This window comes from Castor canadensis, chromosome 13, assembly GCF_047511655.1.
Source record: "Castor canadensis chromosome 13, mCasCan1.hap1v2, whole genome shotgun sequence".
Lineage (NCBI taxonomy): Eukaryota > Metazoa > Chordata > Mammalia > Rodentia > Castoridae > Castor > Castor canadensis.
This window is the reverse complement of record NC_133398.1, coordinates 115019236-115091324: the sequence shown is the minus strand read 5'-3', so window position 1 is coordinate 115091324 and position 72089 is coordinate 115019236.

Here is a 72089-nt window from a genome sequence, read left to right as displayed (position 1 = left end):
TATTAGAGATTTGACCTAGGAGATATTTATATAGAAATAGGTATGTAGATATATACAATAATTGAATATATGTGCATATAGATATACAAAATATAATGAAATACATAGAGAGAAATATTTTTTATAATGAAAAGGATATTGTGAACGCAGAAGTAAACAATGACTAATTTGGAAAGAATAATATAATGTCTTGTATACATGAATAACTTCTAAAAATAGAATTACCATGGAAATGAAAAATTAAGGAAATAATTCAGAAACATGTAAATGGAATAGCTACCTAACTACATCAGAGAAAATGTGACATACAAGGAAGACGTGATATCAAACTTAATCAGCAAAAAGTGGCTGGGAGGATGAGTCAAGGGCACCTACATAGGAAGTATAAGGTCCTGAGTTTAACTGCAAGTATGATGAAAATAGTTCTCTTCTTCTTTTAATATTAACATCATTCGTGTTGTGAAATGTTTTTTGACATGGGGTTTCCTTGTAGTTTCATAATTACCTTTGTATAAACTTTAGAAGTACTGGCCATATTGGCATAGAAAACTGTGGCCACTTGATTGTCTCTGCCTTTGTTATGACTGAAGTGTCCTCGAAATTGTGTTTTCCAAGTGATGTGTATAACCACTGCATTCAACAGCCACTTGAAAATACTCCTGTAATTTTGCGTATCCACATTTAGTACAGTTAACATATAGTAGTAACCCGATGTTTGATATGTGCACTAGGTATTTTTTCATTTATAAGGTTCCCACAGCATTTTTAATTGATGCCGGACTCCAGAAAATAGAAACTGCCAGTTTCTTACCTTTACATATAATCTAGTGGTTCACTTCCAAAAGCACAACTTATGTGACAACTCTGCAAAATGAGTTAAGTTGCCAGTTTCATAAAAGTCCTCATTTGCCTTGCTAAGAATTGACAAGCTAAAAACAAGCTGTTACCCATCATTTTTAGAAACGGACAAATCTGAATATAGTAGTCTGTTCAAATGAACGGAAATGAACAGATATCGGTTTGTAGTGTATTTACGTGGGTATTTTCGATTTCAAAAATCCTCTCTTCCAAATAGAGTTACTAATAAATAACCATTAGATAATAAGACATCTCCATATCTTACTACTACCAGAAAAATGTAAAAGATTGCCTTTAATCTGCCAGGAATAAACAGGTCAATTGTTGGTAACAAGACTCATAGATACTCTCATAATATCAAATGTTCGAGTATTATATAAACTTCCAAGCAGAAGTAAAACGAAGGATTTAGTTCAATTTGTAGGCAAAAAGAAATTTTTATTAAATAGTTTTCCTTTCTTACTGATTACCACTTCAAAGGATATTTTACTCTTAGAACAACACCTTAAGAAATAAAACTGCATTTTGCTTTCAAATATGGACTTTCACACTATTAATAAAGAACATGTGGATATGAAATAAATTAGTAAAATAGAAATTAATAGAAAAATACAGGTAACGAGGACTCAAGACATATCCAGAGAATGCGATATGACGTGACTTTAGTAAGAAGGACGCACTTCAAAGAAGACATACCAGTAAGAAAGTAATTCTCAGGAACTGGGTAAATTTGACGATATTGACTAGATTTTAGAAAGGAAGTGACACACGTTAGAATGCATAAAGAAAAACCTCAGTGTCACATGTCTGAATGATTATTAACAAATACGCCATAATTAGGTGTCATATACCCATTTATCTGCAAGAAAATGAGGTAATTAAAATTCCATCAACATTTTACAGCAAAGCATAAGTAGAGACATTAACATTTCAGCCGTCATATCCATGCTTGCTTATATGAAAAGAACCAAGAAATAGTAATATTTCAGCAAATTGTGGAACGCAGAAGGAAGTCCCTAAAATTGAGGACATTTTGCAGGCTTCGATATAATCTCAATGTTCACCTAAACGGGGATAGAAAAGTACAGGCAAAAAGAAGAAAATGCCTTCCGATATTAAGTTACACAATTTGTAAAATATGTAGTAATGAGCATGGAGAACTGTGCATGAGAGTGGTGAGGTAATAACCATTAAAGGTAGATTGCCAATACAGATCATCTTTAAGAAGCTGCATATTGAAATCACCATCCAGAAATGAGCATAAACATGACTGCAAAGTATGTCAAAATTTGTGTGTGCCCCGTATATTTTAATTGTTCCGAATTAACTCTGACCGCCATACAAGTATAAAGTGAGTGATGAATAATGGATTGCATTGGAAAGGAAGACTGTTGGAGTGCTTTTTCTTCGGTGTTAACGAATCTGTATATGACAATTCCTAACAGAACATTGAAGCATGAAAAATTTTATGATGTCACAATGGGAAAGAATTTTAAAGTGCTCACAGATTGCCTGCAACAGAAGTGAGAAATTTAACTAAGTAAGGATTTTCAAGAAAGGACATAGAAATTTGAAACTTATCACGCTACACTCCAATATTTAGGAAAAATATATAGATAACAAAAATGAAATTAAAAAATAAATACATAGTATAAAATAAATGTTCACGTATGTGACCCATAAATACGCATCAATGTATACATTAGATAAAAGGGAAAACTTCATCATTTTTTTAAGAAGCAAGAAAATAAACTAATCACACATGTTTATAAATACTACAACAAAATCACAAAAATTTGGAAAAACTATGAGACAATACAAATTTAGAACTCACGCTCCACATCTATGTCAATACAGATACATGCTCCAAATTATTTCCAAATCCAGGATAATCACAAAATTACCCCGGAATTTTGAAAAGGAAATAAGGAATAATTTGGGGAAAAACTGTTGAAGTTGTTTGGGCTGGCTCTTCTGAACTGTGTACCTGGTAGGTAAACAGGACAAAAGAGAACTCAAATATTTTCTGGTATCACAATGACAACTTTTTAAATTTGAGAGCAAGGAGGGTAAATTGCCAAAGAGAAATATTGAATCGAACCTAAATGACAAAAATAATCCTGCAGATAGCAATCATACTAGTTGGAAATATTGTATTTTAATTTCCAAGTTGTAAATAAGGAAAAATCTAAAAAAACCATGAAACATGGAAAAAAGTAAGGTAAAGGTGAAAATACGTCAAATATATCAGTGAAACTTAGCCAAATGAAACTGAGTAAAATCTAAAAACTTTAAGGGGTATTCTTACATCACAAGGAGAAAGACACCCAAGGGAGCCAATTACCACAATGAGCCCAGACTAGGATATTAATCATTAATACAAATCATTAAGGTATGCATACTCATATCTGGATGTAAAATATACTGTGATAGAAAAGACTAAAACTCATTTGGAAGGATCATGTTTAGGGTGACACATAGTTACGACAAACTGCTGTTCAAGAAATAACGTTTGATTTAACAAAACAAGGAAGAACACCAGAAGACACTATACAGATATGCCGGCAAATACCAGAATGATTATAAATGAAAGATGCCAATCCCTCTGTAATCTATTGACCTATATCTACTAAATGAACATACATTCCATAACTACCAAGAAAATGGAAACAATCTTACCTAGAATTTAAAGAATTACAAACCCTTCCTATTCAACATTGTCCTTACGATGATGAACAGGAAAATGCAGAATTTTCTTGAAGTTGCCCACCACAATGAAAGCTGCATGGATGGACACATATTTCCCTGACCAGATTAGCCTAGAAAAGATAAGAAAATCTTCCACATATTAGAGATTTGACCTAGGAGATATTTATATAGAAATAGGTATGTAGATATATACAATAATTGAATATATGTGCATATAGATATACAAAATATAATGAAATACATAGAGAGAAATATTTTTTATAATGAAAAGGATATTGTGAACGCAGAAGTAAACAATGACTAATTTGGAAAGAATAATATAATGTCTTGTATACATGAATAACTTCTAAAAATAGAATTACCATGGAAATGAAAAATTAAGGAAATAATTCAGAAACATGTAAATGGAATAGCTACCTCACTACATCAGAGAAAATGTGACATACAAGGAAGACGTGATATCAAACTTAATCAGCAAAAAGTGGCTGGGAGGGTGAGTCAAGGGCACCTACATAGGAAGTATAAGGTCCTGAGTTTAACTGCAAGTATGATGAAAATAGTTCTCTTCTTCTTTTAATATTAACATCATTCGTGTTGTGAAATGTTTTTTGACATGGGGTTTCCTTGTAGTTTCATAATTACCTTTGTATAAACTTTAGAAGTACTGGCCATATTGGCATAGAAAACTGTGGCCACTTGATTGTCTCTGCCTTTGTTATGACTGAAGTGTCCTCGAAATTGTGTTTTCCAAGTGATGTGTATAACCACTGCATTCAACAGCCACTTGAAAATACTCCTGTAATTTTGCGTATCCACATTTAGTACAGTTAACATATAGTAGTAACCCGATGTTTGATATGTGCACTAGGTATTTTTTCATTTATAAGTTTCCCACAGCATTTTTAATTGATGCTGGACTCCAGAAAATAGAAACTGCCAGTTTCTTACCTTTACATATAATCTAGTGGTTCACTTCCAAAAGCACAACTTATGTGACAACTCTGCAAAATGAGTTAAGTTGCCAGTTTCATAAAAGTCCTCATTTGCCTTGCTAAGAATTGACAAGCTAAAAACAAGCTGTTACCCATCATTTTTAGAAACGGACAAATCTGAATATAGTAGTCTGTTCAAATGAACGGAAATGAACAGATATCGGTTTGTAGTGTATTTACGTGGGTATTTTCGATTTCAAAAATCCTCTCTTCCAAATAGAGTTACTAATAAATAACCATTAGATAATAAGACATCTCCATATCTTACTACTACCAGAAAAATGTAAAAGATTGCCTTTAATCTGCCAGGAATAAACAGGTCAATTGTTGGTAACAAGACTCATAGATACTCTCATAATATCAAATGTTCGAGTATTATATAAACTTCCAAGCAGAAGTAAAACGAAGGATTTAGTTCAATTTGTAGGCAAAAAGAAATTTTTATTAAATAGTTTTCCTTTCTTACTGATTACCACTTCAAAGGATATTTTACTCTTAGAACAACACCTTAAGAAATAAAACTGCATTTTGCTTTCAAATATGGACTTTCACACTATTAATAAAGAACATGTGGATATGAAATAAATTAGTAAAATAGAAATTAATAGAAAAATACAGGTAACGAGGACTCAAGACATATCCAGAGAATGCGATATGACGTGACTTTAGTAAGAAGGACGCACTTCAAAGAAGACATACCAGTAAGAAAGTAATTCTCAGGAACTGGGTAAATTTGACGATATTGACTAGATTTTAGAAAGGAAGTGACACACGTTAGAATGCATAAAGAAAAACCTCAGTGTCACATGTCTGAATGATTATTAACAAATACGCCATAATTAGGTGTCATATACCCATTTATCTGCAAGAAAATGAGGTAATTAAAATTCAATCAACATTTTATAGCAAAGCATAAGTAGAGACATTAACATTTCAGCCGTCATATCCATGCTTGCTTATATGAAAATAACCAAGAAATAGTAATATTTCAGCAAATTGTGGAACGCAGAAGGAAGTCCCTAAAATTGAGGACATTTTGCAGGCTTCGATATAATCTCAATGTTCACCTAAACGGGGATAGAAAAGTACAGGCAAAAAGAAGAAAATGCCTTCCGATATTAAGTTACACAATTTGTAAAATATTTAGTAATGAGCATGGAGAACTGTGCATGAGAGTGGTGAGGTAATAACCATTAAAGGTAGATTGCCAATACAGATCATCTTTAAGAAGCTGCATATTGAAATCACCATTTAGAAATGAGCATAAACATGACTGCAAAGTATGTTAAAATTTATGTGTGCCCCGTATATTTTAGTTGTTCCGAATTAACTCTGACCGCCATACAAGTATAAAGTGAGTGATGAATAATGGATTACATTGGAAAGGAAGAGTGTTGGAGTGCTTTTTCTTCGGTGTTAACGAATCTGTATATGAGAATTCCTAACAGAACATTGAAGCATGAAAAATTTTATGATGTCACAATGGGAAAGAATTTTAAAGTGCTCACAGATTGCCTGCAACAGAAGTGAGAAATTTAACTAAGTAAGGATTTTCAAGAAAGGACATAGAAATTTGAAACATATCACGCTACACTCCAATATTTAGGAAAAATATATAGATAACAAAAATGAAATTAAAAAATAAATACATAGTATAAAATAAATGTTCACGTATGTGACCCATAAATACGCATCAATGTATACATTAGATAAAAGGGAAAACTTCATCGTTTTTTTTTACGAAGCAAGAAAATAAACTAATCACACATGTTTATAAATACTACAACAAAATCACAAAAATTTGGAAAAACTATGAGACAATACAAATTTAGGACTCACGCTCCACATCTATGTCAATACAGATACATGCTCCAAATTATTTCCAAATCCAGGATAATCACAAAATTACAACGGAATTTTGAAAAGGAAATAAGGAATAATTTGGGGAAAAACTGTTGAAGTTGTTTGGGCTGGCTCTTCTGAACTGTGTACCTGGTAGGTAAACAAGACAAAAGAGAACTCAAATATTTTCTGGTATCACAATGACAACTTGTTAAATTTGAGAGCAAGGAGGGTAAATTGCCAAAGAGAAATATTGAATCGAACCTAAATGACAAAAATAATCCTGCAGATAGCAATCATACTAGTTGGAAATATTGTATTGGAATTTCCAAGTTGTAAATAAGGAAAACTCTAAAAAAACCATGAAACATGGAAAAAAGTAAGGTAAAGGTGAAAATACGTCAAATATATCAGTGAAACTTAGCCAAATGAAACTGAGTAAAATGTAAAAACTTTAAGGGGTATTCTTACATCACAAGGAGAAAGACACCCAAGGGAGCCAATTACCACAATGAGCCCAGACTAGGATATTAATCATTAATACAAATCATTAAGATATGCATACTCATATCTGGATGTAAAATATACTGTGATAGAAAAGACTAAAACTCATTTGGAAGGATCATGTTTAGGGTGACACATAGTTAAGACAAACTGCTGTTCAAGAAATAACGTTTGATTGAACAAAACAAGGAAGAACACCAGAAGACACTATACAGATATGCCGGCAAATACCAGAATGATTATAAATGAAAGATGCCAATCCCTCTGTAATCTATTGACCTTTATCTACTAAATGAACATACATTCCATAACTACCAAGAAAATGGAAACAATCTTACCTAGAATTTAAAGAATTACAAACCCTTCCTATTCAACACTGTCCTTAGGATGATGAACAGGAAAATGCAGAATTTTGTTGAAGTTGCCCACCACAATGAAAGCTGCATGGATGGACACATATTTCCCTGACCAGATTAGCCTAGAAAAGATAAGAAAATCTTCCACATATTAGAGATTTGACCTAGGAGATATTTATATAGAAATAGGTATGTAGATATATACAATAATTGAATATATGGGCATATAGATATACAAAATATAATTAAATATATAGAGAGAAATATTTTTTATAATGAAAAGGATATTGTGAACGCAGAAGTAAACAATGACTAATTTGGAAAGAATAATATAATGTCTTGTATACATGAATAACTTCTAAAAATAGAATTACCATGGAAATGAAAAATTAAGGAAATAATTCAGAAACATGTAAATGGAATAGCTACCTCACTACATCACAGAAAATGTGACATACAAGGAAGACGTGATATCAACCTTAATCAGCAAAAAGTGGCTGGGAGGGTGAGTCAAGGGCACCTACATAGGAAGTATAAGGTCCTGAGTTTAACTGCAAGTATGATGAAAATAGTTCTCTTCTTCTTTTAATATTAACATCATTCGTGTTGTGAAATGTTTTTTGACATGGGGTTTCCTTGTAGTTTCATAATTACCTTTGTATAAACTTTAGAAGTACTGGCCATATTGGCATAGAAAACTGTGGCCACTTGATTGTCTCTGCCTTTGTTATGACTGAAGTGTCCTCGAAATTCTGTTTTCCAAGTGATGTGTTTAACCACTGCATTCAACAGCCACTTGAAAATACTCCTGTAATTTTGCGTATCCACATTTAGTACAGTTAACATATGGTAGTAACCCGATGTTTCATATGTGCACTAGGTATTTTTTCATTTTTAAGGTTCCCACAGCATTTTTAATTGATGCTGGACTCCAGAAAATAGAAACTGCCAGTTTCTTACCTTTACATATAATCTAGTGGTTCACTTCCAAAAGCACAACTTATGTGACAACTCTGCAAAATGAGTTAAGTTGCCAGTTTCATAAAAGTCCTCATTTGCCTTCCTAAGAATTGACAAGCTAAAAACAAGCTGTTACCCATCATTTTTACAAACGGACATATCTGAATATAGTAGTCTGTTCAAATGAACGGAAATGAACAGATATCGGTTTGTAGTGTATTTACGTGGGTTTTTTCGATTTCAAAAAAGCCTCTCTTCCAAATAGTTACTAATAAATAACCATTAGATAATAAGACATCTCCATATCTTACTACTACCAGAAAAATGTAAAAGATTGCCTTTAATCTGCCAGGAATAAACAGGTCAATTGTTGGTAACAAGACTCATAGATACTCTCATAATATCAAATGTTCGAGTATTATCTAAACTTCCAAGCAGAAGTAAAATGAAGGATTTAGTTCAATTTGTAGGCAAAAAGAAATTTTTATTAAACAGTTTTTGTTTCTTACTGATTACCACTTCAAAGGATATTTTACTCTTAGAACAACACCTTAAGAAATAAAACTGCATTTTGCTTTCAAATATGGACTTTCACACTATTAATAAAGAACATGTGGATATGAAATAAATTAGTAAAATAGAAATTAATAGAAAAATACAGGTAACGAGGACTCAAGACATATCCAGAGAATGTGATATGACGTGACTTTAGTAAGAAGGACGCACTTCAAAGAAGACATACCAGTAAGAAAGTAATTCTCAGGAACTGGGAAAATTTGACGATATTGACTAGATTTTAGAAAGGAAGTGACACACGTTAGAATGCATAAAAAAAACCCTCAGTGTCACATGTCTGAATGATTATTAACAAATACGCCATAATTAGGTGTCATATACCCATTTATCTGCAAGAAAATGAGGTAATTAAAATTCAATCAACATTTTATAGCAAAGCATAAGTAGAGACATTAACATTTCAGCCGTCATATCCATGCTTGCTTATATGAAAAGAACCAAGAAATAGTAATATTTCAGCAAATTGTGGAACGCAGAAGGAAGTCCCTAAAATTGAGGACATTTTGCAGGCTTCGATATAATCTCAATGTTCACCTAAACGGGGATAGAAAAGTACAGGCAAAAAGAAGAAAATGCCTTCCGATATTAATTTACACAATTTGTAAATTATGTAGTAATGAGCATGGAGAACTGTGCATGAGAGTGGTGAGGTAATAACCATTAAAGGTAGATTGCCAATACAGATCATCTTTAAGAAGCTGCATATTGAAATCACCATCCAGAAATGACCATAAACATGACTGCAATGTATGTCAAAATTTATGTGTGCCCCGTATATTTTAATTGTTCCGAATTAACTCTGACCGCCATACAAGTATAAAGTGAGTGATGAATAATGGATTGCATTGGAAAGGAAGACTGTTGGAGTGCTTTTTCTTCGGTGTTAACGAATCTGTATATGAGAATTCCTAACAGAACATTGAAGCATGAAAAATTTTATGATGTCACAATGGGAAAGAATTTTAAAGTGCTCACAGATTGCCTGCAACAGAAGTGAGAAATTTAACTAAGTAAGGATTTTCAAGAAAGGACATAGAAATTTGAAACTTATCACGCTACACTCCAATATTTAGGAAAAATATATAGATAACAAAAATGAAATTAAAAATAAATACATAGTATAAAATAAATGTTCACGTATGTGACCCATAAATACGCATCAATGTATACATTAGATAAAAGGGAAAACTTCATCGTTTTTTTTTACGAAGCAAGAAAATAAACTAATCACACATGTTTATAAATACTACAACAAAATCACAAAAATTTGGAAAAACTATGAGACAATACAAATTTAGAACTCACGCTCCACATCTATGTCAATACAGATACATGCTCCAAATTATTTCCAAATCCAGGATAATCACAAAATTACCCCGGAATTTTGAAAAGGAAATAAGGAATAATTTGGGGAAAAACTGTTGAAGTTGTTTGGGCTGGCTCTTCTGAACTGTGTACCTGGTAGGTAAACAGGACAAAAGAGAACTCAAATATTTTCTGGTATCACAATGACAACTTTTTAAATTTGAGAGCAAGGAGGGTAAATTGCCAAAGAGAAATATTGAATCGAACCTAAATGACAAAAATAATCCTGCAGATAGCAATCATACTAGTTGGAAATATTGTATTTTAATTTCCAAGTTGTAAATAAGGAAAAATCTAAAAAAACCATGAAACATGGAAAAAAGTAAGGTAAAGGTGAAAATACGTCAAATATATCAGTGAAACTTAGCCAAATGAAACTGAGTAAAATCTAAAAACTTTAAGGGGTATTCTTACATCACAAGGAGAAAGACACCCAAGGGAGCCAATTACCACAATGAGCCCAGACTAGGATATTAATCATTAATACAAATCATTAAGGTATGCATACTCATATCTGGATGTAAAATATACTGTGATAGAAAAGACTAAAACTCATTTGGAAGGATCATGTTTAGGGTGACACATAGTTACGACAAACTGCTGTTCAAGAAATAACGTTTGATTTAACAAAACAAGGAAGAACACCAGAAGACACTATACAGATATGCCGGCAAATACCAGAATGATTATAAATGAAAGATGCCAATCCCTCTGTAATCTATTGACCTATATCTACTAAATGAACATACATTCCATAACTACCAAGAAAATGGAAACAATCTTACCTAGAATTTAAAGAATTACAAACCCTTCCTATTCAACATTGTCCTTACGATGATGAACAGGAAAATGCAGAATTTTGTTGAAGTTGCCCACCACAATGAAAGCTGCATGGATGGACACATATTTCCCTGACCAGATTAGCCTAGAAAAGATAAGAAAATCTTCCACATATTAGAGATTTGACCTAGGAGATATTTATATAGAAATAGGTATGTAGATATATACAATAATTGAATATATGTGCATATAGATATACAAAATATAATGAAATACATAGAGAGAAATATTTTTTATAATGAAAAGGATATTGTGAACGCAGAAGTAAACAATGACTAATTTGGAAAGAATAATATAATGTCTTGTATACATGAATAACTTCTAAAAATAGAATTACCATGGAAATGAAAAATTAAGGAAATAATTCAGAAACATGTAAATGGAATAGCTACCTCACTACATCACAGAAAATGTGACAAACAAGGAAGACGTGATATCAACCTTAATCAGCAAAAAGTGGCTGGGAGGGTGAGTCAAGGGCACCTACATAGGAAGTATAAGGTCCTGAGTTTAACTGCAAGTATGATGAAAATAGTTCTCTTCTTCTTTTAATATTAACATCATTCGTGTTGTGAAATGTTTTTTGACATGGGGTTTCCTTGTAGTTTCATAATTACCTTTGTATAAACTTTAGAAGTACTGGCCATATTGGCATAGAAAACTGTGGCCACTTGATTGTCTCTGCCTTTGTTATGACTGAAGTGTCCTCGAAATTCTGTTTTCCAAGTGATGTGTTTAACCACTGCATTCAACAGCCACTTGAAAATACTCCTGTAATTTTGCGTATCCACATTTAGTACAGTTAACATATAGTAGTAACCCGATGTTTCATATGTGCACTAGGTATTTTTTCATTTTTAAGGTTCCCACAGCATTTTTAATTGATGCTGGACTCCAGAAAATAGAAACTGCCAGTTTCTTACCTTTACATATAATCTAGTGGTTCACTTCCAAAAGCACAACTTATGTGACAACTCTGCAAAATGAGTTAAGTTGCCAGTTTCATAAAAGTCCTCATTTGCCTTCCTAAGAATTGACAAGCTAAAAACAAGCTGTTACCCATCATTTTTAGAAACGGACATATCTGAATATAGTAGTCTGTTCAAATGAACGGAAATGAACAGATATCGGTTTGTAGTGTATTTACGTGGGTTTTTTCGATTTCAAAAAAGCCTCTCTTCCAAATAGTTACTAATAAATAACCATTAGATAATAAGACATCTCCATATCTTACTACTACCAGAAAAATGTAAAAGATTGCCTTTAATCTGCCAGGAATAAACAGGTCAATTGTTGGTAACAAGACTCATAGATACTCTCATAATATCAAATGTTCGAGTATTATCTAAACTTCCAAGCAGAAGTAAAATGAAGGATTTAGTTCAATTTGTAGGCAAAAAGAAATTTTTATTAAACAGTTTTTGTTTCTTACTGATTACCACTTCAAAGGATATTTTACTCTTAGAACAACACCTTAAGAAATAAAACTGCATTTTGCTTTCAAATATGGACTTTCACACTATTAATAAAGAACATGTGGATATGAAATAAATTAGTAAAATAGAAATTAATAGAAAAATACAGGTAACGAGGACTCAAGACATATCCAGAGAATGTGATATGACGTGACTTTAGTAAGAAGGACGCACTTCAAAGAAGACATACCAGTAAGAAAGTAATTCTCAGGAACTGGGAAAATTTGACGATATTGACTAGATTTTAGAAAGGAAGTGACACACGTTAGAATGCATAAAAAAAACCCTCAGTGTCACATGTCTGAATGATTATTAACAAATACGCCATAATTAGGTGTCATATACCCATTTATCTGCAAGAAAATGAGGTAATTAAAATTCAATCAACATTTTATAGCAAAGCATAAGTAGAGACATTAACATTTCAGCCGTCATATCCATGCTTGCTTATATGAAAAGAACCAAGAAATAGTAATATTTCAGCAAATTGTGGAACGCAGAAGGAAGTCCCTAAAATTGAGGACATTTTGCAGGCTTCGATATAATCTCAATGTTCACCTAAACGGGGATAGAAAAGTACAGGCAAAAAGAAGAAAATGCCTTCCGATATTAATTTACACAATTTGTAAATTATGTAGTAATGAGCATGGAGAACTGTGCATGAGAGTGGTGAGGTAATAACCATTAAAGGTAGATTGCCAATACAGATCATCTTTAAGAAGCTGCATATTGAAATCACCATCCAGAAATGACCATAAACATGACTGCAATGTATGTCAAAATTTATGTGTGCCCCGTATATTTTAATTGTTCCGAATTAACTCTGACCGCCATACAAGTATAAAGTGAGTGATGAATAATGGATTGCATTGGAAAGGAAGACTGTTGGAGTGCTTTTTCTTCGGTGTTAACGAATCTGTATATGAGAATTCCTAACAGAACATTGAAGCATGAAAAATTTTATGATGTCACAATGGGAAAGAATTTTAAAGTGCTCACAGATTGCCTGCAACAGAAGTGAGAAATTTAACTAAGTAAGGATTTTCAAGAAAGGACATAGAAATTTGAAACTTATCACGCTACACTCCAATATTTAGGAAAAATATATAGATAACAAAAATGAAATTAAAAATAAATACATAGTATAAAATAAATGTTCACGTATGTGACCCATAAATACGCATCAATGTATACATTAGATAAAAGGGAAAACTTCATCGTTTTTTTTAAGAAGCAAGAAAATAAACTAATCACACATGTTTATAAATACTACAACAAAATCACAAAAATTTGGAAAAACTATGAGACAATACAAATTTAGAACTCACGCTCCACATCTATGTCAATACAGATACATGCTCCAAATTATTTCCAAATCCAGGATAATCACAAAATTACCCCGGAATTTTGAAAAGGAAATAAGGAATAATTTGGGGAAAAACTGTTGAAGTTGTTTGGGCTGGCTCTTCTGAACTGTGTACCTGGTAGGTAAACAGGACAAAAGAGAACTCAAATATTTTCTGGTATCACAATGACAACTTTTTAAATTTGAGAGCAAGGAGGGTAAATTGCCAAAGAGAAATATTGAATCGAACCTAAATGACAAAAATAATCCTGCAGATAGCAATCATACTAGTTGGAAATATTGTATTTTAATTTCCAAGTTGTAAATAAGGAAAAATCTAAAAAAACCATGAAACATGGAAAAAAGTAAGGTAAAGGTGAAAATACGTCAAATATATCAGTGAAACTTAGCCAAATGAAACTGAGTAAAATCTAAAAACTTTAAGGGGTATTCTTACATCACAAGGAGAAAGACACCCAAGGGAGCCAATTACCACAATGAGCCCAGACTAGGATATTAATCATTAATACAAATCATTAAGGTATGCATACTCATATCTGGATGTAAAATATACTGTGATAGAAAAGACTAAAACCCATTTGGAAGGATCATGTTTAGGGTGACACATAGTTACGACAAACTGCTGTTCAAGAAATAACGTTTGATTTAACAAAACAAGGAAGAACACCAGAAGACACTATACAGATATGCCGGCAAATACCAGAATGATTATAAATGAAAGATGCCAATCCCTCTGTAATCTATTGACCTATATCTACTAAATGAACATACATTCCATAACTACCAAGAAAATGGAAACAATCTTACCTAGAATTTAAAGAATTACAAACCCTTCCTATTCAACATTGTCCTTACGATGATGAACAGGAAAATGCAGAATTTTCTTGAAGTTGCCCACCACAATGAAAGCTGCATGGATGGACACATATTTCCCTGACCAGATTAGCCTAGAAAAGATAAGAAAATCTTCCACATATTAGAGATTTGACCTAGGAGATATTTATATAGAAATAGGTATGTAGATATATACAATAATTGAATATATGTGCATATAGATATACAAAATATAATGAAATACATAGAGAGAAATATTTTTTATAATGAAAAGGATATTGTGAACGCAGAAGTAAACAATGACTAATTTGGAAAGAATAATATAATGTCTTGTATACATGAATAACTTCTAAAAATAGAATTACCATGGAAATGAAAAATTAAGGAAATAATTCAGAAACATGTAAATGGAATAGCTACCTCACTACATCACAGAAAATGTGACAAACAAGGAAGACGTGATATCAAACTTAATCAGCAAAAAGTGGCTGGGAGGGTGAGTCAAGGGCACCTACATAGGAAGTATAAGGTCCTGAGTTTAACTGCAAGTATGATGAAAATAGTTCTCTTCTTCTTTTAATATTAACATCATTCGTGTTGTGAAATGTTTTTTGACATGGGGTTTCCTTGTAGTTTCATAATTACCTTTGTATAAACTTTAGAAGTACTGGCCATATTGGCATAGAAAACTGTGGCCACTTGATTGTCTCTGCCTTTGTTATGACTGAAGTGTCCTCGAAATTGTGTTTTCCAAGTGATGTGTATAACCACTGCATTCAACAGCCACTTGAAAATACTCCTGTAATTTTGCGTATCCACATTTAGTACAGTTAACATATAGTAGTAACCCGATGTTTGATATGTGCACTAGGTATTTTTTCATTTATAAGGTTCCCACAGCATTTTTAATTGATGCCGGACTCCAGAAAATAGAAACTGCCAGTTTCTTACCTTTACATATAATCTAGTGGTTCACTTCCAAAAGCACAACTTATGTGACAACTCTGCAAAATGAGTTAAGTTGCCAGTTTCATAAAAGTCCTCATTTGCCTTCCTAAGAATTGACAAGCTAAAAACAAGCTGTTACCCATCATTTTTAGAAACGGACAAATCTGAATATAGTAGTCTGTTCAAATGAACGGAAATGAACAGATATCGGTTTGTAGTGTATTTACGTGGGTATTTTCGATTTCAAAAAAGCCTCTCTTCCAAATAGAGTTACTAATAAATAACCATTAGATAATAAGACATCTCCATATCTTACTACTACCAGAAAAATGTAAAAGATTGCCTTTAATCTGCCAGGAATAAACAGGTCAATTGTTGGTAACAAGACTCATAGATACTCTCATAATATCAAATGTTCGAGTATAATATAAACTTCCAAGCAGAAGTAAAACGAAGGATTTAGTTCAATTTGTAGGCAAAAAGAAATTTTTATTAAATAGTTTTCCTTTCTTACTGATTACCATTTCAAAGGATATTTTACTCTTAGAACAACACCTTAAGAAATAAAAGTGCATTTTGCTTTCAAATATGGACTTTCACACTATTAATAAAGAACATGTGGATATGAAATAAATTAGTAAAATAGAAATTAATAGAAAAATACAGGTAACGAGGACTCAAGACATATCCAGAGAATGTGATATGACGTGACTTTAGTAAGAAGGACGCACTTCAAAGAAGACATAACAGTAAGAAAGTAATTCTCAGGAACTGGGTAAATTTGACGATATTGACTAGATTTTAGAAAGGAAGTGACACACGTTAGAATGCATAAAGAAAAACCTCAGTGTCACATGTCTGAATGATTATTAACAAATACGCCATAATTAGGTGTCATATACCCATTTATCTGCAAGAAAATGAGGTAATTAAAATTCAATCAACATTTTATAGCAAAGCATAAGTAGAGACATTAACATTTCAGCCGTCATATCCATGCTTGCTTATATGAAAAGAACCAAGAAATAGTAATATTTCAGCAAATTGTGGAACGCAGAAGGAAGTCCCTAAAATTGAGGACATTTTGCAGGCTTCGATATAATCTCAATGTTCAGCTAAACGGGGATAGAAAAGTACAGGCAAAAAGAAGAAAATGCCTTCCGATATTAAGTTACACAATTTGTAAAATATTTAGTAATGAACATGGAGAACTGTGCATGAGAGTGGTGAGGTAATAACCATTAAAGGTAGATTGCCAATACAGATCATCTTTAAGAAGCTGCATATTGAAATCACCATTTAGAAATGAGCATAAACATGACTGCAAAGTATGTCAAAATTTATGTGTGCCCCGTATATTTTAATTGTTCCGAATTAACTCTGACCGCCATACAAGTATAAAGTGAGTGATGAATAATGGATTACATTGGAAAGGAACACTGTTGGAGTGTTTTTTCTTCGGTGTTAACGAATCTGTATATGAGAATTCCTAACAGAACATTGAAGCATGAAAAATTTTATGATGTCACAATGGGAAAGAATTTTAAAGTGCTCACAGATTGCCTGCAACAGAAGTGAGAAATTTAACTAAGTAAGGATTTTCAAGAAAGGACATAGAAATTTGAAACATATCACGCTACACTCCAATATTTAGGAAAAATATATAGATAACAAAAATGAAATTAAAAAATAAATACATAGTATAAAATAAATGTTCACGTATGTGACCCATAAATACGCATCAATGTATATATTAGATAAAAGGGAAAACTTCATCGTTTTTTTTTACGAAGCAAGAAAATAAACTAATCACACATTTTTATAAATACTACAACAAAATCACAAAAATTTGGAAAAACTATGAGACAATACAAATTTAGAACTCACGCTCCACACCTATGTCAATACAGATACATGCTCCAAATTATTTCCAAATCCAGGATAATCACAAAATTACAACGGAATTTTGAAAAGGAAATAAGGAATAATTTGGGGAAAAACTGTTGAAGTTGTTTGGGCTGGCTCTTCTGAACTGTGTACCTGGTAGGTAAACAAGACAAAAGAGAACTCAAATATTTTCTGGTATCACAATGACAACTTTTTAAATTTGAGAGCAAGGAGGGTAAATTGCCAAAGAGAAATATTGAATCGAACCTAAATGACAAAAATAATCCTGCAGATAGCAATCATACTAGTTGGAAATATTGTATTGGAATTTCCAAGTTGTAAATAAGGAAAACTCTAAAAAAACCATGAAACATGGAAAAAAGTAAGGTAAAGGTGAAAATACGTCAAATATATCAGTGAAACTTAGCCAAATGAAACTGAGTAAAATGTAAAAACTTTAAGGGGTATTCTTACATCACAAGGAGAAAGACACCCAAGGGAGCCAATTACCACAATGAGCCCAGACTAGGATATTAATCATTAATACAAATCATTAAGGTATGCATACTCATATCTGGATGTAAAATATACTGTGATAGAAAAGACTAAAACTCATTTGGAAGGATCATGTTTAGGGTGACACATAGTTAAGACAAACTGCTGTTCAAGAAATAACGTTTGATTGAACAAAACAAGGAAGAACACCAGAAGACACTATACAGATATGCCGGCAAATACCAGAATGATTATAAATGAAAGATGCCAATCCCTCTGTAATCTATTGACCTATATCTACTAAATGAACATACATTCCATAACTACCAAGAAAATGGAAACAATCTTACCTAGAATTTAAAGAATTACAAACCCTTCCTATTCAACATTGTCCTTACGATGATGAACAGGAAAATGCAGAATTTTGTTGAAGTTGCCCACCACAATGAAAGCTGCATGGATGGACACATATTTCCCTGACCAGATTAGCCTAGAAAAGATAAGAAAATCTTCCACATATTAGAGATTTGACCTAGGAGATATTTATATAGAAATAGGTATGTAGATATATACAATAATTGAATATATGTGCATATAGATATACAAAATATAATGAAATACATAGAGAGAAATATTTTTTATAATGAAAAGGATATTGTGAACGCAGAAGTAAACAATGACTAATTTGGAAAGAATAATATAATGTCTTGTATACATGAATAACTTCTAAAAATAGAATTACCATGGAAATGAAAAATTAAGGAAATAATTCAGAAACATGTAAATGGAATAGCTACCTCACTACATCACAGAAAATGTGACATACAAGGAAGACGTGATATCAACCTTAATCAGCAAAAAGTGGCTGGGAGGGTGAGTCAAGGGCACCTACATAGGAAGTATAAGGTCCTGAGTTTAACTGCAAGTATGATGAAAATAGTTCTCTTCTTCTTTTAATATTAACATCATTCGTGTTGTGAAATGTTTTTTGACATGGGGTTTCCTTGTAGTTTCATAATTACCTTTGTATAAACTTTAGAAGTACTGGCCATATTGGCATAGAAAACTGTGGCCACTTGATTGTCTCTGCCTTTGTTATGACTGAAGTGTCCTCGAAATTGTGTTTTCCAAGTGATGTGTATAACCACTGCATTCAACAGCCACTTGAAAATACTCCTGTAATTTTGCGTATCCACATTTAGTACAGTTAACATATAGTAGTAACCCGATGTTTCATATGTGCACTAGGTATTTTTTCATTTTTAAGGTTCCCACAGCATTTTTAATTGATGCTGGACTCCAGAAAATAGAAACTGCCAGTTTCTTACCTTTACATATAATCTAGTGGTTCACTTCCAAAAGCACAACTTATGTGACAACTCTGCAAAATGAGTTAAGTTGCCAGTTTCATAAAAGTCCTCATTTGCCTTCCTAAGAATTGACAAGCTAAAAACAAGCTGTTACCCATCATTTTTAGAAACGGACAAATCTGAATATAGTAGTCTGTTCAAATGAACTGAAATGAACAGATATCGGTTTGTAGTGTATTTACGTGGGTTTTTTTCGATTTCAAAAAAGCCTCTCTTCCAAATAGAGTTACTAATAAATAACCATTAGATAATAAGACATCTCCATATCTTACTACTACCAGAAAAATGTAAAAGATTGCCTTTAATCTGCCAGGAATAAACAGGTCAATTGTTGGTAACAAGACTCATAAATACTCTCATAATATCAAATGTTCGAGTATAATATAAACTTCCAAGCAGAAGTAAAATGAAGGATTTAGTTCAATTTGTAGGCAAAAAGAAATTTTTATTAAACAGTTTTTGTTTCTTACTGATTACCACTTCAAAGGATATTTTACTCTTAGAACAACACCTTAAGAAATAAAACTGCATTTTGCTTTCAAATATGGACTTTCACACTATTAATAAAGAACATGTGGATATGAAATAAATTAGTAAAATAGAAATTAATAGAAAAATACAGGTAACGAGGACTCAAGACATATCCAGAGAATGTGATATGACGTGACTTTAGTAAGAAGGACGCACTTCAAAGAAGACATACCAGTAAGAAAGTAACTCTCAGGAACTGGGTAAATTTGACGATATTGACTAGATTTTAGAAAGGAAGTGACACACGTTAGAATGCATAAAGAAAAACCTCAGTGTCACATGTCTGAATGATTATTAACAAATACGCCATAATTAGGTGTCATATACCCATTTATCTGCAAGAAAATGAGGTAATTAAAATTCAATCAACATTTTATAGCAAAGCATAAGTAGAGACATTAACATTTCAGCCGTCATATCCATGCTTGCTTATATGAAAAGAACCAAGAAATAGTAATATTTCAGCAAATTGTGGAACGCAGAAGGAAGTCCCTAAAATTGAGGACATTTTGCAGGCTTCGATATAATCTCAATGTTCACCTAAACGGGGATAGAAAAGTACAGGCAAAAAGAAGAAAATGCCTTCCGATATTAAGTTACACAATTTGTAAAATATTTAGTAATGAGCATGGAGAACTGTGCATGAGAGTGGTGAGGTAATAACCATTAAAGGTAGATTGCCAATACAGATCATCTTTAAGAAGCTGCATATTGAAATCACCATTTAGAAATGAGCATAAACATGACTGCAAAGTATGTCAAAATTTATGTGTGCCCCGTATATTTTAATTGTTCCGAATTAACTCTGACCGCCATACAAGTATAAAGTGAGTGATGAATAATGGATTACATTGGAAAGGAAGACTGTTGGAGTGCTTTTTCTTCGGTGTTAACGAATCTGTATATGAGAATTCCTAACAGAACATTGAGGCATGAAAAATTTTATGATGTCACAATGGGAAAGAATTTTAAAGTGCTCACAGATTGCCTGCAACAGAAGTGAGAAATTTAACTAAGTAAGGATTTTCAAGAAAGGACATAGAAATTTGAAACATATCACGCTACACTCCAATATTTAGGAAAAATATATAGATAACAAAAATGAAATTAAAAAATAAATACATAGTATAAAATAAATGTTCACGTATGTGACCCATAAATACGCATCAATGTATACATTAGATAAAAGGGAAAACTTCATCGTTTTTCTTTACGAAGCAAGAAAATAAACTAATCACACATTTTTATAAATACTACAACAAAATCACAAAAATTTGGAAAAACTATGAGACAATACAAATTTAGAACTCACGCTCCACATCTATGTCAATACAGATACATGCTCCAAATTATTTCCAAATCCAGGATAATCACAAAATTACAACGGAATTTTGAAAAGGAAATAAGGAATAATTTGGGGAAAAACTGTTGAAGTTGTTTGGGCTGGCTCTTCTGAACTGTGTACCTGGTAGGTAAACAAGACAAAAGAGAACTCAAATATTTTCTGGTATCACAATGACAACTTTTTAAATTTGAGAGCAAGGAGGGTAAATTGCCAAAGAGAAATATTGAATCGAACCTAAATGACAAAAATAATCCTGCAGATAGCAATCATACTAGTTGGAAATATTGTATTGGAATTTCCAAGTTGTAAATAAGGAAAACTCTAAAAAAACCATGAAACATGGAAAAAAGTAAGGTAAAGGTGAAAATACGTCAAATATATCAGTGAAACTTAGCCAAATGAAACTGAGTAAAATGTAAAAACTTTAAGGGGTATTCTTACATCACAAGGAGAAAGACACCCAAGGGAGCCAATTACCACAATGAGCCCAGACTAGGATATTAATCATTAATACAAATCATTAAGGTATGCATACTCATATCTGGATGTAAAATATACTGTGATAGAAAAGACTAAAACTCATTTGGAAGGATCATATTTAGGGTGACACATAGTTAAGACAAACTGCTGTTCAAGAAATAACGTTTGATTGAACAAAACAAGGAAGAACACCAGAAGACACTATACAGATATGCCGGCAAATACCAGAATGATTATAAATGAAAGATGCCAATCCCTCTGTAATCTATTGACCTATATCTACTAAATGAACATACATTCCATAACTACCAAGAAAATGGAAACAATCTTACCTAGAATTTAAAGAATTACAAACCCTTCCTATTCAACATTGTCCTTAGGATGATGAACAGGAAAATGCAGAATTTTGTTGAAGTTGCCCACCACAATGAAAGCTGCATGGATGGACACATATTTCCCTGACCAGATTAGCCTAGAAAAGATAAGAAAATCTTCCACATATTAGAGATTTGACCTAGGAGATATTTATATAGAAATAGGTATGTAGATATATACAATAATTGAATATATGTGCATATAGATATACAAAATATAATGAAATACATAGAGAGAAATATTTTTTATAATGAAAAGGATATTGTGAACGCAGAAGTAAACAATGACTAATTTGGAAAGAATAATATAATGTCTTGTATACATGAATAACTTCTAAAAATAGAATTACCATGGAAATGAAAAATTAAGGAAATAATTCAGAAACATGTAAATGGAATAGCTACCTCACTACATCACAGAAAATGTGACATACAAGGAAGACGTGATATCAAACTTAATCAGCAAAAAGTGGCTGGGAGGGTGAGTCAAGGGCACCTACATAGGAAGTATAAGGTCCTGAGTTTAACTGCAAGTATGATGAAAATAGTTCTCTTCTTCTTTTAATATTAACATCATTCGTGTTGTGAAATGTTTTTTGACATGGGGTTTCCTTGTAGTTTCATAATTACCTTTGTATAAACTTTAGAAGTACTGGCCATATTGGCATAGAAAACTGTGGCCACTTGATTGTCTCTGCCTTTGTTATGACTGAAGTGTCCTCGAAATTCTGTTTTCCAAGTGATGTGTATAACCACTGCATTCAACAGCCACTTGAAAATACTCCTGTAATTTTGCGTATCCACATTTAGTACAGTTAACATATAGTAGTAACCCGATGTTTCATATGTGCACTAGGTATTTTTTCATTTTTAAGGTTCCCACAGCATTTTTAATTGATGCTGGACTCCAGAAAATAGAAACTGCCAGTTTCTTACCTTTACATATAATCTAGTGGTTCACTTCCAAAAGCACAACTTATGTGACTACTCTGCAAAATGAGTTAAGTTGCCAGTTTCATAAAAGTCCTCATTTGCCTTCCTAAGAATTGACAAGCTAAAAACAAGCTGTTACCCATCATTTTTAGAAACGGACAAATCTGAATATAGTAGTCTGTTCAAATGAACGGAAATGAACAGATATCGGTTTGTAGTGTATTTACCTGGGTTTTTACGATTTCAAAAAAGCCTCTCTTCCAAATAGAGTTACTAATAAATAACCATTAGATAATAAGACATCTCCATATCTTACTACTACCAGAAAAATGTAAAAGATTGCCTTTAATCTGCCAGGAATAAACAGGTCAATTGTTGGTAATAAGACTCATAGATACTCTCATAATATCAAATGTTCGAGTATAATATAAACTTCCAAGCAGAAGTAAAATGAAGGATTTAGTTCAATTTGTAGGCAAAAAGAAATTTTTATTAAACAGTTTTTGTTTCTTACTGATTACCACTTCAAAGGATATTTTACTCTTAGAACAACACCTTAAGAAATAAAACTGCATTTTGCTTTCAAATATGGACTTTCACACTATTAATAAAGAACATGTGGATATGAAATAAATTAGTAAAATAGAAATTAATAGAAAAATAAAGCTAACGAGGACTCAAGACATATCCAGAGAATGTGATATGACGTGACTTTAGTAACAAGGACGCACTTCAAAGAAGACATACCAGTAAGAAAGTAACTCTCAGGAACTGGGTAAATTTGACGATATTGACTAGATTTTAGAAAGGAAGTGACACACGTTAGAATGCATAAAGAAAAACCTCAGTGTCACATGTCTGAATGATTATTAACAAATACGCCATAATTAGGTGTCATATACCCATTTATCTGCAAGAAAATGAGGTAATTAAAATTCAATCAACATTTTATAGCAAAGCATAAGTAGAGACATTAACATTTCAGCCGTCATATCCATGCTTGCTTATATGAAAAGAACCAAGAAATAGTAATATTTCAGCAAATTGTGGAACGCAGAAGGAAGTCCCTAAAATTGAGGACATTTTGCAGGCTTCGATATAATCTCAATGTTCACCTAAACGGGGATAGAAAAGTACAGGCAAAAAGAAGAAAATGCCTTCCGATATTAAGTTACACAATTTGTAAAATATTTAGTAATGAGCATGGAGAACTGTGCATGAGAGTGGTGAGGTAATAACCATTAAAGGTAGATTGCCAATACAGATCATCTTTAAGAAGCTGCATATTGAAATCACCATTTAGAAATGAGCATAAACATGACTGCAAAGTATGTCAAAATTTATGTGTGCCCCGTATATTTTAATTGTTCCGAATTAACTCTGACCGCCATACAAGTATAAAGTGAGTGATGAATAATGGATTACATTGGAAAGGAAGACTGTTGGAGTGCTTTTTCTTCGGTGTTAACGAATCTGTATATGAGAATTCCTAACAGAACATTGAAGCATGAAAAATTTTATGATGTCACAATGGGAAAGAATTTTAAAGTGCTCACAGATTGCCTGCAACAGAAGTGAGAAATTTAACTAAGTAAGGATTTTCAAGAAAGGACATAGAAATTTGAAACATATCACGCTACACTCCAATATTTAGGAAAAATATATAGATAACAAAAATGAAATTAAAAAATAAATACATAGTATAAAATAAATGTTCACGTATGTGACCCATAAATACGCATCAATGTATACATTAGATAAAAGGGAAAACTTCATCGTTTTTTTTTACGAAGCAAGAAAATAAACTAATCACACATTTTTATAAATACTACAACAAAATCACAAAAATTTGGAAAAACTATGAGACAATACAAATTTAGAACTCACGCTCCACATCTATGTCAATACAGATACATGCTCCAAATTATTTCCAAATCCAGGATAATCACAAAATTACAACGGAATTTTGAAAAGGAAATAAGGAATAATTTGGGGAAAAACTGTTGAAGTTGTTTGGGCTGGCTCTTCTGAACTGTGTACCTGGTAGGTAAACAAGACAAAAGAGAACTCAAATATTTTCTGGTATCACAATGACAACTTTTTAAATTTGAGAGCAAGGAGGGTAAATTGCCAAAGAGAAATATTGAATCGAACCTAAATGACAAAAATAATCCTGCAGATAGCAATCATACTAGTTGGAAATATTGTATTGGAATTTCCAAGTTGTAAATAAGGAAAACTCTAAAAAAACCATGAAACATGGAAAAAAGTAAGGTAAAGGTGAAAATACGTCAAATATATCAGTGAAACTTAGCCAAATGAAACTGAGTAAAATGTAAAAACTTTAAGGGGTATTCTTACATCACAAGGAGAAAGACACCCAAGGGAGCCAATTACCACAATGAGCCCAGACTAGGATATTAATCATTAATACAAATCATTAAGGTATGCATACTCATATCTGGATGTAAAATATACTGTGATAGAAAAGACTAAAACTCATTTGGAAGGATCATGTTTAGGGTGACACATAGTTAAGACAAACTGCTGTTCAAGAAATAACGTTTGATTGAACAAAACAAGGAAGAACACCAGAAGACACTATACAGATATGCCGGCAAATACCAGAATGATTATAAATGAAAGATGCCAATCCCTCTGTAATCTATTGACCTATATCTACTAAATGAACATACATTCCATAACTACCAAGAAAATGGAAACAATCTTACCTAGAATTTAAAGAATTACAAACCCTTCCTATTCAACATTGTCCTTAGGATGATGAACAGGAAAATGCAGAATTTTGTTGAAGTTGCCCACCACAATGAAAGCTGCATGGATGGACACATATTTCCCTGACCAGATTAGCCTAGAAAAGATAAGAAAATCTTCCACATATTAGAGATTTGACCTAGGAGATATTTATATAGAAATAGGTATGTAGATATATACAATAATTGAATATATGTGCATATAGATATACAAAATATAATGAAATACATAGAGAGAAATATTTTTTATAATGAAAACGATATTGTGAACGCAGAAGTAAACAATGACTAATTTGGAAAGAATAATATAATGTCTTGTATACATGAATAACTTCTAAAAATAGAATTACCATGGAAATGAAAAATTAAGGAAATAATTCAGAAACATGTAAATGGAATAGCTACCTCACTACATCACAGAAAATGTGACATACAAGGAAGACGTGATATCAACCTTAATCAGCAAAAAGTGGCTGGGAGGGTGAGTCAAGGGCACCTACATAGGAAGTATAAGGTCCTGAGTTTAACTGCAAGTATGATGAAAATAGTTCTCTTCTTCTTTTAATATTAACATCATTCGTGTTGTGAAATGTTTTTTGACATGGGGTTTCCTTGTAGTTTCATAATTACCTTTGTATAAACTTTAGAAGTACTGGCCATATTGGCATAGAAAACTGTGGCCACTTGATTGTCTCTGCCTTTGTTATGACTGAAGTGTCCTCGAAATTCTGTTTTCCAAGTGATGTGTTTAACCACTGCATTCAACAGCCACGTGAAAATATTCCTGTAATTTTGCGTATCCACATTTAGTACAGTTAACATATAGTAGCAACCCGATGTTTCATATGTGCACTAGGTATTTTTTCATTTTTAAGGTTCCCACAGCATTTTTAATTGATGCTGGACTCCAGAAAATAGAAACTGCCAGTTTCTTACCTTTACATATAATCTAGTGGTTCACTTCCAAAAGCACAACTTATGTGACTACTCTGCAAAATGAGTTAAGTTGCCAGTTTCATAAAAGTCCTCATTTGCCTTCCTAAGAATTGACAAGCTAAAAACAAGCTGTTACCCATCATTTTTAGAAACGGACAAATCTGAATATAGTAGTCTGTTCAAATGAACGGAAATGAACAGATATCGGTTTGTAGTGTATTTACGTGGGTTTTTACGATTTCAAAAAAGCCTCTCTTCCAAATAGAGTTACTAATAAATAACCATTAGATAATAAGACATCTCCATATCTTACTACTACCAGAAAAATGTAAAAGATTGCCTTTAATCTGCCAGGAATAAACAGGTCAATTGTTGGTAATAAGACTCATAGATACTCTCATAATATCAAATGTTCGAGTATTATATAAACTTCCAAGCAGAAGTAAAATGAAGGATTTAGTTCAATTTGTAGGCAAAAAGAAATTTTTATTAAACAGTTTTTGTTTCTTACTGATTACCACTTCAAAGGATATTTTACTCTTAGAACAACACCTTAAGAAATAAAACTGCATTTTGCTTTCAAATATGGACTTTCACACTATTAATAAAGAACATGTGGATATGAAATAAATTAGTAAAATAGAAATTAATAGAAAAATACAGCTAACGAGGACTCAAGACATATCCAGAGAATGTGATATGACGTGACTTTAGTAAGAAGGACGCACTTCAAAGAAGACATACCAGTAAGAATGTAACTCTCAGGAACTGGGTAAATTTGACGATATTGACTAGATTTTAGAAAGGAAGTGACACACGTTAGAATGCATAAAGAAAAACCTCAGTGTCACATGTCTGAATGATTATTAACAAATACGCCATAATTAGGTGTCATATACCCATTTATCTGCAAGAAAATGAGGTAATTAAAATTCAATCAACATTTTATAGCAAAGCATAAGTAGAGACATTAACATTTCAGCCGTCATATCCATGCTTGCTTATATGAAAAGAACCAAGAAATAGTAATATTTCAGCAAATTGTGGAACGCAGAAGGAAGTCCCTAAAATTGAGGACATTTTGCAGGCTTCGATATAATCTCAATGTTCACCTAAACGGGGATAGAAAAGTACAGGCAAAAAGAAGAAAATGCCTTCCGATATTAAGTTACACAATTTGTAAAATATTTAGTAATGAGCATGGAGAACTGTGCATGAGAGTGGTGAGGTAATAACCATTAAAGGTAGATTGCCAATACAGATCATCTTTAAGAAGCTGCATATTGAAATCACCATTTAGAAATGAGCATAAACATGACTGCAAAGTATGTCAAAATTTATGTGTGCCCCGTATATTTTAATTGTTCCGAATTAACTCTGACCGCCATACAAGTATAAAGTGAGTGATGAATAATGGATTACATTGGAAAGGAAGACTGTTGGAGTGCTTTTTCTTCGGTGTTAACGAATCTGTATATGAGAATTCCTAACAGAACATTGAAGCATGAAAAATTTTATGATGTCACAATGGGAAAGAATTTTAAAGTGCTCACAGATTGCCTGCAACAGAAGTGAGAAATTTAACTAAGTAAGGATTTTCAAGAAAGGACATAGAAATTTGAAACATATCACGCTACACTCCAATATTTAGGAAAAATATATAGATAACAAAAATGAAATTAAAAAATAAATACATAGTATAAAATAAATGTTCACGTATGTGACCCATAAATACGCATCAATGTATACATTAGATAAAAGGGAAAACTTCATCGTTTTTTTTTACGAAGCAAGAAAATAAACTAATCACACATTTTTATAAATACTACAACAAAATCACAAAAATTTGGAAAAACTATGAGACAATACAAATTTAGAACTCACGCTCCACATCTATGTCAATACAGATACATGCTCCAAATTATTTCCAAATCCAGGATAATCACAAAATTACAACGGAATTTTGAAAAGGAAATAAGGAATAATTTGGGGAAAAACTGTTGAAGTTGTTTGGGCTGGCTCTTCTGAACTGTGTACCTGGTAGGTAAACAAGACAAAAGAGAACTCAAATATTTTCTGGTATCACAATGACAACTTTTTAAATTTGAGAGCAAGGAGGGTAAATTGCCAAAGAGAAATATTGAATCGAACCTAAATGACAAAAATAATCCTGCAGATAGCAATCATACTAGTTGGAAATATTGTATTGGAATTTCCAAGTTGTAAATAAGGAAAACTCTAAAAAAACCATGAAACATGGAAAAAAGTAAGGTAAAGGTGAAAATACGTCAAATATATCAGTGAAACTTAGCCAAATGAAACTGAGTAAAATGTAAAAACTTTAAGGGGTATTCTTACATCACAAGGAGAAAGACACCCAAGGGAGCCAATTACCACAATGAGCCCAGACTAGGATATTAATCATTAATACAAATCATTAAGGTATGCATACTCATATCTGGATGTAAAATATACTGTGATAGAAAAGACTAAAACTCATTTGGAAGGATCATGTTTAGGGTGACACATAGTTAAGACAAACTGCTGTTCAAGAAATAACGTTTGATTGAACAAAACAAGGAAGAACACCAGAAGACACTATACAGATATGCCGGCAAATACCAGAATGATTATAAATGAAAGATGCCAATCCCTCTGTAATCTATTGACCTATATCTACTAAATGAACATACATTCCATAACTACCAAGAAAATGGAAACAATCTTACCTAGAATTTAAAGAATTACAAACCCTTCCTATTCAACATTGTCCTTAGGATGATGAACAGGAAAATGCAGAATTTTGTTGAAGTTGCCCACCACAATGAAAGCTGCATGGATGGACACATATTTCCCTGACCAGATTAGCCTAGAAAAGATAAGAAAATCTTCCACATATTAGAGATTTGACCTAGGAGATATTTATATAGAAATAGGTATGTAGATATATACAATAATTGAATATATGTGCATATAGATATACAAAATATAATGAAATACATAGAGAGAAATATTTTTTATAATGAAAAGGATATTGTGAACGCAGAAGTAAACAATGACTAATTTGGAAAGAATAATATAATGTCTTGTATACATGAATAACTTCTAAAAATAGAATTACCATGGAAATGAAAAATTAAGGAAATAATTCAGAAACATGTAAATGGAATAGCTACCTCACTACATCACAGAAAATGTGACATACAAGGAAGACGTGATATCAACCTTAATCAGCAAAAAGTGGCTGGGAGGGTGAGTCAAGGGCACCTACATAGGAAGTATAAGGTCCTGAGTTTAACTGCAAGTATGATGAAAATAGTTCTCTTCTTCTTTTAATATTAACATCATTCGTGTTGTGAAATGTTTTTTGACATGGGGTTTCCTTGTAGTTTCATAATTACCTTTGTATAAACTTTAGAAGTACTGGCCATATTGGCATAGAAAACTGTGGCCACTTGATTGTCTCTGCCTTTGTTATGACTGAAGTGTCCTCGAAATTGTGTTTTCCAAGTGATGTGTATAACCACTGCATTCAACAGCCACTTGAAAATACTCCTGTAATTTTGCGTATCCACATTTAGTACAGTTAACATATAGTAGTAACCCGATGTTTCATATGTGCACTAGGTATTTTTTCATTTTTAAGGTTCCCACAGCATTTTTAATTGATGCCGGACTCCAGAAAATAGAAACTGCCAGTTTCTTACCTTTACATATAATCTAGTGGTTCACTTCCAAAAGCACAACTTATGTGACAACTCTGCAAAATGAGTTAAGTTGCCAGTTTCATAAAAGTCCTCATTTGCCTTGCTAAGAATTGACAAGCTAAAAACAAGCTGTTACCCATCATTTTTAGAAACGGACAAATCTGAATATAGTAGTCTGTTCAAATGAACGGAAATGAACAGATATCGGTTTGTAGTGTATTTACGTGGGTATTTTCGATTTCAAAAAAGCCTCTCTTCCAAATAGAGTTACTAATAAATAACCATTAGATAATAAGACATCTCCATATCTTACTACTACCAGAAAAATGTAAAAGATTGCCTTTAATCTGCCAGGAATAAACAGGTCAATTGTTGGTAACAAGACTCATAGATACTCTCATAATATCAAATGTTCGAGTATTATATAAACTTCCAAGCAGAAGTAAAACGAAGGATTTAGTTCAATTTGTAGGCAAAAAGAAATTTTTATTAAATAGTTTTCCTTTCTTACTGATTACCATTTCAAAGGATATTTTACTCTTAGAACAACACCTTAAGAAATAAAAGTGCATTTTGCTTTCAAATATGGACTTTCACACTATTAATAAAGAACATGTGGATATGAAATAAATTAGTAAAATAGAAATTAATAGAAAAATACAGGTACCGAGGACTCAAGACATATCCAGAGAATGTGATATGACGTGACTTTAGTAAGAAGGACGCACTTCAAAGAAGACATACCAGTAAGAAAGTAACTCTCAGGAACTGGGTAAATTTGACGATATTGACTAGATTTTAGAAAGGAAGTGACACACGTTAGAATGCATAAAGAAAAACCTCAGTGTCATATGTCTGAATGATTATTAACAAATACGCCATAATTAGGTGTCATATACCCATTTATCTGCAAGAAAATGAGGTAATTAAAATTCAATCAACATTTTATAGCAAAGCATAAGTAGAGACATTAACATTTCAGCCGTCATATCCATGCTTGCTTATATGAAAAGAACCAAGAAATAGTAATATTTCAGCAAATTGTGGAACGCAGAAGGAAGTCCCTAAAATTGAGGACATTTTGCAGGCTTCGATATAATCTCAATGTTCACCTAAACGGGGATAGAAAAGTACAGGCAAAAAGAAGAAAATGCCTTCCGATATTAAGTTACACAATTTGTAAAATATTTAGTAATGAGCATGGAGAACTGTGCATGAGAGTGGTGAGGTAATAACCATTAAAGGTAGATTGCCAATACAGATCATCTTTAAGAAGCTGCATATTGAAATCACCATTTAGAAATGAGCATAAACATGACTGCAAAGTATGTCAAAATTTATGTGTGCCCCGTATATTTTAATTGTTCCGAATTAACTCTGACCGCCATACAAGTATAAAGTGAGTGATGAATAATGGATTACATTGGAAAGGAAGACTGTTGGAGTGCTTTTTCTTCGGTGTTAACGAATCTGTATATGAGAATTCCTAACAGAACATTGAAGCATGAAAAATTTTATGATGTCACAATGGGAAAGAATTTTAAAGTGCTCACAGATTGCCTGCAACAGAAGTGAGAAATTTAACTAAGTAAGGATTTTCAAGAAAGGACATAGAAATTTGAAACATATCACGCTACACTCCAATATTTAGGAAAAATATATAGATAACAAAAATGAAATTAAAAAATAAATACATAGTATAAAATAAATGTTCACGTATGTGACCCATAAATACGCATCAATGTATACATTAGATAAAAGGGAAAACTTCATCGTTTTTTTTTACGAAGCAAGAAAATAAACTAATCACACATTTTTATAAATACTACAACAAAATCACAAAAATTTGGAAAAACTATGAGACAATACAAATTTAGAACTCACGCTCCACATCTATGTCAATACAGATACATGCTCCAAATTATTTCCAAATCCAGGATAATCACAAAATTACAACGGAATTTTGAAAAGGAAATAAGGAATAATTTGGGGAAAAACTGTTGAAGTTGTTTGGGCTGGCTCTTCTGAACTGTGTACCTGGTAGGTAAACAAGACAAAAGAGAACTCAAATATTTTCTGGTATCACAATGACAACTTGTTAAATTTGAGAGCAAGGAGGGTAAATTGCCAAAGAGAAATATTGAATCGAACCTAAATGACAAAAATAATCCTGCAGATAGCAATCATACTAGTTGGAAATATTGTATTGGAATTTCCAAGTTGTAAATAAGGAAAACTCTAAAAAAACCATGAAACATGGAAAAAAGTAAGGTAAAGGTGAAAATACGTCAAATATATCAGTGAAACTTAGCCAAATGAAACTGAGTAAAATGTAAAAACTTTAAGGGGTATTCTTACATCACAAGGAGAAAGACACCCAAGGGAGCCAATTACCACAATGAGCCCAGACTAGGATATTAATCATTAATACAAATCATTAAGGTATGCATACTCATATCTGGATGTAAAATATACTGTGATAGAAAAGACTAAAACTCATTTGGAAGGATCATGTTTAGGGTGACACATAGTTAAGACAAACTGCTGTTCAAGAAATAACGTTTGATTGAACAAAACAAGGAAGAACACCAGAAGACACTATACAGATATGCCGGCAAATACCAGAATGATTATAAATGAAAGATGCCAATCCCTCTGTAATCTATTGACCTATATCTACTAAATGAACATACATTCCATAACTACCAAGAAAATGGAAACAATCTTACCTAGAATTTAAAGAATTACAAACCCTTCCTATTCAACATTGTCCTTAGGATGATGAACAGGAAAATGCAGAATTTTGTTGAAGTTGCCCACCACAATGAAAGCTGCATGGATGGACACATATTTCCCTGACCAGATTAGCCTAGAAAAGATAAGAAAATCTTCCACATATTAGAGATTTGACCTAGGAGATATTTATATAGAAATAGGTATGTAGATATATACAATAATTGAATATATGTGCATATAGATATACAAAATATAATGAAATACATAGAGAGAAATATTTTTTATAATGAAAAGGATATTGTGAACGCAGAAGTAAACAATGACTAATTTGGAAAGAATAATATAATGTCTTGTATACATGAATAACTTCTAAAAATAGAATTACCATGGAAATGAAAAATTAAGGAAATAATTCAGAAACATGTAAATGGAATAGCTACCTCACTACATCACAGAAAATGTGACATACAAGGAAGACGTGATATCAACCTTAATCAGCAAAAAGTGGCTGGGAGGGTGAGTCAAGGGCACCTACATAGGAAGTATAAGGTCCTGAGTTTAACTGCAAGTATGATGAAAATAGTTCTCTTCTTCTTTTAATATTAACATCATTCGTGTTGTGAAATGTTTTTTGACATGGGGTTTCCTTGTAGTTTCATAATTACCTTTGTATAAACTTTAGAAGTACTGGCCATATTGGCATAGAAAACTGTGGCCACTTGATTGTCTCTCCCTTTGTTATGACTGAAGTGTCCTCGAAATTCTGTTTTCCAAGTGATGTGTATAACCACTGCATTCAACAGCCACTTGAAAATACTCCTGTAATTTTGCGTATCCACATTTAGTACAGTTAACATATAGTAGTAACCCGATGTTTCATATGTGCACTAGGTATTTTTTCATTTTTAAGGTTCCCACAGCATTTTTAATTGATGCTGGACTCCAGAAAATAGAAACTGCCAGTTTCTTACCTTTACATATAATCTAGTGGTTCACTTCCAAAAGCACAACTTATGTGACTACTCTGCAAAATGAGTTAAGTTGCCAGTTTCATAAAAGTCCTCATTTGCCTTCCTAAGAATTGACAAGCTAAAAACAAGCTGTTACCCATCATTTTTAGAAACGGACAAATCTGAATATAGTAGTCTGTTCAAATGAACGGAAATGAACAGATATCGGTTTGTAGTGTATTTACCTGGGTTTTTACGATTTCAAAAAAGCCTCTCTTCCAAATAGAGTTACTAATAAATAACCATTAGATAATAAGACATCTCCATATCTTACTACTACCAGAAAAATGTAAAAGATTGCCTTTAATCTGCCAGGAATAAACAGGTCAATTGTTGGTAATAAGACTCATAGATACTCTCATAATATCAAATGTTCGAGTATAATATAAACTTCCAAGCAGAAGTAAAATGAAGGATTTAGTTCAATTTGTAGGCAAAAAGAAATTTTTATTAAACAGTTTTTGTTTCTTACTGATTACCACTTCAAAGGATATTTTACTCTTAGAACAACACCTTAAGAAATAAAACTGCATTTTGCTTTCAAATATGGACTTTCACACTATTAATAAAGAACATGTGGATATGAAATAAATTAGTAAAATAGAAATTAATAGAAAAATACAGCTAACGAGGACTCAAGACATATCCAGAGAATGTGATATGACGTGACTTTAGTAAGAAGGACGCACTTCAAAGAAGACATACCAGTAAGAAAGTAACTCTCAGGAACTGGGTAAATTTGACGATATTGACTAGATTTTAGAAAGGAAGTGACACACGTTAGAATGCATAAAGAAAAACCTCAGTGTCACATGTCTGAATGATTATTAACAAATACGCCATAATTAGGTGTCATATACCCATTTATCTGCAAGAAAATGAGGTAATTAAAATTCAATCAACATTTTATAGCAAAGCATAAGTAGAGACATTAACATTTCAGCCGTCATATCCATGCTTGCTTATATGAAAAGAACCAAGAAATAGTAATATTTCAGCAAATTGTGGAACGCAGAAGGAAGTCCCTAAAATTGAGGACATTTTGCAGGCTTCGATATAATCTCAATGTTCACCTAAACGGGGATAGAAAAGTACAGGCAAAAAGAAGAAAATGCCTTCCGATATTAAGTTACACAATTTGTAAAATATTTAGTAATGAGCATGGAGAACTGTGCATGAGAGTGGTGAGGTAATAACCATTAAAGGTAGATTGCCAATACAGATCATCTTTAAGAAGCTGCATATTGAAATCACCATTTAGAAATGAGCATAAACATGACTGCAAAGTATGTCAAAATTTATGTGTGCCCCGTATATTTTAATTGTTCCGAATTAACTCTGACCGCCATACAAGTATAAAGTGAGTGATGAATAATGGATTACATTGGAAAGGAAGACTGTTGGAGTGCTTTTTCTTCGGTGTTAACGAATCTGTATATGAGAATTCCTAACAGAACATTGAAGCATGAAAAATTTTATGATGTCACAATGGGAAAGAATTTTAAAGTGCTCACAGATTGCCTGCAACAGAAGTGAGAAATTTAACTAAGGATTTTCAAGAAAGGACATAGAAATTTGAAACATATCACGCTACACTCCAATATTTAGGAAAAATATATAGATAACAAAAATGAAATTAAAAAATAAATACATAGTATAAAATAAATGTTCACGTATGTGACCCATAAATACGCATCAATGTATACATTAGATAAAAGGGAAAACTTCATCGTTTTTTTTTACGAAGCAAGAAAATAAACTAATCACACATTTTTATAAATACTACAACAAAATCACAAAAATTTGGAAAAACTATGAGACAATACAAATTTAGAACTCACGCTCCACATCTATGTCAATACAGATACATGCTCCAAATTATTTCCAAATCCAGGATAATCACAAAATTACAACGGAATTTTGAAAAGGAAATAAGGAATAATTTGGGGAAAAACTGTTGAAGTTGTTTGGGCTGGCTCTTCTGAACTGTGTACCTGGTAGGTAAACAAGACAAAAGAGAACTCAAATATTTTCTGGTATCACAATGACAACTTTTTAAATTTGAGAGCAAGGAGGGTAAATTGCCAAAGAGAAATATTGAATCGAACCTAAATGACAAAAATAATCCTGCAGATAGCAATCATACTAGTTGGAAATATTGTATTGGAATTTCCAAGTTGTAAATAAGGAAAACTCTAAAAAAACCATGAAACATGGAAAAAAGTAAGGTAAAGGTGAAAATACGTCAAATATATCAGTGAAACTTAGCCAAATGAAACTGAGTAAAATGTAAAAACTTAAGGGGTATTCTTACATCACAAGGAGAAAGACACCCAAGGGAGCCAATTACCACAATGAGCCCAGACTAGGATATTAATCATTAATACAAATCATTAAGGTATGCATACTCATATCTGGATGTAAAATATACTGTGATAGAAAAGACTAAAACTCATTTGGAAGGATCATGTTTAGGGTGACACATAGTTAAGACAAACTGCTGTTCAAGAAATAACGTTTGATTGAACAAAACAAGGAAGAACACCAGAAGACACTATACAGATATGCCGGCAAATACCAGAATGATTATAAATGAAAGATGCCAATCCCTCTGTAATCTATTGACCTATATCTACTAAATGAACATACATTCCATAACTACCAAGAAAATGGAAACAATCTTACCTAGAATTTAAAGAATTACAAACCCTTCCTATTCAACATTGTCCTTAGGATGATGAACAGGAAAATGCAGAATTTTGTTGAAGTTGCCCACCACAATGAAAGCTGCATGGATGGACACATATTTCCCTGACCAGATTAGCCTAGAAAAGATAAGAAAATCTTCCACATATTAGAGATTTGACCTAGGAGATATTTATATAGAAATAGGTATGTAGATATATACAATAATTGAATATATGTGCATATAGATATACAAAATATAATGAAATACATAGAGAGAAATATTTTTTATAATGAAAAGGATATTGTGAACGCAGAAGTAAACAATGACTAATTTGGAAAGAATAATATAATGTCTTGTATACATGAATAACTTCTAAAAATAGAATTACCATGGAAATGAAAAATTAAGGAAATAATTCAGAAACATGTAAATGGAATAGCTACCTCACTACATCACAGAAAATGTGACATACAAGGAAGACGTGATATCAACCTTAATCAGCAAAAAGTGGCTGGGAGGGTGAGTCAAGGGCACCTACATAGGAAGTATAAGGTCCTGAGTTTAACTGCAAGTATGATGAAAATAGTTCTCTTCTTCTTTTAATATTAACATCATTCGTGTTGTGAAATGTTTTTTGACATGGGGTTTCCTTGTAGTTTCATAATTACCTTTGTATAAACTTTAGAAGTACTGGCCATATTGGCATAGAAAACTGTGGCCACTTGATTGTCTCTCCCTTTGTTATGACTGAAGTGTCCTCGAAATTCTGTTTTCCAAGTGATGTGTATAACCACTGCATTCAACAGCCACTTGAAAATACTCCTGTAATTTTGCGTATCCACATTTAGTACAGTTAACATATAGTAGTAACCCGATGTTTCATATGTGCACTAGGTATTTTTTCATTTTTAAGGTTCCCACAGCATTTTTAATTGATGCTGGACTCCAGAAAATAGAAACTGCCAGTTTCTTACCTTTACATATAATCTAGTGGTTCACTTCCAAAAGCACAACTTATGTGACTACTCTGCAAAATGAGTTAAGTTGCCAGTTTCATAAAAGTCCTCATTTGCCTTCCTAAGAATTGACAAGCTAAAAACAAGCTGTTACCCATCATTTTTAGAAACGGACAAATCTGAATATAGTAGTCTGTTCAAATGAACGGAAATGAACAGATATCGGTTTGTAGTGTATTTACCTGGGTTTTTACGATTTCAAAAAAGCCTCTCTTCCAAATAGAGTTACTAATAAATAACCATTAGATAATAAGACATCTCCATATCTTACTACTACCAGAAAAATGTAAAAGATTGCCTTTAATCTGCCAGGAATAAACAGGTCAATTGTTGGTAATAAGACTCATAGATACTCTCATAATATCAAATGTTCGAGTATAATATAAACTTCCAAGCAGAAGTAAAATGAAGGATTTAGTTCAATTTGTAGGCAAAAAGAAATTTTTATTAAACAGTTTTTGTTTCTTACTGATTACCACTTCAAAGGATATTTTACTCTTAGAACAACACCTTAAGAAATAAAACTGCATTTTGCTTTCAAATATGGACTTTCACACTATTAATAAAGAACATGTGGATATGAAATAAATTAGTAAAATAGAAATTAATAGAAAAATACAGCTAACGAGGACTCAAGACATATCCAGAGAATGTGATATGACGTGACTTTAGTAAGAAGGACGCACTTCAAAGAAGACATACCAGTAAGAAAGTAACTCTCAGGAACTGGGTAAATTTGACGATATTGACTAGATTTTAGAAAGGAAGTGACACACGTTAGAATGCATAAAGAAAAACCTCAGTGTCACATGTCTGAATGATTATTAACAAATACGCCATAATTAGGTGTCATATACCCATTTATCTGCAAGAAAATGAGGTAATTAAAATTCAATCAACATTTTATAGCAAAGCATAAGTAGAGACATTAACATTTCAGCCGTCATATCCATGCTTGCTTATATGAAAAGAACCAAGAAATAGTAATATTTCAGCAAATTGTGGAACGCAGAAGGAAGTCCCTAAAATTGAGGACATTTTGCAGGCTTCGATATAATCTCAATGTTCACCTAAACGGGGATAGAAAAGTACAGGCAAAAAGAAGAAAATGCCTTCCGATATTAAGTTACACAATTTGTAAAATATTTAGTAATGAGCATGGAGAACTGTGCATGAGAGTGGTGAGGTAATAACCATTAAAGGTAGATTGCCAATACAGATCATCTTTAAGAAGCTGCATATTGAAATCACCATTTAGAAATGAGCATAAACATGACTGCAAAGTATGTCAAAATTTATGTGTGCCCCGTATATTTTAATTGTTCCGAATTAACTCTGACCGCCATACAAGTATAAAGTGAGTGATGAATAATGGATTACATTGGAAAGGAAGACTGTTGGAGTGCTTTTTCTTCGGTGTTAACGAATCTGTATATGAGAATTCCTAACAGAACATTGAAGCATGAAAAATTTTATGATGTCACAATGGGAAAGAATTTTAAAGTGCTCACAGATTGCCTGCAACAGAAGTGAGAAATTTAACTAAGGATTTTCAAGAAAGGACATAGAAATTTGAAACATATCACGCTACACTCCAATATTTAGGAAAAATATATAGATAACAAAAATGAAATTAAAAAATAAATACATAGTATAAAATAAATGTTCACGTATGTGACCCATAAATACGCATCAATGTATACATTAGATAAAAGGGAAAACTTCATCGTTTTTTTTTACGAAGCAAGAAAATAAACTAATCACACATTTTTATAAATACTACAACAAAATCACAAAAATTTGGAAAAACTATGAGACAATACAAATTTAGAACTCACGCTCCACATCTATGTCAATACAGATACATGCTCCAAATTATTTCCAAATCCAGGATAATCACAAAATTACAACGGAATTTTGAAAAGGAAATAAGGAATAATTTGGGGAAAAACTGTTGAAGTTGTTTGGGCTGGCTCTTCTGAACTGTGTACCTGGTAGGTAAACAAGACAAAAGAGAACTCAAATATTTTCTGGTATCACAATGACAACTTTTTAAATTTGAGAGCAAGGAGGGTAAATTGCCAAAGAGAAATATTGAATCGAACCTAAATGACAAAAATAATCCTGCAGATAGCAATCATACTAGTTGGAAATATTGTATTGGAATTTCCAAGTTGTAAATAAGGAAAACTCTAAAAAAACCATGAAACATGGAAAAAAGTAAGGTAAAGGTGAAAATACGTCAAATATATCAGTGAAACTTAGCCAAATGAAACTGAGTAAAATGTAAAAACTTAAGGGGTATTCTTACATCACAAGGAGAAAGACACCCAAGGGAGCCAATTACCACAATGAGCCCAGACTAGGATATTAATCATTAATACAAATCATTAAGGTATGCATACTCATATCTGGATGTAAAATATACTGTGATAGAAAAGACTAAAACTCATTTGGAAGGATCATGTTTAGGGTGACACATAGTTAAGACAAACTGCTGTTCAAGAAATAACGTTTGATTGAACAAAACAAGGAAGAACACCAGAAGACACTATACAGATATGCCGGCAAATACCAGAATGATTATAAATGAAAGATGCCAATCCCTCTGTAATCTATTGACCTATATCTACTAAATGAACATACATTCCATAACTACCAAGAAAATGGAAACAATCTTACCTAGAATTTAAAGAATTACAAACCCTTCCTATTCAACATTGTCCTTAGGATGATGAACAGGAAAATGCAGAATTTTGTTGAAGTTGCCCACCACAATGAAAGCTGCATGGATGGACACATATTTCCCTGACCAGATTAGCCTAGAAAAGATAAGAAAATCTTCCACATATTAGAGATTTGACCTAGGAGATATTTATATAGAAATAGGTATGTAGATATATACAATAATTGAATATATGTGCATATAGATATACAAAATATAATGAAATACATAGAGAGAAATATTTTTTATAATGAAAACGATATTGTGAACGCAGAAGTAAACAATGACTAATTTGGAAAGAATAATATAATGTCTTGTATACATGAATAACTTCTAAAAATAGAATTACCATGGAAATGAAAAATTAAGGAAATAATTCAGAAACATGTAAATGGAATAGCTACCTCACTACATCACAGAAAATGTGACATACAAGGAAGACGTGATATCAACCTTAATCAGCAAAAAGTGGCTGGGAGGGTGAGTCAAGGGCACCTACATAGGAAGTATAAGGTCCTGAGTTTAACTGCAAGGATGATGAAAATAGTTCTCTTCTTCTTTTAATATTAACATCATTCGTGTTGTGAAATGTTTTTTGACATGGGGTTTCCTTGTAGTTTCATAATTACCTTTGTATAAACTTTAGAAGTACTGGCCATATTGGCATAGAAAACTGTGGCCACTTGATTGTCTCTGCCTTTGTTATGACTGAAGTGTCCTCGAAATTCTGTTTTCCAAGTGATGTGTTTAACCACTGCATTCAACAGCCACTTGAAAATACTCCTGTAATTTTGCGTATCCACATTTAGTACAGTTAACATATAGTAGTAACCCGATGTTTCATATGTGCACTAGGTATTTTTTCATTTTTAAGGTTCCCACAGCATTTTTAATTGATGCTGGACTCCAGAAAATAGAAACTGCCAGTTTCTTACCTTTACATATAATCTAGTGGTTCACTTCCAAAAGCACAACTTATGTGACAACTCTGCAAAATGAGTTAAGTTGCCAGTTTCATAAAAGTCCTCATTTGCCTTCCTAAGAATTGACAAGCTAAAAACAAGCTGTTACCCATCATTTTTAGAAACGGACAAATCTGAATATAGTAGTCTGTTCAAATGAACGGAAATGAACAGATATCGGTTTGTAGTGTATTTACGTGGTTTTTACGATTTCAAAAAAGCCTCTCTTCCAAATAGAGTTACTAATAAATAACCATTAGATAATAAGACATCTCCATATCTTACTACTACCAGAAAAATGTAAAAGATTGCCTTTAATCTGCCAGGAATAAACAGGTCAATTGTTGGTAATAAGACTCATAGATACTCTCATAATATCAAATGTTCGAGTATTATATAAACTTCCAAGCAGAAGTAAAATGAAGGATTTAGTTCAATTTGTAGGCAAAAAGAAATTTTTATTAAACAGTTTTTGTTTCTTACTGATTACCACTTCAAAGGATATTTTACTCTTAGAACAACACCTTAAAAAATAAAACTGCATTTTGCTTTCAAATATGGACTTTCACACTATTAATAAAGAACATGTGGATATGAAATAAATTAGTAAAATAGAAATTAATAGAAAAATACAGCTAACGAGGACTCAAGACTTTTCCAGAGAATGTGATATGACGTGACTTTAGTAAGAAGGACGCACTTCAAAGAAGACATACCAGTAAGAAATTAATTCTCAGGAACTGGGTAAATTTGACGATATTGACTAGATTTTAGAAAGGAAGTGACACACGTTAGAATGCATAAAAAAAACCCTCAGTGTCACATGTCTGAATGATTATTAACAAATACGCCATAATTAATTGTCATATACCCATTTATCTGCAAGAAAATGAGGTAATTAAAATTCAATCAACATTTTATAGCAAAGCATAAGTAGAGACATTAACATTTCAGCCGTCATATCCATGCTTGCTTATATGAAAAGAACCAAGAAATAGTAATATTTCAGCAAATTGTGGAACGCAGAAGGAAGTCCCTAAAATTGAGGACATTTTGCAGGCTTCGATATAATCTCAATGTTCACCTAAACGGGGATAGAAAAGTACAGGCAAAAAGAAGAAAATGCCTTCCGATATTAAGTTACACAATTTGTAAAATATTTAGTAATGAGCATGGAGAACTGTGCATGAGAGTGGTGAGGTAATAACCATTAAAGGTAGATTGCCAATACAGATCATCTTTAAGAAGCTGCATATTGAAATCACCATCTAGAAATGAGCATAAACATGACTGCAAAGTATGTCAAAATTTATGTGTGCCCCGTATATTTTAATTGTTCCGAATTAACTCTGACCGCCATACAAGTATAAAGTGAGTGATGAATAATGGATTGCATTGGAAAGGAAGACTGTTGGAGTGCTTTTTCTTCGGTGTTAACGAATCTGTATATGAGAATTCCTAAAAGAACATTGAAGCATGAAAAATTTTATGATGTCACAATGGGAAAGAATTTTAAAGTGCTCACAGATTGCCTGCAACAGAAGTGAGAAATTTAACTAAGTAAGGATTTTCAAGAAAGGACATAGAAATTGAAACTTATCACGCTACACTCCAATATTTAGGAAAAATATATAGATAACAAAAATGAAATTAAAAAATAAATACATAGTATAAAATAAATGTTCACGTATGTGACCCATAAATACGCATCAATGTATACATTAGATAAAAGGGAAAACTTCATCGTTTTTTTTTACGAAGCAAGAAAATAAACTAATCACACATGTTTATAAATACTACAACAAAATCACAAAAATTTGGAAAAGCTATGAGACAATACAAATTTAGAACTCACGCTCCATATCTATGTCAATACAGATACATGCTCCAAATTATTTCCAAATCCAGGATAATCACAAAATTACCCCGGAATTTTGAAAAGGAAATAAGGAATAATTTGGGGAAAAACTGTTGAAGTTGTTTGGGCTGGCTCTTCTGAACTGTGTACCTGGTAGGTAAACAAGACAAAAGAGAACTCAAATATTTTCTGGTATCACAATGACAACTTTTTAAATTTGAGAGCAAGGAGGGTAAATTGCCAAAGAGAAATATTGAATCGAACCTAAATGACAAAAATAATCCTGCAGATAGCAATCATACTAGTTGGAAATATTGTATTGGAATTTCCAAATTGTAAATAAGGAAAACTCTAAAAAAACCATGAAACATGGAAAAAAGTAAGGTAAAGGTGAAAATACGTCAAATATATCAGTGAAACTTAGCCAAATGAAACTGAGTAAAATGTAAAAACTTTAAGGGGTATTCTTACATCACAAGGAGAAAGACACCCAAGGGAGCCAATTACCACAATGAGCCCAGACTAGGATATTAATCATTAATACAAATCATTAAGGTATGCATACTCATATCTGGATGTAAAATATACTGTGATAGAAAAGACTAAAACTCATTTGGAAGGATCATGTTTAGGGTGACACATAGTTAAGACAAACTGCTGTTCAAGAAATAACGTTTGATTGAACAAAACAAGGAAGAACACCAGAAGACACTATACAGATATGCCGGCAAATACCAGAATGATTATAAATGAAAGATGCCAATCCCTCTGTAATCTATTGACCTATATCTACTAAATGAACATACATTCCATAACTACCAAGAAAATGGAAACAATCTTACCTAGAATTTAAAGAATTACAAACCCTTCCTATTCAACATTGTCCTTAGAATGATGAACAGGAAAATGCAGAATTTTGTTGAAGTTGCCCACCACAATGAAGGCTGTATGGATGGACACATATTTCCCTGACCAGATTAGCCTAGAAAAGATAAGAAAATCTTCCACATATTAGAGATTTGACCTAGGAGATATTTATATAGAAATAGGTATGTAGATATATACAATAATTGAATATATGTGCATATAGATATACAAAATATAATGAAATACATAGAGAGAAATATTTTTTATAATGAAAAGGATATTGTGAACGCAGAAGTAAACAATGACTAATTTGGAAAGAATAATATAATGTCTTGTATACATGAATAACTTCTAAAAATAGAATTACCATCGAAATGAAAAATTAAGGAAATAATTCAGAAACATGTAAATGGAATAGCTACCTCACTACATCACAGAAAATGTGACATACAAGGAAGACGTGATATCAAACTTAATCAGCAAAAAGTGGCTGGGAGGGTGAGTCAAGGGCACCTACATAGGAAGTATAAGGTCCTGAGTTTAACTGCAAGTATGATGAAAATAGTTCTCTTCTTCTTTTAATATTAACATCATTCGTGTTGTGAAATGTTTTTTGACATGGGGTTTCCTTGTAGTTTCATAATTACCTTTGTATAAACTTTAGAAGTACTGGCCATATTGGCATAGAAAACTGTGGCCACTTGATTGTCTCTGCCTTTGTTATGACTAAAGTGTCCTCGAAATTGTGTTTTCCAAGTGATGTGTATAACCACTGCATTCAACAGCCACTTGTAAATACTCCTGTAATTTTGCGTATCCACATTTAGTACAGTTAACATATAGTAGTAACCCGATGTTTGATATGTGCACTAGGTATTTTTTCATTTATAAGGTTCCCACAGCATTTTTAATTGATGCCGGACTCCAGAAAATAGAAACTGCCAGTTTCTTACCTTTACATATAATCTAGTGGTTCACTTCCAAAAGCACAACTTATGTGACAACTCTGCAAAATGAGTTAAGTTGCCAGTTTCATAAAAGTCCTCATTTGCCTTGCTAAGAATTGACAAGCTAAAAACAAGCTGTTACCCATCATTTTTAGAAACGGACAAATCTGAATATAGTAGTCTGTTCAAATGAACGGAAATGAACAGATATCGGTTTGTAGTGTATTTACGTGGGTATTTTCGATTTCAAAAAAGCCTCTCTTCCAAATAGAGTTACTAATAAATAACCATTAGATAATAAGACATCTCCATATCTTACTACTACCAGAAAAATGTAAAAGATTGCCTTTAATCTGCCAGGAATAAACAGGTCAATTGTTGGTAACAAGACTCATAGATACTCTCATAATATCAAATGTTCGAGTATTATATAAACTTCCAAGCAGAAGTAAAACGAAGGATTTAGTTCAATTTGTAGGCAAAAAGAAATTTTTATTAAATAGTTTTCCTTTCTTACTGATTACCATTTCAAAGGATATTTTACTCTTAGAACAACACCTTAAGAAATAAAAGTGCATTTTGCTTTCAAATATGGACTTTCACACTATTAATAAAGAACATGTGGATATGAAATAAATTAGTAAAATAGAAATTAATAGAAAAATACAGGTAACGAGGACTCAAGACATATCCAGAGAATGTGATATGACGTGACTTTAGTAAGAAGGACGCACTTCAAAGAAGACATACCAGTAAGAAAGTAACTCTCAGGAACTGGGTAAATTTGACGATATTGACTAGATTTTAGAAAGGAAGTGACACACGTTAGAATGCATAAAAAAAACCCTCAGTGTCACATGTCTGAATGATTATTAACAAATACGCCATAATTAGGTGTCATATACCCATTTATCTGCAAGAAAATGAGGTAATTAAAATTCAATCAACATTTTATAGCAAAGCATAAGTAGAGACATTAACATTTCAGCCGTCATATCCATGCTTGCTTATATGAAAAGAACCAAGAAATAGTAATATTTCAGCAAATTGTGGAACGCAGAAGGAAGTCCCTAAAATTGAGGACATTTTGCAGGCTTCGATATAATCTCAATGTTCACCTAAACGGGGATAGAAAAGTACAGGCAAAAAGAAGAAAATGCCTTCCGATATTAAGTTACACAATTTGTAAAATATTTAGTAATGAGCATGGAGAACTGTGCATGAGAGTGGTGAGGTAATAACCATTAAAGGTAGATTGCCAATACAGATCATCTTTAAGAAGCTGCATATTGAAATCACCATTTAGAAATGAGCATAAACATGACTGCAAAGTATGTCAAAATTTATGTGTGCCCCGTATATTTTAATTGTTCCGAATTAACTCTGACCGCCATACAAGTATAAAGTGAGTGATGAATAATGGATTACATTGGAAAGGAAGACTGTTGGAGTGCTTTTTCTTCGGTGTTAACGAATCTGTATATGAGAATTCCTAACAGAACATTGAAGCATGAAAAATTTTATGATGTCACAATGGGAAAGAATTTTAAAGTGCTCACAGATTGCCTGCAACAGAAGTGAGAAATTTAACTAAGTAAGGATTTTCAAGAAAGGACATAGAAATTTGAAACATATCACGCTACACTCCAATATTTAGGAAAAATATATAGATAACAAAAATGAAATTAAAAAATAAATACATAGTATAAAATAAATGTTCACGTATGTGAACCATAAATACGCATCAATGTATACATTAGATAAAAGGGAAAACTTCATCGTTTTTTTTTACGAAGCAAGAAAATAAACTAATCACACATTTTTATAAATACTACAACAAAATCACAAAAATTTGGAAAAACTATGAGACAATACAAATTTAGAACTCACGCTCCACATCTATGTCAATACAGATACATGCTCCAAATTATTTCCAAATCCAGGATAATCACAAAATTACAACGGAATTTTGAAAAGGAAATAAGGAATAATTTGGGGAAAAACTGTTGAAATTGTTTGGGCTGGCTCTTCTGAACTGTGTACCTGGTAGGTAAACAAGACAAAAGAGAACTCAAATATTTTCTGGTATCACAATGACAACTTGTTAAATTTGAGAGCAAGGAGGGTAAATTGCCAAAGAGAAATATTGAATCGAACCTAAATGACAAAAATAATCCTGCAGATAGCAATCATACTAGTTGGAAATATTGTATTGGAATTTCCAAGTTGTAAATAAGGAAAACTCTAAAAAAACCATGAAACATGGAAAAAAGTAAGGTAAAGGTGAAAATACGTCAAATATATCAGTGAAACTTAGCCAAATGAAACTGAGTAAAATGTAAAAACTTTAAGGGGTATTCTTACATCACAAGGAGAAAGACACCCAAGGGAGCCAATTACCACAATGAGCCCAGACTAGGATATTAATCATTAATACAAATCATTAAGGTATGCATACTCATATCTGGATGTAAAATATACTGTGATAGAAAAGACTAAAACTCATTTGGAAGGATCATGTTTAGGGTGACACATAGTTAAGACAAACTGCTGTTCAAGAAATAACGTTTGATTGAACAAAACAAGGAAGAACACCAGAAGACACTATACAGATATGCCGGCAAATACCAGAATGATTATAAATGAAAGATGCCAATCCCTCTGTAATCTATTGACCTATATCTACTAAATGAACATACATTCCATAACTACCAAGAAAATGGAAACAATCTTACCTAGAATTTAAAGAATTACAAACCCTTCCTATTCAACATTGTCCTTAGGATGATGAACAGGAAAATGCAGAATTTTGTTGAAGTTGCCCACCACAATGAAAGCTGCATGGATGGACACATATTTCCCTGACCAGATTAGCCTAGAAAAGATAAGAAAATCTTCCACATATTAGAGATTTGACCTAGGAGATATTTATATAGAAATAGGTATGTAGATATATACAATAATTGAATATATGTGCATATAGATATACAAAATATAATGAAATACATAGAGAGAAATATTTTTTATAATGAAAAGGATATTGTGAACGCAGAAGTAAACAATGACTAATTTGGAAAGAATAATATAATGTCTTGTATACATGAATAACTTCTAAAAATAGAATTACCATGGAAATGAAAAATTAAGGAAATAATTCAGAAACATGTAAATGGAATAGCTACCTCACTACATCACAGAAAATGTGACATACAAGGAAGACGTGATATCAACCTTAATCAGCAAAAAGTGGCTGGGAGGGTGAGTCAAGGGCACCTACATAGGAAGTATAAGGTCCTGAGTTTAACTGCAAGTATGATGAAAATAGTTCTCTTCTTCTTTTAATATTAACATCATTCGTGTTGTGAAATGTTTTTTGACATGGGGTTTCCTTGTAGTTTCATAATTACCTTTGTATAAACTTTAGAAGTACTGGCCATATTGGCATAGAAAACTGTGGCCACTTGATTGTCTCTCCCTTTGTTATGACTGAAGTGTCCTCGAAATTCTGTTTTCCAAGTGATGTGTATAACCACTGCATTCAACAGCCACTTGAAAATACTCCTGTAATTTTGCGTATCCACATTTAGTACAGTTAACATATAGTAGTAACCCGATGTTTCATATGTGCACTAGGTATTTTTTCATTTTTAAGGTTCCCACAGCATTTTTAATTGATGCTGGACTCCAGAAAATAGAAACTGCCAGTTTCTTACCTTTACATATAATCTAGTGGTTCACTTCCAAAAGCACAACTTATGTGACAACTCTGCAAAATGAGTTAAGTTGCCAGTTTCATAAAAGTCCTCATTTGCCTTCCTAAGAATTGACAAGCTAAAAACAAGCTGTTACCCATCATTTTTAGAAACGGACAAATCTGAATATAGTAGTCTGTTCAAATGAACGGAAATGAACAGATATCGGTTTGTAGTGTATTTACCTGGGTTTTTACGATTTCAAAAAAGCCTCTCTTCCAAATAGAGTTACTAATAAATAACCATTAGATAATAAGACATCTCCATATCTTACTACTACCAGAAAAATGTAAAAGATTGCCTTTAATCTGCCAGGAATAAACAGGTCAATTGTTGGTAATAAGACTCATAGATACTCTCATAATATCAAATGTTCGAGTATAATATAAACTTCCAAGCAGAAGTAAAATGAAGGATTTAGTTCAATTTGTAGGCAAAAAGAAATTTTTATTAAACAGTTTTTGTTTCTTACTGATTACCACTTCAAAGGATATTTTACTCTTAGAACAACACCTTAAGAAATAAAACTGCATTTTGCTTTCAAATATGGACTTTCACACTATTAATAAAGAACATGTGGATATGAAATAAATTAGTAAAATAGAAATTAATAGAAAAATACAGCTAACGAGGACTCAAGACATATCCAGAGAATGTGATATGACGTGACTTTAGTAAGAAGGACGCACTTCAAAGAAGACATACCAGTAAGAAAGTAACTCTCAGGAACTGGGTAAATTTGACGATATTGACTAGATTTTAGAAAGGAAGTGACACACGTTAGAATGCATAAAAAAAACCCTCAGTGTCACATGTCTGAATGATTATTAACAAATACGCCATAATTAATTGTCATATACCCATTTATCTGCAAGAAAATGAGGTAATTAAAATTCAATCAACATTTTATAGCAAAGCATAAGTAGAGACATTAACATTTCAGCCGTCATATCCATGCTTGCTTATATGAAAAGAACCAAGAAATAGTAATATTTCAGCAAATTGTGGAACGCAGAAGGAAGTCCCTAAAATTGAGGACATTTTGCAGGCTTCGATATAATCTCAATGTTCACCTAAACGGGGATAGAAAAGTACAGGCAAAAAGAAGAAAATGCCTTCCGATATTAAGTTACACAATTTGTAAAATATTTAGTAATGAGCATGGAGAACTGTGCATGAGAGTGGTGAGGTAATAACCATTAAAGGTAGATTGCCAATACAGATCATCTTTAAGAAGCTGCATATTGAAATCACCATCTAGAAATGAGCATAAACATGACTGCAAAGTATGTCAAAATTTATGTGTGCCCCGTATATTTTAATTGTTCCGAATTAACTCTGACCGCCATACAAGTATAAAGTGAGTGATGAATAATGGATTGCATTGGAAAGGAAGACTGTTGGAGTGCTTTTTCTTCGGTGTTAACGAATCTGTATATGAGAATTCCTAACAGAACATTGAAGCATGAAAAATTTTATGATGTCACAATGGGAAAGAATTTTAAAGTGCTCACAGATTGCCTGCAACAGAAGTGAGAAATTTAACTAAGTAAGGATTTTCAAGAAAGGACATAGAAATTTGAAACATATCACGCTACACTCCAATATTTAGGAAAAATATATAGATAACAAAAATGAAATTAAAAAATAAATACATAGTATAAAATAAATGTTCACGTATGTGACCCATAAATACGCATCAATGTATACATTAGATAAAAGGGAAAACTTCATCGTTTTTTTTTACGAAGCAAGAAAATAAACTAATCACACATTTTTATAAATACTACAACAAAATCACAAAAATTTGGAAAAACTATGAGACAATACAAATTTAGAACTCACGCTCCACATCTATGTCAATACAGATACATGCTCCAAATTATTTCCAAATCCAGGATAATCACAAAATTACCCCGGAATTTTGAAAAGGAAATAAGGAATAATTTGGGGAAAAACTGTTGAAGTTGTTTGGGCTGGCTCTTCTGAACTGTGTACCTGGTAGGTAAACAAGACAAAAGAGAACTCAAATATTTTCTGGTATCACAATGACAACTTTTTAAATTTGAGAGCAAGGAGGGTAAATTGCCAAAGAGAAATATTGAATCGAACCTAAATGACAAAAATAATCCTGCAGATAGCAATCATACTAGTTGGAAATATTGTATTGGAATTTCCAAGTTGTAAATAAGGAAAACTCTAAAAAAACCATGAAATATGGAAAAAAGTAAGGTAAAGGTGAAAATACGTCAAATATATCAGTGAAACTTAGCCAAATGAAACTGAGTAAAATGTAAAAACTTTAAGGGGTATTCTTACATCACAAGGAGAAAGACACCCAAGGGAGCCAATTACCACAATGAGCCCAGACTAGGATATTAATCATTAATACAAATCATTAAGGTATGCATACTCATATCTGGATGTAAAATATACTGTGATAGAAAAGACTAAAACTCATTTGGAAGGATCATGTTTAGGGTGACACATAGTTAAGACAAACTGCTGTTCAAGAAATAACGTTTGATTGAACAAAACAAGGAAGAACACCAGAAGACACTATACAGATATGCCGGCAAATACCAGAATGATTATAAATGAAAGATGCCAATCCCTCTGTAATCTATTGACCTATATCTACTAAATGAACATACATTCCATAACTACCAAGAAAATGGAAACAATCTTACCTAGAATTTAAAGAATTACAAACCCTTCCTATTCAACATTGTCCTTAGGATGATGAACAGGAAAATGCAGAATTTTGTTGAAGTTGCCCACCACAATGAAAGCTGCATGGATGGACACATATTTCCCTGACCAGATTAGCCTAGAAAAGATAAGAAAATCTTCCACATATTAGAGATTTGACCTAGGAGATATTTATATAGAAATAGGTATGTAGATATATACAATAATTGAATATATGTGCATATAGATATACAAAATATAATGAAATACATAGAGAGAAATATTTTTTATAATGAAAAGGATATTGTGAACGCAGAAGTAAACAATGACTAATTTGGAAAGAATAATATAATGTCTTGTATACATGAATAACTTCTAAAAATAGAATTACCATGGAAATGAAAAATTAAGGAAATAATTCAGAAACATGTAAATGGAATAGCTACCTCACTACATCACAGAAAATGTGACATACAAGGAAGACGTGATATCAAACTTAATCAGCAAAAAGTGGCTGGGAGGGTGAGTCAAGGGCACCTACATAGGAAGTATAAGGTCCTGAGTTTAACTGCAAGTATGATGAAAATAGTTCTCTTCTTCTTTTAATATTAACATCATTCGTGTTGTGAAATGTTTTTTGACATGGGGTTTCCTTGTAGTTTCATAATTACCTTTGTATAAACTTTAGAAGTACTGGCCATATTGGCATAGAAAACTGTGGCCACTTGATTGTCTCTGCCTTTGTTATGACTAAAGTGTCCTCGAAATTGTGTTTTCCAAGTGATGTGTATAACCACTGCATTCAACAGCCACTTGAAAATACTCCTGTAATTTTGCGTATCCACATTTAGTACAGTTAACATATAGTAGTAACCCGATGTTTGATATGTGCACTAGGTATTTTTTCATTTATAAGGTTCCCACAGCATTTTTAATTGATGCCGGACTCCAGAAAATAGAAACTGCCAGTTTCTTACCTTTACATATAATCTAGTGGTTCACTTCCAAAAGCACAACTTATGTGACAACTCTGCAAAATGAGTTAAGTTGCCAGTTTCATAAAAGTCCTCATTTGCTTGCTAAGAATTGACAAGCTAAAAACAAGCTGTTACCCATCATTTTTAGAAACGGACAAATCTGAATATAGTAGTCTGTTCAAATGAACGGAAATGAACAGATATCGGTTTGTAGTGTATTTACGTGGGTATTTTCGATTTCAAAAAAGCCTCTCTTCCAAATAGAGTTACTAATAAATAACCATTAGATAATAAGACATCTCCATATCTTACTACTACCAGAAAAATGTAAAAGATTGCCTTTAATCTGCCAGGAATAAACAGGTCAATTGTTGGTAACAAGACTCATAGATACTCTCATAATATCAAATGTTCGAGTATTATATAAACTTCCAAGCAGAAGTAAAACGAAGGATTTAGTTCAATTTGTAGGCAAAAAGAAATTTTTATTAAATAGTTTTCCTTTCTTACTGATTACCATTTCAAAGGATATTTTACTCTTAGAACAACACCTTAAGAAATAAAAGTGCATTTTGCTTTCAAATATGGACTTTCACACTATTAATAAAGAACATGTGGATATGAAATAAATTAGTAAAATAGAAATTAATAGAAAAATACAGGTAACGAGGACTCAAGACATATCCAGAGAATGTGATATGACGTGACTTTAGTAAGAAGGACGCACTTCAAAGAAGACATACCAGTAAGAAAGTAACTCTCAGGAACTGGGTAAATTTGACGATATTGACTAGATTTTAGAAAGGAAGTGACACACGTTAGAATGCATAAAGAAAAACCTCAGTGTCACATGTCTGAATGATTATTAACAAATACGCCATAATTAGGTGTCATATACCCATTTATCTGCAAGAAAATGAGGTAATTAAAATTCAATCAACATTTTATAGCAAAGCATAAGTAGAGACATTAACATTTCAGCCGTCATATCCATGCTTGCTTATATGAAAAGAACCAAGAAATAGTAATATTTCAGCAAATTGTGGAACGCAGAAGGAAGTCCCTAAAATTGAGGACATTTTGCAGGCTTCGATATAATCTCAATGTTCACCTAAACGGGGATAGAAAAGTACAGGCAAAAAGAAGAAAATGCCTTCCGATATTAAGTTACACAATTTGTAAAATATTTAGTAATGAGCATGGAGAACTGTGCATGAGAGTGGTGAGGGAATAACCATTAAAGGTAGATTGCCAATACAGATCATCTTTAAGAAGCTGCATATTGAAATCACCATTTAGAAATGAGCATAAACATGACTGCAAAGTATGTCAAAATTTATGTGTGCCCCGTATATTTTAATTGTTCCGAATTAACTCTGACCGCCATACAAGTATAAAGTGAGTGATGAATAATGGATTACATTGGAAAGGAACACTGTTGGAGTGCTTTTTCTTCGGTGTTAACGAATCTGTATATGAGAATTCCTAACAGAACATTGAAGCATGAAAAATTTTATGATGTCACAATGGGAAAGAATTTTAAAGTGCTCACAGATTGCCTGCAACAGAAGTGAGAAATTTAACTAAGTAAGGATTTTCAAGAAAGGACATAGAAATTTGAAACATATCACGCTACACTCCAATATTTAGGAAAAATATATAGATAACAAAAATGAAATTAAAAAATAAATACATAGTATAAAATAAATGTTCACGTATGTGACCCATAAATACGCATCAATGTATACATTAGATAAAAGGGAAAACTTCATCGTTTTTTTTTACGAAGCAAGAAAATAAACTAATCACACATTTTTATAAATACTACAACAAAATCACAAAAATTTGGAAAAACTATGAGACAATACAAATTTAGAACTCACGCTCCACATCTATGTCAATACAGATACATGCTCCAAATTATTTCCAAATCCAGGATAATCACAAAATTACAACGGAATTTTGAAAAGGAAATAAGGAATAATTTGGTGAAAAACTGTTGAAGTTGTTTGGGCTGGCTCTTCTGAACTGTGTACCTGGTAGGTAAACAAGACAAAAGAGAACTCAAATATTTTCTGGTATCACAATGACAACTTGTTAAATTTGAGAGCAAGGAGGGTAAATTGCCAAAGAGAAATATTGAATCGAACCTAAATGACAAAAATAATCCTGCAGATAGCAATCATACTAGTTGGAAATATTGTATTGGAATTTCCAAGTTGTAAATAAGGAAAACTCTAAAAAAACCATGAAACATGGAAAAAAGTAAGGTAAAGGTGAAAATACGTCAAATATATCAGTGAAACTTAGCCAAATGAAACTGAGTAAAATGTAAAAACTTTAAGGGGTATTCTTACATCAAAAGGAGAAAGACACCCAAGGGAGCCAATTACCACAATGAGCCCAGACTAGGATATTAATCATTAATACAAATCATTAAGGTATGCATACTCATATCTGGATGTAAAATATACTGTGATAGAAAAGACTAAAACTCATTTGGAAGGATCATGTTTAGGGTGACACATAGTTAAGACAAACTGCTGTTCAAGAAATAACGTTTGATTGAACAAAACAAGGAAGAACACCAGAAGACACTATACAGATATGCCGGCAAATACCAGAATGATTATAAATGAAAGATGCCAATCCCTCTGTAATCTATTGACCTATATCTACTAAATGAACATACATTCCATAACTACCAAGAAAATGGAAACAATCTTACCTAGAATTTAAAGAATTACAAACCCTTCCTATTCAACATTGTCCTTAGGATGATGAACAGGAAAATGCAGAATTTTGTTGAAGTTGCCCACCACAATGAAAGCTGCATGGATGGACACATATTTCCCTGACCAGATTAGCCTAGAAAAGATAAGAAAATCTTCCACATATTAGAGATTTGACCTAGGAGATATTTATATAGAAATAGGTATGTAGATATATACAATAATTGAATATATGGGCATATAGATATACAAAATATAATTAAATATATAGAGAGAAATATTTTTTATAATGAAAAGGATATTGTGAACGCAGAAGTAAACAATGACTAATTTGGAAAGAAAAATATAATGTCTTGTATACATGAATAACTTCTAAAAATAGAATTACCATGGAAATGAAAAATTAAGGAAATAATTCAGAAACATGTAAATGGAATAGCTACCTCACTACATCACAGAAAATGTGACATACAAGGAAGACGTGATATCAACCTTAATCAGCAAAAAGTGGCTGGGAGGGTGAGTCAAGGGCACCTACATAGGAAGTATAAGGTCCTGAGTTTAACTGCAAGTATGATGAAAATAGTTCTCTTCTTCTTTTAATATTAACATCATTCGTGTTGTGAAATGTTTTTTGACATGGGGTTTCCTTGTAGTTTCATAATTACCTTTGTATAAACTTTAGAAGTACTGGCCATATTGGCATAGAAAACTGTGGCCACTTGATTGTCTCTGCCTTTGTTATGACTGAAGTGTCCTCGAAATTCTGTTTTCCAAGTGATGTGTATAACCACTGCATTCAACAGCCACTTGAAAATACTCCTGTAATTTTGTGTATCCACATTTAGTACAGTTAACATATAGTAGTAACCCGATGTTTCATATGTGCACTAGGTATTTTTTCATTTTTAAGGTTCCCACAGCATTTTTAATTGATGCTGGACTCCAGAAAATAGAAACTGCCAGTTTCTTACCTTTACATATAATCTAGTGGTTCACTTCCAAAAGCACAACTTATGTGACAACTCTGCAAAATGAGTTAAGTTGCCAGTTTCATAAAAGTCCTCATTTGCCTTCCTAAGAATTGACAAGCTAAAAACAAGCTGTTACCCATCATTTTTACAAACGGACATATCTGAATATAGTAGTCTGTTCAAATGAACGGAAATGAACAGATATCGGTTTGTAGTGTATTTACGTGGGTTTTTTCGATTTCAAAAAAGCCTCTCTTCCAAATAGTTACTAATAAATAACCATTAGATAATAAGACATCTCCATATCTTACTACTACCAGAAAAATGTAAAAGATTGCCTTTAATCTGCCAGGAATAAACAGGTCAATTGTTGGTAACAAGACTCATAGATACTCTCATAATATCAAATGTTCGAGTATTATCTAAACTTCCAAGCAGAAGTAAAATGAAGGATTTAGTTCAATTTGTAGGCAAAAAGAAATTTTTATTAAACAGTTTTTGTTTCTTACTGATTACCACTTCAAAGGATATTTTACTCTTAGAACAACACCTTAAGAAATAAAACTGCATTTTGCTTTCAAATATGGACTTTCACACTATTAATAAAGAACATGTGGATATGAAATAAATTAGTAAAATAGAAATTAATAGAAAAATACAGGTAACGAGGACTCAAGACATATCCAGAGAATGTGATATGACGTGACTTTAGTAAGAAGGACGCACTTCAAAGAAGACATACCAGTAAGAAAGTAATTCTCAGGAACTGGGAAAATTTGACGATATTGACTAGATTTTAGAAAGGAAGTGACACACGTTAGAATGCATAAAAAAAACCCTCAGTGTCACATGTCTGAATGATTATTAACAAATACGCCATAATTAGGTGTCATATACCCATTTATCTGCAAGAAAATGAGGTAATTAAAATTCAATCAACATTTTATAGCAAAGCATAAGTAGAGACATTAACATTTCAGCCGTCATATCCATGCTTGCTTATATGAAAAGAACCAAGAAATAGTAATATTTCAGCAAATTGTGGAACGCAGAAGGAAGTCCCTAAAATTGAGGACATTTTGCAGGCTTCGATATAATCTCAATGTTCACCTAAACGGGGATAGAAAAGTACAGGCAAAAAGAAGAAAATGCCTTCCGATATTAAGTTACACAATTTGTAAATTATGTAGTAATGAGCATGGAGAACTGTGCATGAGAGTGGTGAGGTAATAACCATTAAAGGTAGATTGCCAATACAGATCATCTTTAAGAAGCTGCATATTGAAATCACCATCCAGAAATGACCATAAACATGACTGCAATGTATGTCAAAATTTATGTGTGCCCCGTATATTTTAATTGTTCCGAATTAACTCTGACCGCCATACAAGTATAAAGTGAGTGATGAATAATGGATTGCATTGGAAAGGAAGACTGTTGGAGTGCTTTTTCTTCGGTGTTAACGAATCTGTATATGAGAATTCCTAACAGAACATTGAAGCATGAAAAATTTTATGATGTCACAATGGGAAAGAATTTTAAAGTGCTCACAGATTGCCTGCAACAGAAGTGAGAAATTTAACTAAGTAAGGATTTTCAAGAAAGGACATAGAAATTTGAAACTTATCACGCTACACTCCAATATTTAGGAAAAATATATAGATAACAAAAATGAAATTAAAAATAAATACATAGTATAAAATAAATGTTCACGTATGTGACCCATAAATACGCATCAATGTATACATTAGATAAAAGGGAAAACTTCATCGTTTTTTTTAAGAAGCAAGAAAATAAACTAATCACACATGTTTATAAATACTACAACAAAATCACAAAAATTTGGAAAAACTATGAGACAATACAAATTTAGAACTCACGCTCCACATCTATGTCAATACAGATACATGCTCCAAATTATTTCCAAATCCAGGATAATCACAAAATTACCCCGGAATTTTGAAAAGGAAATAAGGAATAATTTGGGGAAAAACTGTTGAAGTTGTTTGGGCTGGCTCTTCTGAACTGTGTACCTGGTAGGTAAACAGGACAAAAGAGAACTCAAATATTTTCTGGTATCACAATGACAACTTTTTAAATTTGAGAGCAAGGAGGGTAAATTGCCAAAGAGAAATATTGAATCGAACCTAAATGACAAAAATAATCCTGCAGATAGCAATCATACTAGTTGGAAATATTGTATTTTAATTTCCAAGTTGTAAATAAGGAAAAATCTAAAAAAACCATGAAACATGGAAAAAAGTAAGGTAAAGGTGAAAATACGTCAAATATATCAGTGAAACTTAGCCAAATGAAACTGAGTAAAATGTAAAAACTTTAAGGGGTATTCTTACATCACAAGGAGAAAGACACCCAAGGGAGCCAATTACCACAATGAGCCCAGACTAGGATATTAATCATTAATACAAATCATTAAGGTATGCATACTCATATCTGGATGTAAAATATACTGTGATAGAAAAGACTAAAACTCATTTGGAAGGATCATGTTTAGGGTGACACATAGTTACGACAAACTGCTGTTCAAGAAATAACGTTTGATTTAACAAAACAAGGAAGAACACCAGAAGACACTATACAGATATGCCGGCAAATACCAGAATGATTATAAATGAAAGATGCCAATCCCTCTGTAATCTATTGACCTATATCTACTAAATGAACATACATTCCATAACTACCAAGAAAATGGAAACAATCTTACCTAGAATTTAAAGAATTACAAACCCTTCCTATTCAACATTGTCCTTACGATGATGAACAGGAAAATGCAGAATTTTCTTGAAGTTGCCCACCACAATGAAAGCTGCATGGATGGACACATATTTCCCTGACCAGATTAGCCTAGAAAAGATAAGAAAATCTTCCACATATTAGAGATTTGACCTAGGAGATATTTATATAGAAATAGGTATGTAGATATATACAATAATTGAATATATGTGCATATAGATATACAAAATATAATGAAATACATAGAGAGAAATATTTTTTATAATGAAAAGGATATTGTGAACGCAGAAGTAAACAATGACTAATTTGGAAAGAATAATATAATGTCTTGTATACATGAATAACTTCTAAAAATAGAATTACCATGGAAATGAAAAATTAAGGAAATAATTCAGAAACATGTAAATGGAATAGCTACCTCACTACATCAGAGAAAATGTGACAAATAAGGAAGACGTGATATCAAACTTAATCAGCAAAAAGTGGCTGGGAGGGTGAGTCAAGGGCACCTACATAGGAAGTATAAGGTCCTGAGTTTAACTGCAAGTATGATGAAAATAGTTCTCTTCTTCTTTTAATATTAACATCATTCGTGTTGTGAAATGTTTTTTGACATGGGGTTTCCTTGTAGTTTCATAATTACCTTTGTATAAACTTTAGAAGTACTGGCCATATTGGCATAGAAAACTGTGGCCACTTGATTGTCTCTGCCTTTGTTATGACTGAAGTGTCCTCGAAATTGTGTTTTCCAAGTGATGTGTATAACCACTGCATTCAACAGCCACTTGAAAATACTCCTGTAATTTTGCGTATCCACATTTAGTACAGTTAACATATAGTAGTAACCCGATGTTTGATATGTGCACTAGGTATTTTTTCATTTATAAGGTTCCCACAGCATTTTTAATTGATGCCGGACTCCAGAAAATAGAAACTGCCAGTTTCTTACCTTTACATATAATCTAGTGGTTCACTTCCAAAAGCACAACTTATGTGACAACTCTGCAAAATGAGTTAAGTTGCCAGTTTCATAAAAGTCCTCATTTGCCTTGCTAAGAATTGACAAGCTAAAAACAAGCTGTTACCCATCATTTTTAGAAACGGACAAATCTGAATATAGTAGTCTGTTCAAATGAACGGAAATGAACAGATATCGGTTTGTAGTGTATTTACGTGGGTATTTTCGATTTCAAAAAAGCCTCTCTTCCAAATAGAGTTACTAATAAATAACCATTAGATAATAAGACATCTCCATATCTTACTACTACCAGAAAAATGTAAAAGATTGCCTTTAATCTGCCAGGAATAAACAGGTCAATTGTTGGTAACAAGACTCATAGATACTCTCATAATATCAAATGTTCGAGTATTATATAAACTTCCAAGAAGAAGTAAAACGAAGGATTTAGTTCAATTTGTAGGCAAAAAGAAATTTTTATTAAATAGTTTTCCTTTCTTACTGATTACCATTTCAAAGGATATTTTACTCTTAGAACAACACCTTAAGAAATAAAAGTGCATTTTGCTTTCAAATATGGACTTTCACACTATTAATAAAGAACATGTGGATATGAAATAAATTAGTAAAATAGAAATTAATAGAAAAATACAGCTAACGAGGACTCAAGACATATCCAGAGAATGTGATATGACGTGACTTTAGTAAGAAGGACGCACTTCAAAGAAGACATACCAGTAAGAAAGTAACTCTCAGGAACTGGGTAAATTTGACGATATTGACTAGATTTTAGAAAGGAAGTGACACACGTTAGAATGCATAAAGAAAAACCTCAGTGTCACATGTCTGAATGATTATTAACAAATACGCCATAATTAGGTGTCATATACCCATTTATCTGCAAGAAAATGAGGTAATTAAAATTCAATCAACATTTTATAGCAAAGCATAAGTAGAGACATTAACATTTCAGCCGTCATATCCATGCTTGCTTATATGAAAAGAACCAAGAAATAGTAATATTTCAGCAAATTGTGGAACGCAGAAGGAAGTCCCTAAAATTGAGGACATTTTGCAGGCTTCGATATAATCTCAATGTTCACCTAAACGGGGATAGAAAAGTACAGGCAAAAAGAAGAAAATGCCTTCCGATATTAAGTTACACAATTTGTAAAATATTTAGTAATGAGCATGGAGAACTGTGCATGAGAGTGGTGAGGTAATAACCATTAAAGGTAGATTGCCAATACAGATCATCTTTAAGAAGCTGCATATTGAAATCACCATTTAGAAATGAGCATAAACATGACTGCAAAGTATGTTAAAATTTATGTGTGCCCCGTATATTTTAATTGTTCCGAATTAACTCTGACCGCCATACAAGTATAAAGTGAGTGATGAATAATGGATTACATTGGAAAGGAAGACTGTTGGAGTGCTTTTTCTTCGGTGTTAACGAATCTGTATATGAGAATTCCTAACAGAACATTGAAGCATGAAAAATTTTATGATGTCACAATGGGAAAGAATTTTAAAGTGCTCACAGATTGCCTGCAACAGAAGTGAGAAATTTAACTAAGTAAGGATTTTCAAGAAAGGACATAGAAATTTGAAACATATCACGCTACACTCCAATATTTAGGAAAAATATATAGATAACAAAAATGAAATTAAAAAATAAATACATAGTATAAAATAAATGTTCACGTATGTGACCCATAAATACGCATCAATGTATACATTAGATAAAAGGGAAAACTTCATCGTTTTTTTTTACGAAGCAAGAAAATAAACTAATCACACATTTTTATAAATACTACAACAAAATCACAAAAATTTGGAAAAACTATGAGACAATACAAATTTAGAACTCACGCTCCACATCTATGTCAATACAGATACATGCTCCAAATTATTTCCAAATCCAGGATAATCACAAAATTACAACGGAATTTTGAAAAGGAAATAAGGAATAATTTGGGGAAAAACTGTTGAAGTTGTTTGGGCTGGCTCTTCTGAACTGTGTACCTGGTAGGTAAACAAGACAAAAGAGAACTCAAATATTTTCTGGTATCACAATGACAACTTGTTAAATTTGAGAGCAAGGAGGGTAAATTGCCAAAGAGAAATATTGAATCGAACCTAAATGACAAAAATAATCCTGCAGATAGCAATCATACTAGTTGGAAATATTGTATTGGAATTTCCAAGTTGTAAATAAGGAAAACTCTAAAAAAACCATGAAACATGGAAAAAAGTAAGGAAAAGGTGAAAATACGTCAAATATATCAGTGAAACTTAGCCAAATGAAACTGAGTAAAATCTAAAAACTTTAAGGGGTATTCTTACATCACAAGGAGAAAGACACCCAAGGGAGCCAATTACCACAATGAGCCCAGACTAGGATATTAATCATTAATACAAATCATTAAGGTATGCATACTCATATCTGGATGTAAAATATACTGTGATAGAAAAGACTAAAACTCATTTGGAAGGATCATGTTTAGGGTGACACATAGTTAAGACAAACTGCTGTTCAAGAAATAACGTTTGATTGAACAAAACAAGGAAGAACACCAGAAGACACTATACAGATATGCCGGCAAATACCAGAATGATTATAAATGAAAGATGCCAATCCCTCTGTAATCTATTGACCTATATCTACTAAATGAACATACATTCCATAACTACCAAGAAAATGGAAACAATCTTACCTAGAATTTAAAGAATTACAAACCCTTCCTATTCAACATTGTCCTTAGGATGATGAACAGGAAAATGCAGAATTTTGTTGAAGTTGCCCACCACAATGAAAGCTGCATGGATGGACACATATTTCCCTGACCAGATTAGCCTAGAAAAGATAAGAAAATCTTCCACATATTAGAGATTTGACCTAGGAGATATTTATATAGAAATAGGTATGTAGATATATACAATAATTGAATATATGGGCATATAGATATACAAAATATAATTAAATATATAGAGAGAAATATTTTTTATAATGAAAAGGATATTGTGAACGCAGAAGTAAACAATGACTAATTTGGAAAGAATAATATAATGTCTTGTATACATGAATAACTTCTAAAAATAGAATTACCATGGAAATGAAAAATTAAGGAAATAATTCAGAAACATGTAAATGGAATAGCTACCTCACTACATCACAGAAAATGTGACATACAAGGAAGACGTGATATCAACCTTAATCAGCAAAAAGTGGCTGGGAGGGTGAGTCAAGGGCACCTACATAGGAAGTATAAGGTCCTGAGTTTAACTGCAAGTATGATGAAAATAGTTCTCTTCTTCTTTTAATATTAACATCATTCGTGTTGTGAAATGTTTTTTGACATGGGGTTTCCTTGTAGTTTCATAATTACCTTTGTATAAACTTTAGAAGTACTGGCCATATTGGCATAGAAAACTGTGGCCACTTGATTGTCTCTGCCTTTGTTATGACTGAAGTGTCCTCGAAATTCTGTTTTCCAAGTGATGTGTATAACCACTGCATTCAACAGCCACGTGAAAATACTCCTGTAATTTTGTGTATCCACATTTAGTACAGTTAACATATAGTAGTAACCCGATGTTTCATATGTGCACTAGGTATTTTTTCATTTTTAAGGTTCCCACAGCATTTTTAATTGATGCTGGACTCCAGAAAATAGAAACTGCCAGTTTCTTACCTTTACATATAATCTAGTGGTTCACTTCCAAAAGCACAACTTATGTGACAACTCTGCAAAATGAGTTAAGTTGCCAGTTTCATAAAAGTCCTCATTTGCCTTGCTAAGAATTGACAAGCTAAAAACAAGCTGTTACCCATCATTTTTAGAAACGGACATATCTGAATATACTAGTCTGTTCAAATGAACGGAAATGAACAGATATCGGTTTGTAGTGTATTTACGTGGGTTTTTTCGATTTCAAAAAAGCCTCTCTTCCAAATAGTTACTAATAAATAACCATTAGATAATAAGACATCTCCATATCTTACTACTACCAGAAAAATGTAAAAGATTGCCTTTAATCTGCCAGGAATAAACAGGTCAATTGTTGGTAACAAGACTCATAGATACTCTCATAATATCAAATGTTCGAGTATTATCTAAACTTCCAAGCAGAAGTAAAATGAAGGATTTAGTTCAATTTGTAGGCAAAAAGAAATTTTTATTAAACAGTTTTTGTTTCTTACTGATTACCACTTCAAAGGATATTTTACTCTTAGAACAACACCTTAAGAAATAAAACTGCATTTTGCTTTCAAATATGGACTTTCACACTATTAATAAAGAACATGTGGATATGAAATAAATTAGTAAAATAGAAATTAATAGAAAAATACAGGTAACGAGGACTCAAGACATATCCAGAGAATGTGATATGACGTGACTTTAGTAAGAAGGACGCACTTCAAAGAAGACATACCAGTAAGAAAGTAATTCTCAGGAACTGGGAAAATTTGACGATATTGACTAGATTTTAGAAAGGAAGTGACACACGTTAGAATGCATAAAAAAAACCCTCAGTGTCACATGTCTGAATGATTATTAACAAATACGCCATAATTAGGTGTCATATACCCATTTATCTGCAAGAAAATGAGGTAATTAAAATTCAATCAACATTTTATAGCAAAGCATAAGTAGAGACATTAACATTTCAGCCGTCATATCCATGCTTGCTTATATGAAAAGAACCAAGAAATAGTAATATTTCAGCAAATTGTGGAACGCAGAAGGAAGTCCCTAAAATTGAGGACATTTTGCAGGCTTCGATATAATCTCAATGTTCACCTAAACGGGGATAGAAAAGTACAGGCAAAAAGAAGAAAATGCCTTCCGATATTAAGTTACACAATTTGTAAATTATGTAGTAATGAGCATGGAGAACTGTGCATGAGAGTGGTGAGGTAATAACCATTAAAGGTAGATTGCCAATACAGATCATCTTTAAGAAGCTGCATATTGAAATCACCATCCAGAAATGACCATAAACATGACTGCAATGTATGTCAAAATTTATGTGTGCCCCGTATATTTTAATTGTTCCGAATTAACTCTGACCGCCATACAAGTGTAAAGTGAGTGATGAATAATGGATTACATTGGAAAGGAAGACTGTTGGAGTGCTTTTTCTTCGGTGTTAACGAATCTGTATATGAGAATTCCTAACAGAACATTGAAGCATGAAAAATTTTATGATGTCACAATGGGAAAGAATTTTAAAGTGCTCACAGATTGCCTGCAACAGAAGTGAGAAATTTAACTAAGTAAGGATTTTCAAGAAAGGACATAGAAATTTGAAACATATCACGCTACACTCCAATATTTAGGAAAAATATATAGATAACAAAAATGAAATTAAAAAATAAATACATAGTATAAAATAAATGTTCACGTATGTGACCCATAAATATGCATCAATGTATACATTAGATAAAAGGGAAAACTTCATCGTTTTTTTTTACGAAGCAAGAAAATAAACTAATCACACATTTTTATAAATACTACAACAAAATCACAAAAATTTGGAAAAACTGTGAGACAATAGAAATTTAGAACTCACGCTCCACATCTATGTCAATACAGATACATGCTCCAAATTATTTCCAAATCCAGGATAATCACAAAATTACCCCGGAATTTTGAAAAGGAAATAAGGAATAATTTGGGGAAAAACTGTTGAAGTTGTTTGGGCTGGTTCTTCTGAACTGTGTACCTGGTAGGTAAACAAGACAAAAGAGAACTCAAATATTTTCTGGTATCACAATGACAACTTTTTAAATTTGAGAGCAAGGAGGGTAAATTGCCAAAGAGAAATATTGAATCGAACCTAAATGACAAAAATAATCCTGCAGATAGCAATCATACTAGTTGGAAATATTGTATTGGAATTTCCAAGTTGTAAATAAGGAAAACTCTAAAAAAACCATGAAATATGGAAAAAAGTAAGGTAAAGGTGAAAATACGTCAAATATATCAGTGAAACTTAGCCAAATGAAACTGAGTAAAATCTAAAAACTTTAAGGGGTATTCTTACATCACAAGGAGAAAGACACCCAAGGGAGCCAATTACCACAATGAGCCCAGACTAGGATATTAATCATTAATACAAATCATTAAGGTATGCATACTCATATCTGGATGTAAAATATACTGTGATAGAAAAGACTAAAACTCATTTGGAAGGATCATGTTTAGGGTGACACATAGTTAAGACAAACTGCTGTTCAAGAAATAACGTTTGATTGAACAAAACAAGGAAGAACACCAGAAGACACTATACAGATATGCCGGCAAATACCAGAATGATTATAAATGAAAGATGCCAATCCCTCTGTAATCTATTGACCTATATCTACTAAATGAACATACATTCCATAACTACCAAGAAAATGGAAACAATCATACCTAGAATTTAAAGAATTACAAACCCTTCCTATTCAACATTGTCCTTAGGATGATGAACAGGAAAATGCAGAATTTTGTTGAAGTTGCCCACCACAATGAAAGCTGCATGGATGGACACATATTTCCCTGACCAGATTAGCCTAGAAAAGATAAGAAAATCTTCACATATTAGAGATTTGACCTAGGAGATATTTATATAGAAATAGGTATGTAGATATATACAATAATTGAATATATGTGCATATAGATATACAAAATATAATGAAATACATAGAGAGAAATATTTTTTATAATGAAAAGGATATTGTGAACGCAGAAGTAAACAATGACTAATTTGGAAAGAATAATATAATGTCTTGTATACATGAATAACTTCTAAAAATAGAATTACCATGGAAATGAAAAATTAAGGAAATAATTCAGAAACATGTAAATGGAATAGCTACCTCACTACATCACAGAAAATGTGACATACAAGGAAGACGTGATATCAACCTTAATCAGCAAAAAGTGGCTGGGAGGGTGAGTCAAGGGCACCTACATAGGAAGTATAAGGTCCTGAGTTTAACTGCAAGTATGATGAAAATAGTTCTCTTCTTCTTTTAATATTAACATCATTCGTGTTGTGAAATGTTTTTTGACATGGGGTTTCCTTGTAGTTTCATAATTACCTTTGTATAAACTTTAGAAGTACTGGCCATATTGGCATAGAAAACTGTGGCCACTTGATTGTCTCTGCCTTTGTTATGACTGAAGTGTCCTCGAAATTCTGTTTTCCAAGTGATGTGTATAACCACTGCATTCAACAGCCACTTGAAAATACTCCTGTAATTTTGCGTATCCACATTTAGTACAGTTAACATATAGTAGTAACCCGATGTTTCATATGTGCACTAGGTATTTTTTCATTTTTAAGGTTCCCACAGCATTTTTAATTGATGCTGGACTCCAGAAAATAGAAACTGCCAGTTTCTTACCTTTACATATAATCTAGTGGTTCACTTCCAAAAGCACAACTTATGTGACAACTCTGCAAAATGAGTTAAGTTGCCAGTTTCATAAAAGTCCTCATTTGCCTTCCTAAGAATTGACAAGCTAAAAACAAGCTGTTACCCATCATTTTTAGAAACGGACAAATCTGAATATAGTAGTCTGTTCAAATGAACGGAAATGAACAGATATCGGTTTGTAGTGTATTTACCTGGGTTTTTACGATTTCAAAAAAGCCTCTCTTCCAAATAGAGTTACTAATAAATAACCATTAGATAATAAGACATCTCCATATCTTACTACTACCAGAAAAATGTAAAAGATTGCCTTTAATCTGCCAGGAATAAACAGGTCAATTGTTGGTAATAAGACTCATAGATACTCTCATAATATCAAATGTTCGAGTATTATCTAAACTTCCAAGCAGAAGTAAAATGAAGGATTTAGTTCAATTTGTAGGCAAAAAGAAATTTTTATTAAACAGTTTTTGTTTCTTACTGATTACCACTTCAAAGGATATTTTACTCTTAGAACAACACCTTAAGAAATAAAACTGCATTTTGCTTTCAAATATGGACTTTCACACTATTAATAAAGAACATGTGGATATGAAATAAATTAGTAAAATAGAAATTAATAGAAAAATACAGCTAACGAGGACTCAAGACATATCCAGAGAATGTGATATGACGTGACTTTAGTAAGAAGGACGCACTTCAAAGAAGACATACCAGTAAGAAAGTAACTCTCAGGAACTGGGTAAATTTGACGATATTGACTAGATTTTAGAAAGGAAGTGACACACGTTAGAATGCATAAAGAAAAACCTCAGTGTCACATGTCTGAATGATTATTAACAAATACGCCATAATTAGGTGTCATATACCCATTTATCTGCAAGAAAATGAGGTAATTAAAATTCAATCAACATTTTATAGCAAAGCATAAGTAGAGACATTAACATTTCAGCCGTCATATCCATGCTTGCTTATATGAAAAGAACCAAGAAATAGTAATATTTCAGCAAATTGTGGAACGCAGAAGGAAGTCCCTAAAATTGAGGACATTTTGCAGGCTTCGATATAATCTCAATGTTCACCTAAACGGGGATAGAAAAGTACAGGCAAAAAGAAGAAAATGCCTTCCGATATTAAGTTACACAATTTGTAAAATATTTAGTAATGAGCATGGAGAACTGTGCATGAGAGTGGTGAGGTAATAACCATTAAAGGTAGATTGCCAATACAGATCATCTTTAAGAAGCTGCATATTGAAATCACCATTTAGAGATGAGCATAAACATGACTGCAAAGTATGTCAAAATTTATGTGTGCCCCGTATATTTTAATTGTTCCGAATTAACTCTGACCGCCATACAAGTATAAAGTGAGTGATGAATAATGGATTACATTGGAAAGGAAGACTGTTGGAGTGCTTTTTCTTCGGTGTTAACGAATCTGTATATGAGAATTCCTAACAGAACATTGAAGCATGAAAAATTTTATGATGTCACAATGGGAAAGAATTTTAAAGTGCTCACAGATTGCCTGCAACAGAAGTGAGAAATTTAACTAAGTAAGGATTTTCAAGAAAGGACATAGAAATTTGAAACATATCACGCTACACTCCAATATTTAGGAAAAATATATAGATAACAAAAATGAAATTAAAAAATAAATACATAGTATAAAATAAATGTTCACGTATGTGACCCATAAATACGCATCAATGTATACATTAGATAAAAGGGAAAACTTCATCGTTTTTTTTTACGAAGCAAGAAAATAAACTAATCACACATTTTTATAAATACTACAACAAAATCACAAAAATTTGGAAAAACTGTGAGACAATACAAATTTAGAACTCACGCTCCACATCTATGTCAATACAGATACATGCTCCAAATTATTTCCAAATCCAGGATAATCACAAAATTACAACGGAATTTTGAAAAGGAAATAAGGAATAATTTGGGGAAAAACTGTTGAAGTTGTTTGGGCTGGCTCTTCTGAACTGTGTACCTGGTAGGTAAACAAGACAAAAGAGAACTCAAATATTTTCTGGTATCACAATGACAACTTTTTAAATTTGAGAGCAAGGAGGGTAAATTGCCAAAGAGAAATATTGAATCGAACCTAAATGACAAAAATAATCCTGCAGATAGCAATCATACTAGTTGGAAATATTGTATTGGAATTTCCAAGTTGTAAATAAGGAAAACTCTAAAAAAACCATGAAACATGGAATAAAGTAAGGTAAAGGTGAAAATACGTCAAATATATCAGTGAAACTTAGCCAAATGAAACTGAGTAAAATGTAAAAACTTTAAGGGGTATTCTTACATCACAAGGAGAAAGACACCCAAGGGAGCCAATTACCACAATGAGCCCAGACTAGGATATTAATCATTAATACAAATCATTAAGGTATGCATACTCATATCTGGATGTAAAATATACTGTGATAGAAAAGACTAAAACTCATTTGGAAGGATCATGTTTAGGGTGACACATAGTTAAGACAAACTGCTGTTCAAGAAATAACGTTTGATTGAACAAAACAAGGAAGAACACCAGAAGACACTATACAGATATGCCGGCAAATACCAGAATGATTATAAATGAAAGATGCCAATCCCTCTGTAATCTATTGACCTATATCTACTAAATGAACATACATTCCATAACTACCAAGAAAATGGAAACAATCATACCTAGAATTTAAAGAATTACAAACCCTTCCTATTCAACATTGTCCTTAGGATGATGAACAGGAAAATGCAGAATTTTGTTGAAGTTGCCCACCACAATGAAAGCTGCATGGATGGACACATATTTCCCTGACCAGATTAGCCTAGAAAAGATAAGAAAATCTTCCACATATTAGAGATTTGACCTAGGAGATATTTATATAGAAATAGGTATGTAGATATATACAATAATTGAATATATGTGCATATAGATATACAAAATATAATGAAATACATAGAGAGAAATATTTTTTATAATGAAAAGGATATTGTGAACGCAGAAGTAAACAATGACTAATTTGGAAAGAATAATATAATGTCTTGTATACATGAATAACTTCTAAAAATAGAATTACCAGGGAAATGAAAAATTAAGGAAATAATTCAGAAACATGTAAATGGAATAGCTACCTCACTACATCACAGAAAATGTGACATACAAGGAAGACGTGATATCAACCTTAATCAGCAAAAAGTGGCTGGGAGGGTGAGTCAAGGGCACCTACATAGGAAGTATAAGGTCCTGAGTTTAACTGCAAGTATGATGAAAATAGTTCTCTTCTTCTTTTAATATTAACATCATTCGTGTTGTGAAATGTTTTTTGACATGGGGTTTCCTTGTAGTTTCATAATTACCTTTGTATAAACTTTAGAAGTACTGGCCATATTGGCATAGAAAACTGTGGCCACTTGATTGTCTCTGCCTTTGTTATGACTGAAGTGTCCTCGAAATTCTGTTTTCCAAGTGATGCGTATAACCACTGCATTCAACAGCCACTTGAAAATACTCCTGTAATTTTGCGTATCCACATTTAGTACAGTTAACATATAGTAGTAACCCGATGTTTCATATGTGCACTAGGTATTTTTTCATTTTTAAGGTTCCCACAGCATTTTTAATTGATGCTGGACTCCAGAAAATAGAAACTGCCAGTTTCTTACCTTTACATATAATCTAGTGGTTCACTTCCAAAAGCACAACTTATGTGACAACTCTGCAAAATGAGTTAAGTTGCCAGTTTCATAAAAGTCCTCATTTGCCTTCCTAAGAATTGACAAGCTAAAAACAAGCTGTTACCCATCATTTTTAGAAACGGACAAATCTGAATATAGTAGTCTGTTCAAATGAACGGAAATGAACAGATATCGGTTTGTAGTGTATTTACCTGGGTTTTTACGATTTCAAAAAAGCCTCTCTTCCAAATAGAGTTACTAATAAATAACCATTAGATAATAAGACATCTCCATATCTTACTACTACCAGAAAAATGTAAAAGATTGCCTTTAATCTGCCAGGAATAAACAGGTCAATTGTTGGTAATAAGACTCATAGATACTCTCATAATATCAAATGTTCGAGTATTATATAAACTTCCAAGCAGAAGTAAAATGAAGGATTTAGTTCAATTTGTAGGCAAAAAGAAATTTTTATTAAACAGTTTTTGTTTCTTACTGATTACCACTTCAAAGGATATTTTACTCTTAGAACAACACCTTAAGAAATAAAACTGCATTTTGCTTTCAAATATGGACTTTCACACTATTAATAAAGAACATGTGGATATGAAATAAATTAGTAAAATAGAAATTAATAGAAAAATACAGCTAACGAGGACTCAAGACATATCCAGAGAATGTGATATGACGTGACTTTAGTAAGAAGGACGCACTTCAAAGAAGACATACCAGTAAGAAAGTAACTCTCAGGAACTGGGTAAATTTGACGATATTGACTAGATTTTAGAAAGGAAGTGACACACGTTAGAATGCATAAAGAAAAACCTCAGTGTCACATGTCTGAATGATTATTAACAAAT